Source organism: Lissotriton helveticus, chromosome 4_1 (assembly GCF_964261635.1).
Source record: "Lissotriton helveticus chromosome 4_1, aLisHel1.1, whole genome shotgun sequence".
Classification (NCBI taxonomy): Eukaryota; Metazoa; Chordata; class Amphibia; order Caudata; family Salamandridae; genus Lissotriton; species Lissotriton helveticus.
Genome location: NC_136063.1, coordinates 213,459,922 through 213,532,010, shown reverse-complemented (window position 1 = coordinate 213,532,010; position 72,089 = coordinate 213,459,922).

The window sequence follows — 72,089 nt, the reverse complement described above, 5'->3', positions numbered from 1 at the left end:
CTTGGCAAAAAGGTAGAGGTCTGTTCGCAGATGGGCCTTTTTAAAATAGTATAAATCCGTTCAGTAGTTCCTGAGAAAATCAAAAGTAAAATCATATATATATATTGTAGGTGTTACAGTAAGCGTACTGTAAGCTTACTGTACTCTGTACCTTCCCGAGCACGGGCTGAATGCTAATTGGCTGTCAACTGTCTGTCAACACTCTAAACCAGAAAGTGTTGGCAGCCATCTTGTGGCTCGGAGACTGAGGCACAAGAAAGGAGGGAAACAAAGGTGGAAAACACGCAAAGGGGGCAGAGTAGAAACACCCTGACCCCCTAGGCCTGCTCAGGACCTCCAGTATGCGCCAGGGGGCTGCGTTGCAGAGAGGTGTAAAAAGGGGCATGGCCTCTCTACACGTCTCTGTTAGGCAGCCCCCTGGAGCAAACTGGAGGATCCTGGTGGGCTAGTTGGCCCCCAGGCAACCCCAGTATTCAAGGGAAATTATTTCACCATCTGCAACCGTGCCAGGGGGCTGCCTTGCAGAGACATGTAAAGAGGCCCTAACCCTTTTTACACCTCTATGTCTCCGCAATGCAGCCCCCTGGCACGGTTGCAGATGGGGAAATAATTCCCCTTGAATACTGGGGGTCCCTGGGGGCCAAGTAGCCCACCAGGAACCTCCAGTATGCGCCGGGGGCTGCATTGCAGAGAGGTGTAAAAAGGGGCGTGGCCTCTTTTCACCTCTCTGCAAGGCAGCCCCCTGGCGCATACTCTAGGTTCCTGGTGGGCTACTTGGCCCCCAGGGACCCCCAGTATTCAAGGGGAATTATTTCCCCCTCTACAAATGCGCCAGAGGGTGCATTTGCAGAGCGGTGCCTTAACGTTTGTTTTGGGATCAGCAGGGTACGCGTACCATACGCTTATCCTGGGATTTTAAAAAAAAATAAAAAAATGTGGGGGGACCTTGGGGGTCCTTGTGGGACCCCCAGAGCAGGCCTAGGGGGTCAGGAACCTCCAGTATGCACCAGGGGGCTGCCTTGCAGAGAGGTGTAAAAAAGGGGTGTGGCCTCTGTACACCTCTCTGCAACGCAGCCCCCTGGCGCACACTTAAGGTTCCAGGTTGGCTAGTTGGCCCCCAGGGACCCCCAGTATGCAAGGGGAATTAGTTCCCCCTCTGAAAAAGCACCAGGGGGCTGCATTGCAGAGAGGTGTACAAAGGGGCATGGCCTCTTTACACCTCTCTGCAACGCATCCCCCTGGCGCACACTGGAGGTTCCTGGTGGGCTAGTTGGCCCCCAGGGACCCCCAGTATGCGAGGGGAATTACTTCCCTCTCTGCAAACGCGCCAGGGGGCTGCGTTGCAGAGAGGTGTAAAAAGGGGCATGGCTTCATTACACCTCTCTGCAATGCAGCCCCCTGGCGCATACTGGAGGTTCCTGGTGGGCTAGTTGGCCCCAGGGACCTCCAGTATGCAAGGGGAATTAGTTCTCCCTCTGCAAATGCGCCAGGGGGCTGCGTTGCAGAGAGGTGTAATGAGGCAACGCCCCTTTTGACACCTCTCTGCAACGCAGCCCCCTGGCGCATACTGGAGGTTCCTGGTGGGCTAGTTGGCCCCCAGGCACCCCCAGTATGCAAGGGGACTTAATCCCCCAACTTAGAACGCGTTACGGGACATGTTTGCTCAATGGTGAAGGTAGGGAACGGGGCTTGAGGTAACATGTGTGCAAACACGCCCTGTGGCGCGTTTTAGCTTGGGGAATATATTCCTCTTCAATCCCGAGGTCCCCTAGGGGCCAACTAGTCCAACGGGTACCTCTAGTAAGTGCCAAGGAGCTGCGTTGCAGAGTGTTGTAAAAAGGGGGAGTGCCCTCTGAACGCCTCTCTGCAACGCAGCTCCCTGGCGCAAACTGGAGGTACCTGATGGGCTAGTTGGCTCACAGATGACCTCAGGATTGAAGAGGAATATATTCCCCAACCTAAAATGTGCCACAGGGCGTGTTTTTCCCCCATGTCTCCTCAGGCCCTGCCCCCTTCCTTCACTATTAAGCGAAATATTCCTCTAAAATCAGCCGAATTACTCACCTGTTATCAGGAGAGACCTCATTGCTGCATCTTTCAGCCCACTATTGATCCTGAAAAGTAATTTTAATCGTAGTTACAGTAACTTGAATTTCCTTTCATAGGCTAACATTGACATGTTTTACTTGAAAATCAACAGTGCATTGCGGGTGCGCGAGTTATAGTTAACTATAACGGGGGAATTTCAATGGTTTTGTATGAGTGAAATGTCCAGCTAACTATAACATGTGTGAAACCTATGGTTTTTTCAGTGAATTTTTAAATGCTAATTTTTAACTATAACGCGTGTGAAACCTATGTTTTTTTCAGTGAATTTCTAAGGTTTTTTAAATGCAAATTTTTAACTATAACGTAGGTGAAACCTATGGTTTTTTAAGTGAATACATATATATATATATATATATATATTACCTACTGGCGGTCGCCAGTAGGTAGTTATAGTTAGGACCTAGCTACCATAGGAAATCCGCAACATTCTATTGGGAATAACTTTGGCGCCGGTTGAGGAATTTGCGTGTAACTTTCCAAAATTTAGGCCAGCTCCGCTCCGCTCCTTCCCTGAATGTTTAGGGGGCATTCGTGAAGTGGGGGCTGAGAAAAAAGGGAGGTCCTAAAACGTGTTTTCCCCATGTTAATTTCCATAGGACGAATTGACAAGGCTACAGCCCGTACCGCTGAACGGAATTACGCCAATGTTTGTAAAATTGTAGGGACTGGTATGCAGATGTGCCTTTGCTATATTTGGTGAAAATTGCTCCAGTGTTTTTTTTTAAAATTAACTTAAAAAACACATATATATCTATAGGCGCGCTCCGAGCACTCCCCGGTACGCGTACCGGGGTGCGCACCCGGCGCGCTACGGGAGTGCGCGAGCGGAAAGCTGATCGGCTGTTGGATGTCTGTCAACATTCTAAACAGTCCGGAGAGTCCACCATCTTGTGTCTCGGTAGAATCGAGACACAAGAGGTGAAAATAAAAAGGGGGAAATGATTAAAAGGGGGCGGGGTACACACCCCTGATCCCCTAGGTTTTGTGAGGGGGGCCTAGAAGGACCCTGAAGGGCAGAAAAACTATTTCTTTTTTTTTGCAATTTTCACGGGGTAAGCGCTGGGTGCGTTCCCATGTACGCTCACCGGTACGCGCACCTTGAGCCCACCACGGGGAAAAACAGTGTAAAAAATTAGAGTAAAAAAATTATTTAGAGTGCTTAGAGGTAGGGTAGCTCTGAAAAGAGCTGTTGTGTTATGTGCGTGTTTTTTGCACCTACAAGTAGGTACCAATGCAGAGTCTCAAATTCAAGAGGAAGACTCTATTCCCCTCATCTGTAAAATGTACACCATCTCTCTTATAGATGTCTTGCATGTTGTAACGCAAGTTGTTGTGGTAAATGGAACCCATACCATAGTCTCTGAGGAAATCAGAAACAGATTTATTCAAATGTTTCCTTGCTTTCTCAATCTGTGGACAAAATTGGTTGGACCAGTTCCATTTTTGCCTTTGGCATATATTAGAAAATACCAAGGCAGTTTTTGGAAAAGGTGACATCAATTGCCCAAAGATTTCCTTTAAAAGCATTTACAGACCTACCCCAGTCAAAGTGCCCAGGTCATTGCCACCACAGTGCACAATTATGAGCTCAGGGTGTGGTAGATGCATACAGGATTTTATCAATGGTATCAATTGGTGACTTCTTAATCCTCTCTGTCCAATCCACACACTGTCCACATTTGGTGAATAAAGGTTGTAAATACCTCTGTTACTTGCTAATTTTTCACTCCAGTAGACAAAGCTATGACCCACAAACCAGACTTTTGGCATCTTGAAGGTAGATGTGCTTGTATTCAGATGAGTTGTGGAAATGAAATGGCAGTTTGAAAGTTGGAATTATGAAAAAAAGTAGTTGAGATTCAGTGCACTTGAAAAACAAGAAATGATTGGTGCTTTCTTAAAATTCACCACTGAAAATTAGGGTGCATGCTTTTTTTTTAAAGAAGTCATTTTAATGGTTGAGAAAAAGTCATTGAAAGAAACATTGCACATGGTTAGCTAGTACATTGAGAGGTCAAACACCCTTGCTGGATTCTTTTGCAACATAGTATGATGAACTTTTCAACTGTGTGCTGGGTTAGGTGGGAGTTACCATGGTAAGAGGGTGAATGAGCACTAGGGATATGGGTGAATATTATGTGAGTTTCAAAGTGTTGAAATGTACAACCAATTAAAATGTGCAGTTGGTTTTGAATTTGTGTGGGAAGAATTTTCATTGGTTATGTACAAGAATATGGGTCTGAAATGAGAGGTAATCTGTGCCATTATTCTGAGGCTGCAGTGACAGAAGCATTATTCAGAGATTCTGCTTAAGAAAATCTGGTGTGTGTGACTGACACTGTTCTACATCTTCCAAAGCATTTTTAAAGGTGAGTAATGATTCTTTTAATAAAGATAGACTGCTGTATGTACTATGGGGAAGATTAAGAAGCATATTGTGCTTCTTTATTCCTGCATTGGGTGTCATGTTTTTTGTAATGCTGTTAAAAAATTTAATGGGGCATATTTGAAATGTATTTTGGAAATGAGTTAGGTTTCTGCCTTGTTTTGTAGTGGTCATTTAAATGGGCTGTGCTCTGTGTTAAAAATGATTTACTATGGAAAATGTTTTTTGGTAAAATGTCCGGCTTTTAAATTTTGGTCAAGGATTACAGTGAGTGTCTGTGTGAAATAAGGAACTATGTTTTCACATTCTTCAATAATGTCACCTGTGTCTGCTGTCAGTTTGCCTCTCTTAACTTAAAAAGTAGTCTGTGCCTGTGTTTCATGTCACTTGGCACGTGCATAATCTCTCTTTTTCTGTGTGTCATTTCTCTCTTTGTGTGTGTGTCATGACATGTGTCTCATGTGCCTAAGATCACACTGTGAGTCAAGCTCGATTGTAAGTGGATCTGGGTGAATAATTTGCTTAGTTGATGTGTTTAAAAATATGGAAATACATGTTTTCTTAAAGTCAGTTAGGCTTTAGCATATGTACTAGTAGGGAATCTTAGGCAGCATGTCTGTTAGGCCTCTTACTTTACAAATAGGCTCTAAGCTGTGCAATCAAGATCCAGGGTGTGCCGTTGAAATGAAAAAGGAATGTTATGTCTTGCTTATATATATGTGGTCTGTTTTGTGCCAGTAGAGACAGTGAAATAGTATGAGCAGAGACACACATACTGCATGCAGAGACAGACATGGTAGATTCCATGTAACATCCTGGTCATGTGCCTAAGATCACACTGTGAGTCAAGCTCGATTTTAAATGGATCTGGGTGAATAATTTGCTCAGTTGATGTGTTTAAAAATATGGAAATACATGTTTTCTTAAAGTCAGTTCGGCTTTAGCATATGTACTAGTAGGGAATCTTAGGCAGCATGTCTGTTAGGCCTCTTACTTCACAAATAGGCTCTAAGGTGTGCAATCAAGATCCAGGGTGTGCTGTTGAAATGAAAAAGGAATGTTATGTCTTGCTTATATATATGTGGTCTGTTTTTGCCAGTAGAGACAGTGAAATAGTAGGAGCAGAGACACACATACTGCATGCAGAAACAGAAATGGTAGATTACATGTAACATCCTGGTCATGTGGCTAAGATCACACTGTAAGTCAAGCTCGATTTTAAATGGATCTGGGTGAATAATTTGCTTAGTTGATGTGTTTAAAAATATGGAAATACATGTTTTCTTAAAGTTTGTTAGGCTTTAGCATATGTACTAGTAAGGACTCTAAGGCAGCATGTCTGTTAGGTCTCTTACTTCACAAATAGGCTCTAAGCTGTGCAATCAAGATCCAGGGTGTGCCGTTGAAATGAAAAAAGAATGTTATGTCTTGCTTGTATATATGTGGTCTGCTTTTTGCCAGTAGAGACAGTGAAATAGTATGAGCAGAGACACACATACTGCATGCAGAGACAGGCATGGTAGATTACATGTAACATCCTGGTCATGTGCCTAAGATCATACTGTGAGTCAAGCTTGATTTTAAATGGATCTGGGTGAATAATTTGCTTAGTTGATGTGTTTAAAAATATGGAAATACATGTTTTCTTAAAGTCAGTTAGGCGTTAGCATATTTACTAGTAGGGAATGTAAGGCAGCATGTCTGTTAGGCCTCTTACTTCACAAATAGGCTCTAAGCTGTGCAATCAAGATCCAGGGTGTGCTGTTGAAATGAAAAAGGAATGTTATGTCTTGCTTATATATATGTGGTCTGTTTTTTGCCAGTAGAGACAGTGAAATAGTATGAGCAGATACACACATATTGCATGCAGAGACAGACATGGTAGATTACATGTAACATCCTGGTCATGTGCGTAACATCACACTGTGAGTCAAGCTTGATTTTAAATGGATCTGGGTGAATAATTTGATGAGACTTAGAGAGATGGAAACTGTGAGGAGACACAGGTGACATTATTGAAAAATGTGAAAATATAATTCCTTATTTCATACAGACACTCAGTGTGATACTTGTCAAAAATGTTAAAGCCATACTTTTTACCATGAAACATTTACCAGAGTGAGATGAGACACACGCAAACAGACAAATGACACACAGAAAGAGAGAGATGGGGAGGCACAGAGTGAGATGAGACACGGGAACAGAGTGAGGTGAGACACAGGCACAGAGTACCCTTTTAGTTTAGAGATGCAAACTATGAGCAGACACAGGTGATATTATTGAAAAATTTGAAAATATAATTCCTTATTTCATATAGAGACTCAGTGTGATCCCTGTCAAAAATGTTAAAGCCATACTTTTTACCATAAAACATTTACCAGAATGAGATGAGACACACGCAAACAGACAAATGACACACAGAAAGAGAGAGAGATGGGGAAGGCACAGAGTGAGATGAGACACAAGCACAGACTGAGATGAGACACAGGCACAGAGTGACATAAAACACAGGCACAGAATGATATTGTGCAGGCAGAGAGTAAGATTAATAATGAAACTGTACTGCACTGTTACTGTGACACAGTTGCTGTGGTATAAAGTAACTTATGTTGTAAACTAGTGTTTATATTGTTTACTTATTGTAATTGCTAAATAGTATGTTTGTAGTGGTCTATAATATGTTATTTTTTCTTTACCACAGATTATTATCATCTATAGAAAGATAAAAGAATATGCCGTCAAAGGAAAGACGTCAAAAGAAATATAAACAAGATTTACGGTCCAAGAAAGCAGAAAAACAATACTCATCCAAAACACAATCTTCAGTGGAAAAAAATAATGCTCCTGGTAAGCAAACTAAGGATTTTTTAAGGAAGTTATTGAAATGTCAAAAAAAAAGATGTTGTTTCAAAGAAGAATAAGGCATCTCTAAGTAGAAAGAAAAAACTGTGCCCCTCCAAAAATGTTAGACCTGTAGAATGAGATGATATTGTCTATAGCAATAGAAGGAGAAATCAATTTATTGAAATTCGTAGACGAATGTTTTATAACAGAATAGGTAAAAATGTATTAAAAAATGTAAAGCTGTATCAAAAAAAAAAAGCATTTTACAAAGAAAAAAAAGCATAGTGAAGATTGTGGATGAAGCATTTAACCCCTTCCCTGCTCATGACGAGCTGAGCTCGTCATGAGTTGCGCCGCTCGCATGCTCATGACGAGCTCAGCTAGTCATGTAACGCGGCTTTTGGAAAAAAGCCGCACAGCGCGAAAATAGCGGCCGCATGCATGCAGTTAAAGTGAAAAATAAATGATTTTGTTTAGTAATCAATAGAATTCGTACACTAGATACGGTAATCAATGTGTTCAAATCAAAATGTAAGTGGAAAAGAGTAATTCATTGGACTAATTTAGGTGATGTTTTTTCTGGAGAATGGAAGCATAGTTCAAGTTGTGAGCCATTTTTTAATAAAGAAAGTTACTTTCAGGATAATGATTTGGTGCATGCAGTTGACACCAGTGGTCGAGCATATGAGGTGAAGGACGGTTGTCCGGTTGAAAAAGAAAAGATTGTGCCTAGATATACAGAAGAGGTGTTAGCTGAGGAAGTTTTAGGGAGATGTCCTAAGGCTCCAGTGTATACTTGGAATTGTAGTGGTATTTGTAGTGTGCGACAGGATTCAATTGATTTGTTCCTCAGTTTCTTACGGACATATACTAAGAAAAGTCTAAAATAAAAAATAAAAATTTTGCACGAGTTAGATCCTTGTAGAGTGAGAGAAAAAACAGGTTTGCATGGACATTCACTGGCTTGTCTTTCAAGAAAAGTATGTCAGAGTGTTTTTCACCATTTTAGGATTTTAGCAGTGCATCATAATAAAGTGAGGAAATTAGTGAGAAGTTTGTATTATGCAAAAAGTCCAGCCCTTAAGCTAAAACAGTTAAACAGTGCTCTTTTGCATGGAACTGAATTAGATGTGAAGAACATTTGTAAAGAAATTGAGTTTTGTAACTTTGGTGAAAAAGAGGACAGTGCAGAAACTGATACAGTAATAGAAGGTAATGTGAAAGAGAATGTAGAGATTTCAAGTACAGAAAAATGTGACCACGAAATTACAAAGTTTAAGGTCAATTCAAGTGAAAGGCCTAATTTTACTTGTGTGTGTTGTCGACGAATTCATTAAAAGAATCAGACTAGATTAGTTGATTTATATGTAAAAAGTGAAATGGAAAATAATAATGAGTGGAAGGATTTTGCAACTTATTTGTTGGTAGAAAATTGTTTGCATTTGGGTTCTGATCAACGTATTTGTAAATATTGTTATAATAAATTAAATGAAAACAGAATGCCTGCTAGAGCTGTTCATAATAATCTGGAGTTGGTAGACATTCCTTCTGAATTGATGGATTTAAGTACCTATGAGTCTATTCTGATTCAATGTGTGCATCCTTTTCAGGCTATTGTTCGCATGGAGCCTAAGACAGGGAAATTGCCTCCTTCAGATTTACAGAGAGGATTAAAGGGAAGAGTTGTTTATTTGCCTCTAGATTTTAAGAAAAATATTGATACAATTGGTGTAGAAAAAGTAGAAGAGGAACCTCTGGTTATTCTAGTTAATGATGTTCCGACAAAGAGTAGGAAAATCTGGCAAGAATTAGTGGATGTTAGGAAAGTCAAAAAGGCAACATTGTATTTGGTAAAAAATAATCACTATTACAAAAATGTATATGTTGGAGAAGGGGAAACAACTGTAGAAGAGGACAGTGATTTCTCAGCTGGGCAAATTGAAAAAGTTGATGTCTCTAGAAGTGAAGAAATGTATGAACATTATAGTGTTCATCAATTGCATTCTAAAGAAGTAATGGGGAATGCTATTGACTTGTTTCAAATGAAAGAAGCAAAAGGAAGTCCCATTAGTGTATGGGAAGAAAGTTTGGAAGCTCGTTGTTTTACACAGTTATTTCGAACAGGTCAAGGTGGACGATATGACGACCGACCTGTTCAAATTCCTGCATCTGAATACAGGACTTCAAGATTATATGCAGAAGATCCAAGGTTTCGTCAATGCATTCCATATTTGTTCCATCTACTGTTTGAGAGTGACTTGTCTGGACTTTCTTATGCAGTGAACCATATACTGAAAAGTGGAGTACATCTACAAAATGTTTCGGCAAGGGACTTTATGGATAAAGTAAAACTGCAAGACAGTGTTTTGGAATCTCAGCTAATTAATCTCATAGCATGTCAGCGTGGTACTAACGAGTATTGGTACCGTCGTCATGGGGAATTGAAATGCATGCAAAGAAACTTAGGAACTCCTACATGGTTCCTCACTATTAGCTGTGCTGAGTATGATTGGGAAGACTTACTTCAATTTCTACGAGAGGCAAATAAAAACATTGAAAATATTGAATACAAGACACCTAGAGAACTGTGCTCTTTGGATCCAGTTAATGTATGCAGGTATTTCAATCATAGGTTTGAAGATATGATGTCTTCTATTACAAACAAAAAAATCCTCCGCTTGGAGAGGTTTTGGATTTCTTTTGGAGAAAGGAGTATCAAGCAAGAGGTGTTCCTCACATACATATGCTGCTATGGATTAAAGATGTACCAAAATTTGGAACAGATTCAGATGAGAAAGTGATGAGTTTCATTGAGCAGTATTCCACATGTGCTGTTCCGAAAAGTACAGAAGAAAACAATTTAAGACACCAAGTTTTACACTTTCAAACCCATCATTGTGGAAAATACTGTCATCGAAAATACAAATCCAAGGACAAGTTCTACACAAAATGCCGTTTTGCATTTCCACGTCCAGTAACATTGAAAGGAAGAGTGAACAATTTTATGTCTTCTCTGTGACATACTGTGACAAGAAAATCACCTAAAAGTACATACAACCTAAGAAGAAATGAGGAGTCCAAATATATAAATGACTACAACCCAGTCATTTTGTCCATGTGGAATGCTAACATGGATATTCAATATGTTGCTGACAACTCTATTGCTGTGGCTCGATATGTGACGTCTTATATCACAAAATCAGAAAAGACGGAACTGAAGGAAATTTGGGAGGAGATTTCACATGAAAAGAGTCTAAGCAAGAAATTATACAGTTACAGTCTGAAGATGTTGTCGCATCGAGAAATTGGAGCATATGAATGTTCTGATCGGTTATCATCAGCAAGTCTATATGCCAAATCTAGAACCATCATTTGGGTGAGTCTAGGTCTTGCTGCAACACGAAACCGAGTTTTGAAATCTGTAATAGAGTATTTGGCGGAGAAAGAACCAGACAGTACAGATATTTTGTAGACAAACATGTTGGATACATACTATCCAAATAGAAGTAGTCATCTTGAGAACGTTTGTCTCTATGAAGTTCTGCAAACCTATACTTTTAGGAGGAACGTCACAGAAGATATCAATAAAGGTATATATGCTGTAATTGGATCTGAAGGCTGTCTGGTGAAGCAAAGAAAAGGCCATTTGATTAATCATCGAAAATTGAGTTGTGAATCTCTAGACAAAAGGGAATTTTATTACTTAGCTCTTTTGCAACTCTTTAAGCCTTGGTGTACAGAAGAGGAACTACTTGGAGATTTTCTTACTTATGAAGATTCCTTCAATGCAACCAAGGATACCATAGAATGTCCTGTTTTTTCAAATTATCTGCAAATGTTGAACGAGGAAAAACAGCAAGAAGCTACAATTGCAGCAGAGATTGCTAGAGACAGTTCTCAAGACAGTCAGAGTTCTGCTTCATTGAGTCAGGATCCACTAGGAGGACCAATTATACAAAATGAAGCTGCCACTGCCATTGATGAAGTTGAAAGAGCCATGGAGCAAGCTCAGGAGGATGTAGTTAACTTAGAAGATTTGGAAAAAGAACTAAACGTTGAGCAGAGACAAATATATGACGAAGTCACAGAACAGATTGAGCATGGTTTATCTCATTAGAAAAAAGAGTGCTCATGTACATCATTTATACCTGTCCGACTCTACGTGAGTGGAGAAGCAGGAACTGGAAAAAGTTTTCTGATTAAAGCAATTGCAACTTATCTGCAGAAAAGAACGGAGTCATCGCTGTCTTGTGTTGTTACCGCTCCAACTGGGTTGGCAGCACATAACATTAAAGGGATTACTTGACATCGGTTATTGATGCTACCAGTAGAGCATGATAATAAATTACAATACCACAAGATATCTGGAGAAGCTTGTTCTGAAGTTTCCCGAGTCTTGAAGAAAATGAAACTACTTATCATTGATGAAGTAAGCATGGTATCAAATGTAATGCTTGCTTTTGTGCATTTAAGAATGCAAGAAATTCTTAAAACAGAGTATGATGTGTTATTTGGAGGCAAACACATCATTGTTTTTGGAGATCTACTGCAACTAACTCCAGTGAAAGGACAACCAGTGTTTAAAATGCTTACACATGAAGATACAAGGAAGTGTCTAGGAAGCATTGGAAATGTTAACATATGGTTAAATTTCAAATATGCAGAACTGCTACAAAATATGCAACAGGCAAAGGATGAAGATTATAAAAAGATTCTACAAGATGTAAGAATTGGAAAAGTAAGTGAGCATGGGAAAGCAGCTTTACATTCACGATTAATTTCAAATTTGTTTCCAAAAGAAAACATTCTCCCAGAGAATATTTTTCAGAAAATTCCAGAAAACAAATCTGTCATATGCTTGATGCCAACTCTGCAAGAATGTTCAATCTTCAACAACAAAATGTTAAAGTTGGAAAATCAAGAGATTGTGAAACTGGAAGCTATTGATAAAATAGAACATGAAGGAGCAACTATTATTTTGTCAGAAAAGTTGAAATCAAAATTGGATTCTTTAGAGAAGACAATATCTAAAACTGCTGGTTTGGAAAAGACTCTGTATGCATCTTTAAATTGTCATATAATTTTACGACGTAATTTACATGTGGAAAGAGGTTTAGTAAATGGAGCAATGGGTCATGTTGTTGATTTTGTGAATTACCGAAATAGAGATGGAATTGAATTTATAAAAATTAAATTTGATGGTATTGAAGAAGTACAACAAATCAGTCGTTGTTCTGCCCGATTTTTGCTTGTGAAAGATTTATATGTCCGCCGAAAACAGTTTCCTGTTTCTTTGGCATATGCAGTGACTATTCATAAATCTCAAGGTTTAAGTGTAGATAGTGCTTTGGTGTGAATATTGGAAGCTCTGTGTTCAAGGAGGGTATGGCATATGTTGCTTTATCTCGAGTCAGAACTTTATCAGGATTGTACTTGAATGATTTTGATGAGACAAAGATTAATGCAGTTCTAAATTGTGTAAAAGAATACAATAGGTTAAGAAGAGAGTATGCTCCGAATTTACCTCAATATCCTCTATTTGAAAAGCGTGTGGTAGGCCGAAAAAGAAGAAATGAGAAAAATTGTAGTGAAGTTGTAGCAAAAAGAAAAAAAGTAGATGAACCAGTAATTGTAAGCAGAAACGAAAAGGATTCAGTTAAAGATGTTATTGGATTTCAGTTTGAAAACAGTTCTGGTGTCAACTGCTATGCTAATGTAGTGGTTAACGTTGTTTTTTTTCTCCAAACTGTACAAGAACAGATTGCTGAAAATCGTGATCAAACATTTTGTTGTTTATTGAATTCTGTGTTTGAGAAATGTAGCAGTGATAGAACAAAAATACAAAGTGTTTCTGAAATTCGAAATGTTTTAGACATATGTTCTAGTGTAAATCAATTTTCACAGAATATTCAGAAAGATTGTCAGGAATTTCTAATGTATATGCTTGTTGTATTGCAAGATGAAGGTGTAGATGTAGACAATCTTTTTGGCCTTTCTTATGAATGGCAGCATGACTGCGACAATTGCTCCTTTTCAAGTAGTACTACAATAGACACTGAAAGATTTATATATTTGACTTTACCAGACTGCAAATCAGTGTCATTTAATAATCTAGTTAGACAAGCAAATCAAAACATGGTCTGTACTCAATGTAAATCTGCAATGCTATCAACAATATTTATACAGAGATATGGACAGTATGTCATTTTAATGTTCCAGCGATGTAGACCTGATGGAACTAAATTGACAACTTTAATTAAAAATGTTGTGGCTTCTCAATTATTTGGAACTGCAGCAATTATTTACCATGACGGTCCTTCAACATTATCAGGACATTACACAGCTTATTTAAAATGTCAAAAAGGCTGTAATGATACTCAATTGACTTTCAAACAACGTTTGCCTTCTGACTTACAAAATTCTTACCTAGTGTTCTTACAACCGAAATTGTAGGGAAGGTAATTGGCCTATGAAGATTGCAGCAGTTAATAAAACTTAGTTTGGTGTTCAAAATTACTTTCCGAGTGAGAGTGATCAAGATAATAAAAAACATGTAGTTCTCATAGAGGTAGTATAAGTATATTATGTAGTGTGTGCTGTGAGTATTGTAGAAAATATTAATAAAAAGTAAGCTAGAGGTGGAAATAAAACTATTGTTTCATAATGTAAAAGATGTTGGAGCTTTTCTTTCAGAAACTCGGGTAAATAAGAGATTAAGAATACTCTTGAGTAATTTCCAAAGAAAAGGACTTTCCATATACTATTTGGCCTTGTGGAAAAGTACGTGGATCAAAAGTGAGTTAAGATATGTGTTTTCTAAATTTTACATTATTTATTGTAACGTTGTATGGGTTTTTTAAACACAATCATTTTGATTGTGGTTTTTTTTGCCCGCTGTTATATGATGAGTAGCATTGAAGTCACTGTTTTAAGTGAAATTCAATATATTCTGAGAACAGCAAAAATAAACCATTTAACATGTTGTACAAATTATTTAGTATTTTGTATTATCAAATATATATTATTCTCCCCTCATCTTATGCTCACTCACCTATTTCCACCCTCTATCACTCCTCTTAACTCACCCTCACTGGCCTTCTCTCACTCTCCCTCACCTCCCTTCCCTTATTCCACTTTCCTCACTTATCCTCATTCTCCATTCCTTCACTGCCCTTTCCCTCTCTCCCATCCACCACTTTCCAGCTGTCAGTCACTCTACTTCACTTCCCTTCCCCTTCTTTCCTTTCTTTGTTCCCTCAATAATTCCCCTTCTCTCACTCACCTTACTACACTTCACTCACTCCTTCTCTCACTTCCTCTGTCCTCTCACATCCTGACTCCCATTCCCTCACTCCCTCTCTCTTAGCCTCACTGTCTCGGTCCTCTCACTCTCTCACTCCTCTTCCATCACGCTCACTCCCTATAACTCACCCACACTCCCTTACTTACCTTTCTTTGCTCTCTCACTCAGTCCCTTTCTGCCACTCTTTCCTTCACTACCTCTATGTTCTCACTCCTTCACTTCCCTTGTCTCATGATCACTTGCTTTTATCCTCTCTCTATCTTCCCTTTTTCCTCAACCTCACTGCCCTTCACTCACCCTCCCTCACCCTTGTTCCCTTACTCCGGTTCCCTCAGTTATCCTCATTCATCATCCTTAACTCCCCTTCCTCTTTCTCTCCTCACGCACTCACCTTTTCCCAGTCCCTTTGCTTCACTTCTCTTCCCTTTCTTTCCTTCCTTTGCTCCCTCAGTCATTCTCCTTCCCTTACTCACCTTACTGCCCTTTACTCACTCTTTCTCTCACTCCCTCTGTTCTCTCATATTATCACTTGTCTTCCCTCACTCCCTCTCTGTTACCTTCACTCCCATTGTCTCCTCACTGTCTTACGACCCTACATTCACCCTCACTCACCTTCCATCCCTTATTGTCATGAATCCACCGTCATTCACCCCTGATTCCCTGTCACTCACTCCCCTTTCTTTACTCCCCTTTCTTCCTTTAGTTTTCCTAATGCACATTCCTTTAGTATCTTACTCACCTTCACTTCATTTCTCTCTCCTGCTCTTCTTCTCTGTCACTGAATGTATCCATGGCATTATCCTTTTAGTAAATTGCTCTCCCTCTATTTCTTTTTAACTCTCTCTGACCTTCACCATTCCTTTGTTTTCCTTTCTGAGTCCTTCACTCCTACTTTATCTCTTACTAACCTTTTATGACTTTTAATCTCCTACTCTGTCTCTTGTATTGTAAAATATATATTATAAATATTATAACTTACTTTTTTTTTCTCTTTCACAGATATTACATTTACTGAAAATATGTAATTACGTTTACATTACTTATAAGGTAAGTTTGACGTACAAAATTTACTTTCTCAACACTCTTTTCCTTAACCTCACTGCTCTTCTCTCATGCTCCCATACCCCTGTTCTCTTACTGCGCTTCCCTCACTTATTCTGAATCCCCATGTTTACTCCCGTTTTCCTCACTCCTCTCTCGCACTCACCTTCTTTCAGACCTTCTCCTTTACTTTCCTTCCTATCTCTTCCCTTCCTTCGCTCCTTCACTCTTTTCCCTTCCCTTACTCTCCTTACTCCACTTCATTAACTCTTTCTCTTACTCCCTCTGTCCTCATACTTCTACACTTCTCTTCCCTCATTCTCTCTCTGTTAGCCTCATTCTATCCGTCCCCTTAGTCTCTCACTCCTCTTCTGTCACGCTTACTCCCTATAACTCAGCCATACTCCCACACTCACCTTCTTTCAGACCTTCTCCTTTACTTTCCTTCTTCTCTCTTCCCTTCCTTCACTCCTTCACTCTTTTCCCTTCCCTTACTCTCCTCACTCCACTTCACTAACTCCTTCTCTTACTCTGTTTGTCCTCTTACTTCTACACTCCCCTTCCCTCATTCTCACTCTGTTAGCCTCATTCTCTCCATCCCCTTAGTCTCTCACTCCTCTTCTGTCACGCTCACTCCCTATAACTCAGCCATACTCCCACACTAACCTTCTTTCAGACCTTCTCCTTTACTTTCATACCTGTCTCTTCCCTTTCTTCGCTCCTTAACTCTTTTCCCTTCCCTTAGTCTCCTTACTCCACTTCACTAACTCCTTCTCTTACTCCCTTTGTCCTCTTACATCTACACTCCCCTTCCCTCATTCTCTCTCTGTTAGCCTCATTCTATCCGTCCCCTTAGTTTCTCACTCCTCTTCTGTTACGCTCATTCCCTATAATCAGCCACACTCCCACACTCACCTTCTTTAGACCTTCTCCTTTACTTTCCTTCCTGTCTCTTCCCTTCCTGCGCTCCTTCACTCTTTTCCCTTCTTTTACTCTCCTTACTCCACTTCAGTAACTCCTTCTCCAAATCCCTCTGTCCTCTAACTTACTCACTCCCCTTCCCTCACTCTCTCTCTGTTACCCCCATTCTCTCTGTCCTCTTAGTCTCTCACTCCTCTTCTGTTACGCTTACTCCCTATAACTCAGCCACACTCCCTCACTTATCTTTCTTTCCTCTCTCACTCAGTCCTCTTCTCTCACTCTTTCCTTCATTTCCTCTACCTCCTCACTCCCTCAGTCCCCTTGTCTCACGCTCACTTGCCTTTATCCATCTCTATCACCACTCTTTCCTCAACCTCACTGCTCTTCTCTTACCCTTCCTCACCCCCGTTCTCTTACTCCGTTTATTTCACGTATCTTCATTCCTCTTGTTCACTCCCCTTCCCCTCACTCACCTCTCACACTCACCTTCTTTCAATCCCCCTACTTCACTTCCCTTCCCCTCTTGTCCCTTTCTTTGCTCCCTCACTCATTTTCCTTTCCTCTCTCACTGCACTCCACTTCACTCTGTCCTTTTGAATTTGTAAAGAATACAGCTCTTTTTGGAGAATTGGAGGTAGTTTTAAAAGAACAGGTTTTTTTCTTCTTTTTTAGTTTTTTTTTTTACTTTTTCCGAACATTTTTAAATTTATTTTTATTTTTTTTCTGAACAAAAACAAAAATAGGGAATGCCAAGCTGCTCAACAGGAGCAAAAAAAGGGGAAAAATTAGGGATGGGGAGGGCAGCGATGTTTTTCTCTTCTGCGTACAATTAGCATGATACTGTGCTCTCTGTAGCAAAGCAGTTCGTCACACTGCTTACATTTAATGGTGATGTCAGTAAATACTGGTTGTATGTTGGGAATCAGCTCCACTGCTCTTCCTCTCCCCGATGATATTGCTCCTCCGGTGGAAGTTGAGGCGCCATCTCTCGGGGGATTACGTGCCAGGTCCCTGACACTCTCCCGGGCATCGTTCTGGGGGTGCCTCCTTTGAACATGCCTGATCATTGTTGAGTTGCCAAAACTATATTTTCTTCTAGGGTCACCCCGTGAAAGAATAGTTTGGCAAATTTTGCACTCCACCTTTGGAGCATTAACCTTTTTCTCTCCTGGTGGAATAGTAAAAAATTTCCAGATAAAGTGCTCCTTCACCTTTGGCTAAGGAGGGTCCTCCTGGATAAACTCATCAGAGTCTTCACTGCTGCTAGGTGGTCTTGCAGCCATTCTTTCTAAAGTAATGAAGAGAAACAGGGAACAGGTCTTGCTCTCTCCAAAGTGAAAGAGGTAGTGAAGGAAATGGGTGAGGTTTTCATTAGTTGTAAAAAAAACTGTAAAGAACCAATGAAAAGTGTTATATTAAGGTCACATGACTTGACGCGCTTACGCTGCGCGCACCGGAGCGCTTCCGGGGGCGCTTACGCGACACGAACGTAGGCGCTTCTGGAGGGGCTTACGCGGCACGCCTAAATGACGTTTTGCTAGCTTTTCGGAAATACGTTTAAAGTTAAAATACGGGTATTTAAAATCAAAAATACTACTTTTATAAGTATGCCACTAAATGTCTTGCATTATTTTTTACTTTAAATACAAACTTATTTTTTCTCGCACGCGGGAATAGCGCTCTCGCTGCGCTCTCGGGTAAGCTTACCGGTGCGCGCACCCTGAGCGCTCCGAGACAAAATGATTAAAAAAAACCTACATGAAAAATACATTGAAAAATTAATTTTAGAAAAAAAAAAAATTAATAGTTATAAAAACAGCTACTAAAAAAAAAATAATTCACTTTAAAAATCATAGGTTACAAACTCGATATAGCAAGGAATTAGCTTTTAAAAAACCTTTGAAATTCACTGAAAAAACCATAGGTTTCACAATCGTTATAGTTAGGAATTAGCATTTAAAAAACCTTTGAAATTCACTAAAAAAAACATAGGTTTCACAATTGTTATAGTTAGGAATATTAGCATTTAAAAAACCTTTAAAATTCACTGAAAAAAACATAGGTTTCACACCAGTTATAGTTAGCTGAACATTTTACTCATACAAAACCATTGAAATTCCCACGTTATAGTTAGTTGGACTCACTATAACTCGCGCGCCCGCAATCCACTGCTGATGATGTCACATATTACATCATTCATGACATGGTCAGTGACATCACTGATGACATCATTGATGACATCTCAAATGACATCACTGATGACATCATCCATGTGATAATATAATGCACCTCCTCACACTCTAATCTAACCTTTGATACATCCAGTGTTGAATACAGACTACCATTCCTGAAACCATTGACACACCAATACCAGTTACTACATACGCACTCACTGATTCCTAAGTCTGTACACACATGCACTCATTCACCTATACAATCACTCATACATACAGTCACTCATCAATACAACACTATCATATGCACTCATACACCTATACAGACACTCACACACTGCCACTCATCCAAGAAGTTACTCACACACCTGGTCAAAGAATCAATCACACTCCCATTTCCTCATCTATACAGTTATACACACAAAACATTACTTATTCAAACATAGACTAACACATACTTACTCTCTTTTACAATCACTGATACAAGTACACATTGATCCATACAGTCACTTATGCAATCACAGGCTCTCATGTATAGTCATTTATATATGCCAACTCTCATATGCACTGTATTTTACATATGTACTTACTTGGACATGTAGCACTGAGATATCCATTCACTCACCAACACACCCATGCACACAGTCAACCGCCCATACAGTTGTTTTCATATGCACTCTTGAACCCATACACCAAGTGAATCAACTGCTCACACATGTATGCACAGAGTCACACACCTCCTAGCCACCCACACACACACACACAGCCTCACATACAAATACTTGGACAACCAATCAATAACTCATATAGCCACTCATATAGCCACTGATCAACACATGCAGCAGCTTACACAACAACAGACATAATGATGCACACATTCAGACAGTTTAGTCACTAACCCATGCATTCAGTAAGACACATTTAATCACTCACTCATACAGTCAGTCACACACCTACTAAATCCTTCATCCAGACACTTATACATCCACTCATTCTTCAATATGTAAAACATATTTAAACTTTACAGAAACACACAGACACTGGATAATGTCATCAGTGATGTCATCAGTGATGTCATTTGAGATGTCATCAGTGATGTCATTTGAGATGTCATCAGTGATGTCATCAGTGATGTCACTGACCATGTCATGAATGTTGTAATATGTGACATCATCAGCAGTGGATTGCGGGCGCGCGAGTTATAGTGAGTCCAACTAACTCAAACGTGGGAATTTCAATGGTTTTGTATGAGTAAAATGTTCAGCTAACTATAACTGATGTGAAACCTATGGTTTTTTCAGTGAATTTTAAAGGTTTTTTAAATGCCAATTCCTAACTATAACAATTGTGGGAGGAGCAGACCCTTATGGGACAGCACAGAACAACTGTTGAACAACATGTAATACTGTACCTCAGATATATAGACGACTTGTTCTTTGTCTGGAGGGGTTCAGTAGAGAGTGCTGTCGATTTTGTTGCAAAACTGAATGTCAATGACTTAAACTTACAGTTTACCTCAACTATAAGTGACCATTCAGTGAATTTTTTGGATGTGGAAGTGTATGTTGATAAGAACAAACTAGAGACCAAACTACACAGAAAGGTTACCGCCGGTAATACTTTGTTACATGCCTCCAGCAATCATCCTCGCCACCTTATTCGCAGCATCCCCTATGGTGAGATGCTGCGCATAAAGCGCATTTGCAGCACAGATAATGAATGTAAGCTAGCCCAGAACATGTGCAAAATGCGTTTCTTGGAGAGAGGATATAGCCACAAAATGATAGATGAGGCTATAAGAAAAACATGCAAATTGACTCGAGAACAATTATTGGGTAATTATCCTGATATTGGCATTAAAGCTGATACCAAAGCTGAAACCAATGAAAAAATGCAGTGCAGGGCAATTGTCACTTATAGTCAACAGCATGCTGTGATTCGCAGGATTTTTTCAAAAAACTGGAATTTGGTACAAGGGGATCCTGTGATTGGGGATCTAGTGAAAAATAGACCCGAGATCAACTTCAGGAAGTCTCCTTCATTAGGCAGTGCGATTGTCAGCAACACTCTGGACGTCCCCAAGAAATGGTGGGAACGGATTACAGGTTTTAAAAAATGTCAGGTCTGTAAGGCCTGTAAGCACGCCATCAATAAAACCCATTTTGTAAGTCCTCTTCATGATACACCGATTGCTATTAAACAAAAGCTGGGATGCCAAACTGAATTCGTGGTGTATATACTACTCTGCCCTTGTGGCTTACAGTATGTTGGGAGTACTCGTCTTCCTGCCCACAGGCGCATCTTACAGCATTTGCGTGCAATCTCAGGGAAAGTTCAGTCCTATCCAGTAGCGAGACATTTTGAGAAATGCCATCAGAGTAATCCAGACCTGCTACAATATTACCTGGTGGACTCTGTTCTACCATTGAGGAGGGGAGGAGATAGAGATGGTAAATTATGCCTCTTAGAAACACGATACATCCTCGAACTCAATAGCAAGCAGCCTGGGGGACTTAATTGCAGTGAAGATCTCTACACATGTTTATGAATCTATGTTGAGATATATAATATACCTTGTTGGCGTGAGTGTACTCGATGAGCTGTGGGACATCTTCTTATATTATTTATATTTTTATTTTTTATTTTATTGAATTTGTATTGCGCTCAGCTACCCGTAGAGGGTTTCCCGGCGCCAGGGACAGCCTAAAGAAGAAAGATAGGTAATTGCTGAAACAGGAGAAGCAGAGAACATTTGACCAACTAAAACAAAAAAGTTTTTAGTTTTTTGCGAAAGGCCAGAAGATTGGTCTCCGTTTTAAGCGTCAGCGGAAGAGCATTCCACATCTTCGGCCCCAAATGGGCAAAAGAGTGGCCTCCCATTTTTGTCAAGCGAATTCTAGGAATTACAAAATTGGCTTGATTTGATGACCTAAGGGAACGATTTGGCTGGTATGGCCGGACAAGATTGTGCAAGTATGTGGGAGCAGAACCCTGACGGATTTTGAACATAAGGCACAAAGTTTTAAAAGCTACACGGTCAGCAATTTTTAACCAATGAAGGTCACATAGGGCTTGTGTTGCAGACATTCTGCGTGGGACATTGCAGAGAAGGCGGGCAGCTGAGTTCTGCACAACCTGGAGTATATTCATTGTAGCTCTATCAGCTCCCAGATAGAGCACATTGCCGTAGTCGATACGGGACATTACAAGAGCCTGGACAACAGTTCGACGAGTAGACTCAGGCAGCATCCATAGGATCTTCTGCAACCAGCGTAGAGTGTTAAAGCAGATTGCAGCGACCTTAGTTGCCTGTTGACGCATCGAGAGTTTCTCGTCGATTAGAAAGCCGAGGTTACGAACAACTGGCACGGGGGTAGGCAGTGGACCCATGTCACTAGGCCAGTGTCTCGAACCCCACAGATCTTTATGTTTGCCAAGTACGATAACCTCGGTCTTTTCACCATTGAGTTTTAGCAGGTTGACCTGCATCCAGGCTGCAACCCGAGAAAGGCCGATTTTAAGGGCAGAGGTGTCCTGAGACCTACTGTCAGACAGGGAGAACACGATCTGCGTATCATCTGCATAGGAGTAAATAGACAGACCGGCGTCCTCTACTATCGTGGCAAGGGGTCTGATGTAAATATTGAACAATAAAGGGCTCAATATAGACCCCTGCGGAACGCCATAAGCAGATGAGCAGATCGCCGATTCAGCTTTGGTTGCAAACACCTGAAAGGTGCGCTCATTAAGAAATGAAGCCACCCAGGCAAGCGCAGATCCTGCAACACCAAGGGAGCGGAGGGACTCTAGGAGAATGGAATGCGACACGGTATCAAAAGCCGCGCTTAAATCCAATAGTATAAGCGCAAAGGTCTCACCACTATCAATACCGTGTCGGAGTCGCTCAGTCTCCCCCAGGAGTGCGGATTCGGTGGAGTAATTGGCGCGAAAGCCTGATTGGGATGGATGGAGATATCCCGTATTTTCAACAAATTCGTTTAGCTGAAAGTTGACATGGCGTTCTAGTATCTTAGAACAAGCTGGCAGCAGGGATATAGGCCTAAAATTGGCCAGGTTAGTAATGTCCATACCAGATTTCTTCTGTAGGGGAACGACCATGGCGTGTTTCCATTCCTGTTCCACCCGAGATTCACTAAGAGAGATGTTGAGTAACCTCATTAGGAATCTACGTGGTTCAAGGTCAAGTTGTTTCAATATCCTCATAGGGACAGGGTCCCGAGGAGATCCTGACTTAATGCTTTTTAGGCACGACAGGAAGGAAACATCATCAAATAATTTCCAGTTGTGCAGAAACTCAGTAGGAGGGACAGAGACATTACAGCAAGAGTCAAATAGGAAGGGATCAGTAGGGGGCGGAAGGGAAGCTAAGGATTGGTGAATGTCCTGAACCTTCGAAATAAAAAAGTCCGCAATAGCATTACAATGTTTACCATCCAGAGCCGGCAACACAGGAACAGTGTCAGCACCTGTGAGTTTATTAACAGTAGCAAAAAGAGTCCGAGGACAATTTTGCACTGAAGTAATAGTAGAGGTAATGTAAACTGCCTTGGCCCGTTTACAGTTGGCATGATAGGCTTTTAGCTCATCCTTGTAAATCAGTTTAGAGGAAATGGAATAGAATCTCCTCCACTTCCTCTCCAAGGCTTTACATTTAGCACGTTGGATTTTTAACTCATCCGAGTACCAAGGTGCTGGGGGACGCAAAGATCGAAATTTACTGCCCGAACAGGGGGCATGCACAGATACTGCATCTGTTAGCCACCTAATAATAGGGGCATTCAAATTCTGCTCAGTATTATTGAGAGACGGAATAGTCTTCGTCAGATGCAGATTAAAAGTTGCTATATCGATTTTGTCCCATCGATAAGAGGGTTTTGTTTCCTCTACATAAACATTGGTTATGTAAAGACCGGGCGGTAACACAAAGTGTACGGCATAATGATCGGACCACACCAGCGGACGTGCCAGATGAGAGCACTCAAATGGAAGAGTGGAAATAACTGGGTCCAAAAGGTGACCGGCAATATGAGTAGCTCCAGTATTACAAAGTGTAAGATTAAAAACCTCTAAGTCAGAAAGAAGAGATTTTGTAAGGGGATTGTTAACATCATCTAAATGAATATTTAAATCACCAAGTATGGTGAAGTTATTTGATTTCAGGAGTATTGCTGATAGACAATCAACAAGTAAGGGAATCCAAGAAGCAGCATTCCCCGGGGGCCGATAGATTAACAGACCCGAAAGTGTCAAACTTATATATACTTATTTGGTAGCCTGAACATTAATGAAATTTTATGAGCAACATATTAAGTTTTATTGCACTGTCACTTTAAATTATGTTTAAACTGACGACCCCCAAGGAAGTAAAAAGTAATAAATGTATAGGAAACAGATCTTTTGATGGAGGGTGAATATTGCCATTACCCACTGAACTGTGACATATATTCAATTTCAATTTACTGCCTTAAAAAGCTATGAACAGAAAAATCTTAGTGTTATTTAGAATTGTAATATACATAAAGTTAAATTTTGGGATTAAATAGGCCTGCTTTATGGGTTTTTACTAATAAAACTGACTGTAAATAATATTTTGTTGATTCAGTGTAAATATATGAATTATGGATGTTTTCTTAAAGAAACTACATTTTTTTAGAATTATTCTTATATTTTTGTATATATGCCTGTCTATAGCTGTAAAAACAACATGATGATAACGGCAGTGAATATATGTACATAATAATTTGATGTAATATGGTTTGAGCGCACAGCTCGAGATATGAACATTGCAATAATATGGCATTGTGCCCTTTATTCCGCTTTGAATTGGTGAATACCACTTTAATTTGTAAAGGATGTACTATTGATCATGTGACCATCTATACTACTTATGTCACTTCCTTTCTTCTCTACATGACATGTGATCAAGCCTCGGCTGAGGCGAAACGCGTCATGGCGACTGGTGGGCTGTTATTCACGAATAAATAGCACTGAAAACGAGAGCACGGAGGCTGTGGCTTTTCTCAACTTTCGTTGTCAGCGTGAGCGCAAGCTAAGTTGATTTCGGACTTTTGAAATATATATATATATATATATATATATATATATATATATATATATATATATATATATATATATATATATATATATATATATATATATAGTGGCAAGTCTATTTTTAAGGGGTTAGGGTGAGTATGGGTTTTTTGGTGGCAAGGGTATTTTTAGTGTTATGGGTGGGTGTGGGTTTTTGGGTGGCAAGTAGGGGTGGGCGGAATTTGCGGAGTTGCCTTTCGCAAAATTCCGCGAAACAGCAAGAAACCTCAACGGGCGCAGCAAAATCTCTGCGAGCACGCAAAATTGCGCGTGTTCGCAGAGATTTTGCTGCGCCCGTTGAGGTTTAGTTTTTGTGACAGGAGTATAGTGCCAGAATGAATCCTGCCCTAATATTTACCAAGAAGATGCCACTGTTTTTGCCATACCTTCTACTCAACTGGAGTACTTTCTACTGGCTAATCAGTAAGTGCTACCTTGTTGGGTAAATGTATAGCGAGGCATGTCAATCTCTGCCATAAAGGGGATGTAAACTGCTTGAAATATTTTGCTATTGACATGGTGGAGCCTTTGCGTAGAGGGGGTAATAGGGAAGCCCGTCTGCGCGTACTAGAAACCCGGTACATCCTTGAATTAGATACTAAGGCTCCGAATGGACTGAACGCAACAGAAGATTTGTATACTTGCTTGCACATTGAGTCTTGAAATTGTTAAGTGAAAAATGAGACGCAAGACATCTGAATAGGCTATTCTTAAATTAATTTTTTACTGATTTTTGCCGGATTTTAAGATTTTAAGATTATATAATATATCAAACACAGTTGGGATATCACACATTTCTTTTCAAGAGTGCTGGTGTCAACATGAATACCCAAGCAGTGTAGATGCAGTGGTCCAGATGAAATTTTTAACCAATGCCCACTTGGGCAGTATTAATCAAACCCCTTCTGTTGTAAATTTTGCACAAAGCATTTTATACGTCTGCTCAATATTGCACTGAATGTGACTGTACATATTTTATCCACTGTGATTATTTGTACATAGTAATATTGGCGATTTTTGCACACTTGTAAATATTGTTCCATCATATTTATTGCGCAAATTTGCACATTTGACAGTATTGTTTGTCGCTCATTAATTGTGACAATTGGGGGTGTATAAAAAGCAAAAGTATTGGTTACTTAGTCTGGTCCAGGCTGAAGTATTTTCTCTATTTCTATAGGCTTGGGACCATGTGACCAGACCGGCACTACAAATCACAGGGTGTAATTTGACCACGTCATGTGATCAAGGGCTCCAGGGCCCGAAACGCGTCATGGCGATCGTGAGGGTGCACAGTGTGAAATAAAGACGCTTGAAATATTCTCATTGGGTCCGTCTTCGTTATTTGGCTCCTACTGAATACTGAAGTTCCAGTCATATATATATATATATATATATATATATATATATATATATATATATAGTGGCAAGTCTATTTTTAAGGGTTTAGGGTGAGTATGGGTTTTTTGGTGGCAAGGGTATTTTTAGTGTTATGGGTGGGTGTGGGTTTTTGGGTGGCAAGTAGGGGTGGGCGGAATTTGCGGAGTTGCCTTTCGCAAAATTCCGCGAAACAGCAAGAAACCTCAACGGGCGCAGCAAAATCTCTGCGAGCACGCAAAATTGCGCGTGTTCGCAGAGATTTTGCTGCGCCCGTTGAGGTTTAGTTTTTGTGACAGGAGTATAGTGCCAGAATGAATCCTGCCCTAATATTTACCAAGAAGATGCCACTGTTTTTGCCATACCTTCTACTCAACTGGAGTACTTTCTACTGGCTAATCAGTAAGTGCTACCTTGTTGGGTAAATGTATAGTGCTTTTCCTGCACTACAGCTGCTCAAAGGGCCAGCAGAGTTGTCGCCAGTGAACATATGTGTCTGTAACTTTGTCACCGAGCCGAAAGTCGCTGCAGTCCCTTGAGTGAGCTGTCCACCATAGTGGGGAAATGGCGGGAAGATGTTGCATACCGCTAGTGTGTGTGGGGCGGGGCGAATAGGCGGGGCTTCTATGCAAGTTCACTTGCCTCTTGATTATAAAGGTTCAGAGACCGATCAGAGCAGCAGATGAGGGGAAAGCAGTCTCCTGGTCACAGGAACTACACGGGGATTGCACTCGAGAAACTCATGGATGCAAAGACCTCCATCAAGGACTACAGCTAATTGTAGACTGTAGATATGGGGAGAAAGCACACCTCCCTAACCTCGACAGTGCTCACTAATTTTTTGGGCTTATTGATGTGTTACTGAATTTGAGCTTCAACTCAGGCACCTGTTTTATTTATATCTGTAAGTGCTTCCTGTTGAGGTTTAATTTTTGTGACTGGAGCATTGTGCCAGAAATTAATCTTGCCCTGATATTTACCAAGAAGATGCCACCGTTTTGTGCCATACCTCTACTCAACTGGAGTACTTTCTACTGCACTCATGCCTCCGAACTCCGTTCCGCCGCGGTTCACGGAAATTTCGACATTTTTCGCATTCTGTGCAGAACGTGGAAATGCTGAAATTTCCGCGAGCGCAACGGAATTTGCTGCCCACCCCTAGTGGCAAGGGTATTTTTAGGGTTTAGGGTCGGTATGCGTTTTTCGGCAGCAAGAGTATTTTTTAAGTTTTGGGTGGGTATGGGTTTTTGGGGGCAAGGGTATTTTAGGGTTTAAGGTGAATCTGATTTTTGGGTGGCAAGGGTAATTTTAGGAATTAGGGTGGGTATGGGTTTTTGGGATTGCAAGGGTATTTTTAGCGTTTAAGGTGGATATGGGTTTTTGGGTGGGAAGGGAATTTTTAGAGTTTAGGGTGGGTATGGGTTTTTGGATGGCAAGGGTAATTTTAGGGTTTAGGGTCGGTATGCGTTTTTGGGTGACAGGAGTATTTTTTAAGTTTTGGGTGGGTATGGGTTTTTTGGGTGGCAAGGGTAATTTTAGGGTTTAGTGTCGGTATGGTTTTTGGTTGGCACGGGTAATTTTAGGATTTAGGGTGGGTATGGGTTTTGGGGATTGCAAGTGTAATTTTAGGGCATAGTGTGGGTATGGGTATTTGGGTGGAAAGGGAATTTTTAGGGCTTAGGGTGGATATGGGTTTTTGGGTGGGATAGGTAATTTTAGGGTTTTGGGTGGGTATGGATTTTTGGGTGGCAGTGGTAATTTTAGGGTGGGTGTGATTTGTTGGGTGGCAAGTGTATTTTTAGGGTGGGTGTGTGTGTGTTTTTGGGTGGCAAGGGTAATTTTAGGGTTTAGGGTAGGTATGGGTTTTTGGGATTGCAAGGGTATTTTTAGGGTTTAGTGTGGGTTTTAGGGTGGCATAGGTAATTTTAGGGTTTTGGGTAGGTATGGGTTTTTGGGTGACAATGGAAATTTGAGGGTGGGTATGATTATTTGGGTGGCAAGTGTATTTTTAGGGTTGAGTGGGTATGGGTTTTCGGGTGGCAATGGTAATTTTAGGGTGGGTGTGAGCTTTTGGGTGGCAAGGGTATGTTAAGGGTTTAGGGTAGGTATGGGTTTTTGGGATTGCAAGGGTATTTTTAGGGTTTAGGGTGGATGTGGGTTTTTGGGTGGAAAGGGAATTTTTAGGGTTTAGTGTGGGTATAGGTTTTTGGGTGGAAAGGGAATTTTTAAGGTTTGGGGAGGGTATAGATGGTACAAGCAATCGTGATAAAGGCTTAGTAGAGGTAAAAAATAGTTGTTCAAACTTTTGTGATTTAGACCAAGTATTGGTTAAGGAGTTGTTGTTTAGACTGTAGTTGTTTAAGTGGTAGTTGTTCAATCATACAACCGTTTATGGTTTTCCTAAAAGATGTAGCGCCAAAGTAACACAGCATGGTGCTGCATGCCATTTGGCTGTGCTGCGCTGCATTACTTTGGAAGCAAAGAGATGTGTCATATGTAAAACAATATGACAGATTCTTGTGCTCTACCATGCGTCGGTGCACAATTGGCTGCGATGCGCCGATGCCTGCTTTGCGGGGCTGATTGTTTTCGTGCAGGAATGGACACCTTTTTGCACAAAAACAATCACAAGAGGTGTTTTCCTTTTTCTAGCACATACAGAAAGAGGAAAAATCAAGGAGGAATAAAACATTTCTCCTCGTTGTGCCTCCCTACGCCTCATCTAGGGAGGTGTAGCATTCTGATGCATTTCCACGTTTACAATGTCCCGTAAATCTTAAAAAGCAGCAGAATCCATGGGTTTTGTGTGGGAACACCCATGGCAATTCCCTTATCACGCAAAGTGATGCGTGATAAGGAGCCATATTTACAAATCGGCGAAAAGCCATGCAAGGTGACTTTATGCGGCCTTGTAAATATGGGGCAGCACACTGCGCCACCAGTGCACTTCCCTTTCACACAAAGTGATGTGTGATAAGGAGCCATATTTACAACGCAGCGAAAAGCCACGCAAGGTGGCTTTATGTGGCCTTGTAAATATGGGGCAGCACAATGCGCCATCAGTGCGTCACAAAACATGACGCACCGGCAACGCAAGAGTCTTGTGAATATGCCCTTTATAATATATGTGGAAACCACAAAGGTCCATTTAGGTGTTGAGTAGAAAGTGGTAACTGTTATGGTTAAAAATATATAATATGCTGCCTTTCCCCCATTAATTCAAAGGATGAGCGTCTGTCCACTGTGTCAAGAAAATTCAGAAGACGGTGTGTTTCTGCCATATCTTCACTTTGGAAGTACACGTTCAAATGCGCACTTTTATCTTCCGTCTTTTCTGCATTCATTGTCACTGTTGAACAATTAAAAACAGCTTTCCCACTCACTGAAGCTTTATCACAGTAAAACCAGCAGGCAGTTACACTGCACACATGAACTTTCTAGGTATCTTCCAAGACAGAAGCGGGAAATGCAAATGAGCACGCCGCATGCCTAATGGTCGAGCTATAGCAGACTTTGTCAGCTAACAAAGCATGGACTTACGATTAGAAACACACTGAAATAAAAAAATCTTTTTTTGCTGCATTCAATGTAAGTGTCCTTCATTTCTTTTACATTCTGTTTTTTTAATGAAATGTTTTTGAAGAAAGCAGAAGACAGTTCTGTAGAAATGAAAGCCTTCACAGAAGTACCATTTTTCCATCTCCCAAACACCATTATAAATTTACTAAAACACAGCTTTCCCTCAGAAATTGCGACCTCTTGGCATACTTCCTTTTGTCCAGGAAATCTTTCTACCCATTTATACATACATGGCACAGGCATCAAATTAAACGACGCATTTTAACAAATGTTTCCAAAAGAGGTGAGCACATATTCTGTGTAACTAGTGTACATTTTGAGGCTCATTTACAAGGCCAGTGTGCCGCCGGTGAGTCACTTTATTTGACGCGCCAGCAGCGCAGTGTGCCTGCCCACATTTACAAAGCCACATAAAGTCACACTGGTGACTTTTCATGACCTTGTAAATATGGGCCCCTTTCATACATTACTGAAAGTTGTGTTGCTCTTGGTGTTCCCACGCAACATCCATGGAACCTGACACATTCACAGATTTACAATTTTTATAAAGCTGGTAATGTGTCAGAATACTATTACTCCTCATGGGAGGCGTAGGAGTGGCGCAACGAGAAGAAATACTTTTATTCCTCCTAGTTTTTTCCTCTTTCTTTGTGTGCTGCATTTTGCAGCACACATAGAAAGAGGAAAATGTCATCAATGATTGTTTTTGTGCAGGAAAGTGTCCCTTCCTGCACAAAAACATTCATCCCCGTAATGCAGGCACCACTGCAACATGGCACACCAGTTCTGCACTGGCGCATGGCAGCCTATTGTGTACCAGCACTGGGGAAAGCACCCGGAGGCATCCTATTGTTGTAAATATGACGCATCCCTGTGCTTTTAAACTGATGTAGTTCAGCGCAGCAAAATGGATTGTGATGCTGCCCCATTTTGTTGTAAATGATGCCCTTTATTTTCATCTAATGACTGTGCAGTTGGAATCATAAATTTGCATTCTAAGGCCTGAGATTATGTAATTCCAATCTACCAGCTAAAAAGAAATCCATTTGTTTCCCCATAGTGATCAGCTCCAGCTCATCGTTTTTGTTGAAGGGATTGGGTGCAAATCACAAACAAATGGGCTGTGACTTACCTTTTAATGCATAGGTCCTTCACCAGAATTCTGTGTAAGTCACACCTACTTATAGCAAAATCTAAATTAAACTGGCTAATTATCGCTGCCTTAATGATATGTACTGTCCGCTACGGCTATATTCCTTCAGTTTGTAAATTTTCTAGGTGCCATATAATCTTCATCTGTAACTGATCACAGTGGAAACCTTAGGCCTCATGTATAAGGATTTGGCATAGGGCAGCACCACAATTGTTTTTGCTGCGCTCCTCTACGCCAAAGCGAAAGGGCAGGAATCCACAATATGGTGCCTAGCATTGATGCAGGTACCCTTGTACCATGGTGCAAGGGTGTCTGCATTGTTGGTAGGAATGTTTTGTGCAAAAACAACTCATGGAGGTGTTTTCCTCTATGTATGCTACAAAGTGCAGCACTCACAGAAAGAGTAAAATACGAGAAGACAAAAAGATATTTCTCCTCAGTACACTTCCCCTGGGGAGGTGTACAGTTTTGACACAGTCCCAGGTTAACAGATCCTTATAAATCTGGGAATGTGTCAAAACCCATGGGTGTTGCATGGGAAAACCCACATCAACGCCCATGGAACGCCCCCATGACGCAGTGTAAGTAAGCAGCGACTTGTGTTGCATTGCCTTACACCATATCTATGAGGCCATGAAAAGCCATGCAAAGTGGCTGTGTGGCTCACAGATATGGCTATGCATTCTGCGCCACCGGAGAGTCATAAAAAGTGATGCACTGGTGGCACAGTGGCTGGTAAATGAGCCCTTTTGTCTACAGTGGCTGCCTAGCACTTCATTTGCCACAAAGGTATTTTGCAGTTGTGAAGCCTGGAATTACAAATTGCAGGAGTTCTGACCAACAAACACCTTTCAAAACGTATCAACGCCATTTTTTGCAAGTGCTCCCACCCAGCTGCTGGGATCAATGTGAACCAGCAAGGACCAAGATTATTAACATTTGGGAATACTTACAACAGTGTTTGAATACACTAATATCTTGTTTAGTTACTTGCATTATGCAAACATGAATTAAACAACCCAACATAATTGCGAATAATAAAGTCTACCCCTTGCCCAAGAGCATGTTTAATTCCCTAATGAAACCTGAGCAGAATTACTAGAGTTTAGCCCATACATGATAAGGCAACATAATGTGATGTTTTGCTTTGTATTCATCATTCACAAACCAGTGTTTCAACCATTGTTGAGGCCTTGAGGTTCTTTACAGTCCTTGCCCTTGTTAGGTTTGTCGGCAGACATGCATAAATTGGGTCTAGGGCTTACCTGTGAAGACCTTAGCTTTGCATACTACAGGTGAAAAATGAAATACTGGCAGTTTTTGTGGTGGGTTAGTCAATGCTTCCTAAGTGATGCAAAGTTGAGGTTTGTACACAAGGCTGCTTCCATTACCTTTGTTATTTTTCGAATTTAGGTTGATTGTGGATTTGTGTTTTTTGGTTTAGAGCTGTAGGGTTTGACACAGCACGAACATGGTAGCCCAACAATGTGACTTTGATATGTTTTCACAGGCCTACCAGAAAATATGGCCCACTTTCAGGCTTAGGGCCGCCAGACTAGTGCAGCGGTGACGGTCTTCCGACAGAAGGGAATAGAAAAAGACAGAAAGACTTCAAGAAAGAAAGATTGAAAGATAGTAATACAGACAACAAGAAAGAATGAATGAAACATGAAAGAAGGCAGTGAAAGAAAAAAGGAGGAATGAAGGAATGAAATAAGGAAAGAGAAAGGAAGGAAAAGAAAGTTGAAAAAGCAACAAAGAGAGAGAATGAAAGAAATACAAGAAAGAAAGAAAAAGAAAGCAACAAAGAAAAAATAGCAAAAGAGAGGAGGAAGGAAAGAAGGAAACAGGAAAGCAAGAAAGCGGAATGAAAGCAACAAAGAAGGAATGAAGGCTAAAGAGAAGGAATGAAAGCAACAAAGAAAGAAAAGGGAATGAAAACAAGAAAGAAGGAATGAGAGGAAATAATGAAGGCAAGACAGAAAAAAGCAAGAATTGTAATTGTAATTGCATTTATACATATATCGCTTATACCCCTGACGAAGCGTCAAAGCGCTTTTTGGTGAGTGGAATGAAGGAAAGGAGGAAGGAAAGCCAAAATATAGCAAGAAAATTGAAAGTAGTTATAAAACAATGAAAGATAAAAGGAAACCTGGTTCTGGCTCATGTTCCTCCGTGGTCTCTTGCGAATCTGCATGAGAGAGAGATACAGGGTTGTGTAAGTGTCATCATCTGGTCACACGAATTACAAGCAATGCAGTACAGGAGAGGTCCAAATGTTCATGGTAACCACAACACCCTACAATCACTGTGCAGCAACACACAACATAGACCACAACAGTGCCTGTAACGCAGAAAAAATGCCATGATTGAGCCATGTTGATGCCACACATCACTACACCCTGCCCGTAGATGGAGTGCCCCCCACCCCCAACTTGCCCTGCCCTAGAGACATGATGTGGGTACAACACTTATTACCAGTGACAGACCTTCAGGGAACAGTAGGGGACAACACAAACACCTATTAGGTCATTTCAGTCCACAATGCCAAGTAGGCCATAGCAAGGACCATGTGGTAAACTGGGGCACATTGTTGTCAGATGTGTGGGCCTCAATGATCATGGTGCATGCAAAGTAGGCATACATGAAGTCACACTTAGAAAGTTGACACTGCAGTTCACCCCATTATGGATTCCCCACACTATCCCAATGAAGAATGACCATGTGGAGCTTAACCCATCTGGCAATGCGAAAGTACAGCAGGGAGTTTCAGCACAGTAAGGCCAGGGTGGGCCAATGCCTGATACAACCACACATCACAGCAGCCACTCACATTACACAGCACATCACAGCAACGCACGCACATCACATGGGTTACCGGTGCCACAGGCCCTGTACACATGCATCCACTCCCAGCAAAAGTCACCCTCCCCAGATACTCACCACCCCTGCCTTGTTGCCGATGCTCCCTCAGACGTGCATCCAAGTCTGGATGAGTCGCTGCCAAGATGCGTCCCATGAGAGGAGTCATGCTGCGCCATGCCAAACGCCCTGTGCGTGGTAGCAAACCCAAGGTCATCTCTGCCACTTGCTTTGCCAGCCGGCTGCTGTCATCCCACCTCTTGTGACAGTGGGTGCGTCGTCTGTTGGAAACCCCCAGGGCTCGCACCTTTTCTGCAATGGCCCTCCACAGGGCCTTACGCTGGTGTACCTTGAGATGAAGGTATGAGAGAAAAGAAGGGTAATTGTCCAGTTACACAATGTCAGATACCAACATCTATCAGTACCGTAGCAAGACACAGACTCAGGACTACTTGTAACCTCCCTCCCTCCAAAACTGGGGGACCCCTCACAAGGGCACTCTGCCTGGCCGAAACATATGTGATTGCATGCACACATTGGGGCGCATAGGCTCCATGATATTCTCACAAATGCATGATGCCTCAACACAATATGCATCGACAGAAGTGTGTAAGTCTGAAGTAATAAACGGCACAGATGGGGCATATCTACTATTCAGTGTGAAGGAACTGGAGCAAGGAGCATGTAAGTCTGGTGATGTATAATCGTTTGGGTGGGCAGGCACTGAACCTACTCTCTGGGTCACACTGACTCAGACTACAGGTGCACACAGAAATATTCACACATGCAAATACTGTCCTGGCACCTACATGGCTATCAACCGTTGGCTCTGTATGTCTGACTATGTAACACACACCACTCACACATACAAGTCCAGCCATGGAAAAGAGGGACATTGGGACACACATACTCCCTTGCCCTGGCGACAGCTTGCCTGTCAGTGTTTCACACAACCCCACACCCTCAGGCATATACTGCAGCTGCACAACTACACGTCTGACACCCCCCTGGCCTACAGCTACCTTCATGGTGACTAACCACTACATTGGGACCACCAAACAGCCTTGGGTACTGTCCCAGCACCTCGTCCACAAGGACATCCAGCTCCTCACTTGTGAATGGACTGGCACTGATCATCTTTGTCCTTGCCATCCCTGTGGACATGGAACACCTGTGGTGGAAGTGAGTGGTGAGGGGTCCCAGGCAGCAGGCACTTCTTGCAGCAGCAGGAGAGGGTCCCAGGCAGCAGACTCTTCAGGCAGCAGCAGGAGAGGGTCCCAGGCAGCAGGCTCTTCAGGCAGCAGCAGGAGAGGGTCCCGGGCAGTATGCTCTTCAGGCAGCAGCAGAAGAGGGTCCCAGGCAGCAGGCTCTTCAGGCAGCAGCAGAAGAGGGTCCAGGCAGCAGGCTCTTCAGGCAGCAGCAGGAGAGGGTCCCAGGAAGCAGGCTCTTCAGGCAGCAGCAGGAGAGGGTCCCGGGCAGCAGGCTCTGTGAGCAGTGGAAATGTGAGGCTCACTCCCACAGATTTATAAGCCCCTGGGGTTGTCTGTAAGCTGCAAAGCAGCAACAATTTGTTGTCCAGGTCTGCCTCTTTCAAAAGTATCCAATGACCGCCTCCGCGGTGGCGGAGCACACCTTCCGCGATTTTCAAATCTGCATCATGCCACCGCGATCATCGCTCCCATTGGCTGTAGGCAATGCTCCATGGCGGTGATGCACCGTGGGTGCCCGGGGTGTGCTACTGCGATGGTGCATCATTCAAAAGTATCCAATGACCGCCTCCGCGGTGGCGGAGCACACCTTCTGCGATTTTCAAATCTGCATCATGCCTCTGTGATCATCGCTCCCATTGGCTGTAGGCAATGCTCCATGGCGGTGATGCACCGCGGGTGCCCGTGGTGCGCTACCGCGATGGTGCATCTTTCAAAAGTATCCAATGACTGCCTCAGCGGTGGCGGAGCATGCCCACCGCCATCTACACATGTCCATATGCCAATGGCTACCGTACTTGTGAAGGGGGTGGTGCTGGTGTCACACCGCCGGGGCCAGGCGATAGGTACCACGATTCATGCGGTGGAGCATGCCCACCGTCATCTACACATGTCCATATGCCAATGGCTACCGCACTTGTGAAGGGGGTGGCGCTGGTGTCACACTGCTAGGGCCAGGCGGCAGGTACCGCAATTCATGCGGCGGAGCATGCCCACCGCCATCTACACATGTCCATATGCCAATGGCTACCGCACTTGTGAAGGGGGTGGTGCTGGTGTCACACCGCCGGGTCCAGGCGGTAGGTACCGCGATTCATGCGGCGGAGCATGCCCACCGCCATCTACACATGTCTATTTGCCAATGGCTACCGCACTTGTGAAGGGGGTGGTGCTGGTGTCACACCGCCGGGGCCAGGTGGTAGGTACCGCCATTTCCGTATCCTTTAATGGCTATGGCAATCGTGAACACTGTATCAGTACCCAGCAGCAACATGGTGAAGGGCACATCATTGTACACACAATGCCATTCTTCCATGTCATACACAGGTGGACGTACGTACTGTGTGACACAGTTTGATCTGTGGTCCCTGCCATGTTAGTTATGCATTTGATGGTTGATGATGCTTGACACTTTTGAGCTGGTGTTAATGATGTTTAAGAAATCAATGTGTTGTGGGCCAGTGCTGACCTTGACAAGGCTTGTGTCACTGTATGGTATCGTACCAGACTGGTGCTTTCACAACAGCTCATGCACACAACTGAAAGTTTTCCTGCTACTGTGATCATTGTGTTGATGGATGTGTGCAGACTTTACATGATGCATTGACATGTGACAGGTACAGCAGATGGGTATGATACAGTCAAGGTAATTTCTAACACATTGGCAGATGTTGCAGCACCTTGCGTGCACATGTGAATTGTGTGGTTCAGTATGTGTGCATTCACATTCACAGATGTGTTTGTGGCACTTGTGTATTGTCAGTGGAGAGGTGTGCCCTCTGTGTGTAGCAAAAGGCCACCCATGTAACGTGTTGTGCCATACATCTCTCAGGCAGTCTTTGTTTTTCCATGACAACATTGATGGTATGTGCTGTGGCCATCTCATGATGGTTGTCACTGACATTCTCTAACTTACATCTCAACTAGGAGGAGGCCAAATCTCCTACGTCACCTGACAGTGCTGGAGGACATGGAGAATGTTGCAATAATACGGAAATTCCGCCTGGATAGACCAACGCTGAAGATCCTGTGTGATCTTTTGGAGCCCCATCTGCAGCCTCGCCGTCACTATCCAACTGCATTCACACCCACATACAAGGTGATGGCAGCACTCCACTTTTTTGCAAAAGGTTCCTTCCAGGAGACCGTGGCTAGCACTGGAAGGATGTCGCAGCCCATGTTCAGCCAGGTGCTGAGGGATGTTCTTGCAGCCATGATGCTATATAGGAATCGCTACATCCATTTCCCTAGGGGAGCAGAATTGGCCGTTGTGAAGGGTGACTTCTATCCCCTTGGGCGCATCCCACATGTTGTTGGTGCCATCAATTGCACCCATGTAGGTCTGGTGCCACCACAGGCAACAGAGCACATTTACAGAAACCGTAAACATTATCATTCTATCAATGTGCAGGTGGTGTGCCTTGCGGACATGACAATTTCCTATGTGTGTGCGAGATATACTGGCTCTGCACATAATTCGTACATCAAGAGGAACAACATGGTGCCACGGATGACGGAACAATGAGGCCCATGGCAGGAGCCGACGTGTAATCGAACGGACTTTTGGCGTGCTGAAGTCAAGATTCCGCTGCCTTGATAGGACAGGAGGTGCACTGGAATACTCGCCTGGGAAGGTCTGCAAGATCGTTGTGGCATGCTGTATGCTGCACAACCTGGCCATCCACAAGGGGCTCCCCCTGCTCCTGGACGGAGGGTGAGGAACCAAGCCCACCACCTGCTCAAGGACCTGAGTCCAGTGATGAGGACAGTGGAGAGGAGGAAGGAGTAGATCTGTGCCAGCAGCTCATCGACCGCTACTTTACTTGAAGGTGGGTGACGAGGTACGACGTGTACATTGGATTGGCAATGATTTATAGAAGCAATCTACACTGCACCCTAGAAAAGATTTCGCTGCCCAACTGTGAAAGCGGTTTCTTCACGCTAAAAGTTAATCCTAAAAACATAATTAATGGTATCCTTCTATACCGGCCTCCAGGCAAAACTTCACAGTTCTGCAATCAACTGACAGAGCTGATAACTCAATACACTCTCCGCTATAAAAAATTCCTTGTTTTGGGAGATTTCAATTTGCATTTTGACAATCCCAATTGTAAGGAGGCACAGGATGTGGTGGAGGCTATGAAGTCCCGGTAACTTAAACTCCAATCCACTGCCCTGTCACATCAACGTGGTCATCTTTTAGACCCCATTTTTGCCAACTGGGAAGGAATTAAAATTGCCACACCATTGCAAATTATTTGGTCAGACCACTTTGTTATCCCTTTCAAAGTTGAGATCGGCCCGCAGGACTATAATGGGACCAAAACCAGGCCTACGAAATATAGAAACTGGAAGAAGTTTACGCAGGAAAACTTCAAAGTTGCCCTCTTAAATGACCCACCCCTTCCCAGTGACAACCTGCTCAAGGCATGGGATAACTATGAGAAATGGGTGTCTAGGGCCCTAGACACAGTGGCACCATGGACTCTTAAACCCCCCGTTAGGAAAGCTAAAACTGCCCCTTGGTTCTCTAAAGAACTTAAAGAAGCCAAAGCCAAATGTAAAAAGGCCGGGCGGAGTTGGCGGAAAAACTATAATCCAGTGGATATGCGGAACTACAAGAAAGAATTAAAAATTTATCATAAACTAGTAAGATCAGCTAAAGGCGCTCACTTTAAAGGACGTATTGAATCTGCATAAAATCCTACTAAAGAACTCTTTGTGATCTACAAAGAGCTCACGGCCCCATCCAGACTTGAGGCCCAAGATACCTACACCAATAAATTATGCGATGATATCGCAGATTTTTTAATAAAAAAAGTGGATTTAATACATGCCACCTTTACAGGTAATTCACCTACTAGAGAGGCGGTAGTGAGAAGTGACTCTGCCACCAAGGCCCATTTGACTCAATTTTTCGTCCCTGAGAGAGTTGACCAGCTCACTATCATTAACAGCATTCAGTCTGGCTCCCCCCTTGATGTAATTGCTCCTAATCGTTGCAAGGAACTCAATGACTGTTTGATTGAGCAGATTGAACACCTGATCACCTTGTCCTTTCAGGAATGTCATGTGCCTGACGTATGGAAGATGGCACAAGTAATACCCCTGAAAAAAAAGCGAATATATACATATTTCCCAGCTACAAAATCTCCGCCCTATCTCCCTCCTTCCCTTCTGTGGGAAAGTTGTGGAGAAGATAGTGAATAGCCAACTTATGAAATTCGTCGAGGAAAACTCTCTTCTCCACTCCACTCAGTCAGGGTTCAGAGCAGGCCACTCTACCGAGTCGGCGGTTCTCTTCTCGACAGAATGTTTGAGACAACATGCAGATGGGGGGCAGAGAGCAGCGTTGGTTCTATTAGACCTTAGTGCAGCATTTGACACCGTGCTGCACTCAACGCTGCTGTCTCGCCTCTCTGATCTGGGAGTTGTAGGACCAACCCTGGAGTGGATAGGATCCTTTCTTGAAAACAGGAGTTTTCAGGTGCACTGCCCTCCTCACAAATCGTCTCTTCGCAAACTGAGACACGGGGTTCCACAGGGCTCAAGTCTGAGCCCTACGCTATTTAATCTATATATGGAGCCCCTAGCCCAATTGGTGGAAACTTTTGGTGTGGATATCGTCACATATGCTGACGACACCCAACTAATAATCAAACTCTCCCACAATCAGGCTGAGGATGCCATCAATTTTTCCAACTGTATGCGATCGGTAGCAGATTGGATGAATAAGAACTGCCTCCGCCTCAATAGCGATAAAACTGAACTAGTGACGGTTGGCAAGTCCTCCTCTGCCTGGTCGCAGGCCTGGTGGCCATCAGAACTCGGAGCAGTTCCCCGCCCAGCACTTTCTGTTAAGAACCTAGGAATATGGTTGGATGCAGATCTGTCCTTCAATCAGCAGATCAGCAAAATTACGGGCAGATGTTTTGGAATACTAAAAACACTCCGTAAAGTTCTTGATCTGCTTCCCATCAGTGATAGGAAGACTCTTATTCATGCCCTAGTGACTCCACATTTGGACTACGGCAACGCCCTCCTCTTAGGACTGAGCAGGAAAGGCTTACACCAATTACAATGTGTCCAAAATGCTGCCGCCTGCATGGTACTTAATCTCCCGTGCAGGGCATCAGGCAAAACAGCACTACAAAAACTTCACTGGCTCCCCATCGAGGAGCGCATTAAGTTTAAAGCTCTTTGTTTCACTCACCGCATTGCCCAGGGCAAAGGGCCAAGGTACCTGCGCAACCTTCTGACCATACATCGCCCTACCCGGGACCTTAGATCTGCTGGAGCAATGCTGTTTCAAATCCCTCGTGTACGCAGGAGCAGGATGGGAGGCAGCTCCTTCCGCTTTCTTGCGAGCAAGCACTGGAACAATCTCCCCCTTGACCTGCGCATGGAGCCTTCAGAAACAATATTCAGATCAAAACTAAAAACCTACCTCTTTCCAAGGGAATAACTGTTTCTGTAGCCCGGGACCCAAACTATCCCCGGTCCTCGGCCTCTTCAGGGAGCTGTAGCATTTCTTAGCGCGGGGACACACTGTTTTTAGTGTAACCAAGTGCTCTATAAGTGGTTTTATTATTTTATTATTACATTGTCTGGTGTGGTTGCTGTTGTTGTGCAGGGCTATGCATGGATGTAACAGACAGGCACACGTTCAGTCACCTGTGTGTGGTAAATGTGACATTGACGTTCCATATGGGGACATATGGTGGACCCTATTTGTTCACACATGCAGCCCATTGTCTTGTATGCCAGTAGTGAATTTTGTATGTTTTGTGTAGTGTTCTGTCTGTGATGCGACAATGACACCAGTGACCGTTGTTCTGTTGTGTCTTCCTAGGTGCTACAGAAGAATCCTGCCCTACATACTGTACATCATTTGGACACATCATGGACATCTTCCACACTGTAAATATTGCACTAAAAACGATACTGGACACAATCTGGTGCGTCAGGTATTTTATTTGAAAAGTGGACATGTGATTTGTGCAGGAATATTTACATGAAGGTGGGGAATGAGCAGTGAGTTGACAGTCATGGTCGATGAGATGCAAGAGTAGACACCACATGGATGTGGTGACCCAGTCCAACAGACAAGTGCCATTGCCAAGGAAATGTGGGGAAAGACAGTCCAAACAGTCAATGCAGTAGGGAAGAGGGTTGCCATCACGGCTGGCACTGTGACTGGTGTGTGGCAGGTGCTTTGCCTTCTGAGACTCCCAGGCTCTTCTTTGGACACCCCCTAGATTTTTTTGGCGGTGGGGGCCTGCTGAATGGCCGGTGGCGTCAGAGGACTTGCCCCTCTCTGTTGGCGCAGGGCAGGATGGTGCACTGTCCTCCTGCGTCATAACAGGAGGGGGTGTAGGTGTTGGTTGGGACACAGGCCTGTCCCTCTGCAACGCCACTTGCTGGCCCATGAGGTCCACCATCTGTCCAAGGCGGTTGTCGATGTACCTCATCAGCAGGATGAGCTCCCTTAATAGTTCATCAAACCGGCCACTTTGTCCCTGGACCTCTTGGTATGCCTCCACAACTCTGGTTAAGTGATCCAGGAATGGTGTCCACTCCTCCCGAGGTCTGGTGGTGACCCTGGCCCTCCCACCTGCCCTGCTGACACGGACCTATTGCCTTGCCACTGTCGTTCCACGCACACTCTCCCTGCCCTCCACAGTTGTTGCTGTGGGCTGGTCATCCCCTGGGACAGGAAGGGTGCTGCAGGTGGTACTGGTGGTACTGGTGGTACTAGTGGTAATGGTGGTGGAGGTGGTGGCTGCGGCGAAGGCAGAGGCCGTGACAGCAGGGGTCTGCTGTGCTGGTGTTGCAGCAGACGTGGTGGTGGGGAGGATGGGGTCCTGGGACCTCTGGGTCTGTGGCACACCAGATGGGCCGGCCTGGAGCTCATCGTCCAAACTGTCCTGGGAGTCCACATCTCAGAGTCCATGTGCCGGGGGTGGAGATTGGCTCTGCTGGTCATTGGTGTGGTCCTCAGCAGTGCGTTCTTCATCACCTGTGGAGTAGATGGGGAATGGTCAGTGTTGGCCAGCGTGCAAGTTATGTTATGTTATGTTATTATTGGCTTGTAAAGCGCTATATCACCCGAGGTATCTAAGCGCTAAAGTATTGTATCATCTGCATATCATTGACTGTCTGTACACTACGCGATTAATAAGTCTCCAGTAGTACAATTCATGGCAACACTGTGTGTAATTTCATGGTGCAGAGGAACATCATTTACTCATACATGTCAGGTGTCAATGCATTGCATGCAATTGTTGCTGTGTTTAGGGATGCAGGTCTCCCACACACACATCATCAAGAGTTAAGATGGCTACTTACCTGTTAGGTGAGGGTAAACAGTGCAATGGCTGACACATGCTCCTGGGTGGGGGAGGCCTCTGTCCTGCTGAGCTGTGGGCCAGGGGGCATGCTGGGAGTAGGGATAGAGGCCTCCCACCCCCAAACAGTGCTCCAATACAAGATGGCTGCCTACCTGTTAAGTGAGGGTGAACAGTGCAATGGCTGACACATGCTCCTGGGAGGGGAGGCCTCTGTCCTGCTGAGCTGTTGGCCAGCGGGCATGCTGGGAGTAGGGATACAGGCCTCCCACCCCCAAACAGTGCTCCAATACAAGATGGCTACCTACCTGTTAGGTGAGGGTGAACAGTGCAATGGCTGACACATGCTCCTGGGTGGGGGAGGCCTCTATCCTGCTGAGCTGTGGGCCAGGGGGCATGCTGGGAGTAGTGATACAGGCCTCCCACCCCAAACAGTGGTCCAATACAAGATGGCTACCTACCTGTTAGGTGAGGGTGAACAGTGCAATGGCTGACACATGCTCCTGGGTGGGGGAGGCCGCTGTCCTGCTGAGCTGTGGGCCAGCGGGCATGCTGGGAGTAATGCTTTGTGGATTGCCGAAGCACTCACATATGAGTAATCAATGTCCAGTTACAATTTAACAAATTTACAAACACCAAGTATGACAGAAGTGACAAGATATCCAAAAGATGAGTGAATCTTGGAGACTCCAAGATTCACTCATCTTTTGGATATCTTGTCACTTCTGTCATACTTGGTGTTTGTAAATTTGTTAAATTGTAACTGGACATTGATTACTCATATGTGAGTGCTTCGGCAATCCACAAAGCAATTAGCAGTAGTTTGCTCTACTCCAGAGAGTGGTTTAGGTTTGTCCACTCGCCGTGAAGCACCATAGACTTTTAAGGAGCAGAAATAAATGCGTATAAACTGGCAGTGCACCCAACTTCAACTGTTTAAAAACCTTCCTGTTGTTCCAATGCTGGGAGTAATGATACAGGCCTCCCACCCCCAAACAGTGCTCCAATACAAGATGGCTACCTACCTCTTAGGTGAGGGTGAACAGTGCATTGGCTGACACATGCTCCTGGGTGGGGGAGGCCTCTGTCCTGCTGAGCTGTGGGCCAGCGGGCATGCTGGGAGTAGTGATACAGGTCTCCCACCCCCAAACAGTGCTCCAATACAAGATGACTACCTACCTGTTAGGTGAGGGTGAACAGTGCAATGGCTGACACATCCTCCTGGGTGGGGGAGGCCTCTGTCCTGCCGAGCTGTGGGCCGGTGGCATGCTGGGAGTAGTGATACAGGCCTCCCACCCCCAAACAGTGCTCCAATACAAGATGGCTACCTACCTGTTAGGTGAGGGTGAACAGTGCAATGGCTGACACATGCTCCTGGGTGGGGGAGGCCTCTATCCTGCTCAGCTGTGGGCCAGGGGGCATTCTGGGAGTAGTGATACAGTCCTCCCACCCCCAAATGTAAATGTGGGATACTTGTAAAGCGCACTGTTACTCAACCCGAGTGTCCTGGCGCTGTAGACAGCTGGGGAACCCGTCCTGGTTTTCCCTGTGAGATGGTCCCTTTCTGGGTATCTCCAGGGTGAAACCAGGCATCCCCGGCGTCTGTGGGGGGCCGTTGTAGAGATGAGGCAAGCTTAATGCCCAGAGTTACCGAGTGTGTTCCCTGGTTAGAGTAGGCACTGAGACGAGAATGATCAAGTCCGTTGACCCTGGTCCAAGACCCTGCCGCGTTGGGAATTGAACCCTGGTCCCGGGCCATTCTCTGCTTACAGGTCTGCCACCTCTAACCAGTGAGCCACACCTCTCAAACAGGCCTCCTAAGCAAGATGTCTAGCTACCTGTTGGGTGAGGGTGGACAGTGTAATGGTGTTTGGGTTGTGCAAGGAAGTACTTCTCTGTGTGTTGTTTGGCATTTGTTTGTACTTACCAGCCTCTGCTCCCCCGGCTACTCCTGTGAGACTCCCAGGACGCAGTATGGCAAGCACCTTCTCCTCCCATGGAGTGAGTGTTTTCGGTGGGATGGGAGGGCCACTGCCAGTCACGTTCGCCAGCGTCCAGTTCTTGCTCCTCCTCTCCTTGACAACCCTCTTGAGATCATGCCACCGCGTCATGATCTCCTTTTTGGATCTTGGGGTGGTCCCTACTGCATTTACCATTTGGACAATCCTTTCCCACATTTGTGTCCTTGTGGCTAATGGTGTCTGTTGGACCAGGCTACCAAACAGGTGTGGCTTTACTCTCACTATCTCATTGAACATGACTGTCAACTCGCTCTCGGTGAATTTGGGCATTTTCTGTGATGTCATGGTGCGTGGTGGGTGAAGTGTTTGTGGGTGCACATGTGTGGGTGGCGGTTGTGGTGTTGGTGTGTGAGGTGTGTTGTGTGCTGGGGGATCGTTGGTGCTGGTGTAATGGTGGTAGTGATGGTGGTGGTGGATGTGTGTGTGTGCTGTGCTCTTATGCCTCTCCTGTCAGATGTGGTGTATGGCCTTCTCTTCTGGAGTGTTGCAAAGAATTGTTGTCAGTGAAGGGGGTGGCTTTCTACTCAGCTGTATGGGTGTGTCCAAGTGGAATTTGGGTGTCAGGTCTGTTGTGGGAGTTGTCCTGAGCTTTTTTATTTTTTTTTGCATTTATTTCCTTTATTTGTATGTGTGTTATGGCTAATTTTATTTGTGCAATGTTTGGCATCACTGCGGTGTTTTGGCATCGTCCGCCATGTTTTTCATGTCCCGTCCGCTGCGGTGGCTATGCTGCAGCTCTTCCGCTATTTCTCCCATTCACTCCTGTGTGCGACTGCGGCGGTCGGTGACAGCGGTTCTGACCGCGACACCCTCGGGGATATCCTAATTTCCTGTGCAGTGTGTCCGCTTACCTTGCGGCAGGTTGTTGCTCTTCCGCTGCTGGACGGTTTTGCTTGGGCTGCTACCGCCGCGGTCGGTCTTTGTTGGCGGTTGATCCTAATTTGGCCGCCGGTTTATCCGCGGCCCCGGCGGGCGGTTGTTTCCCGCCTCCATGGCGGTCGGGGTGGTTTTCCGCCCGCTATCCTAATGAGGCCCTAAGCATTGTATCCTCAGGTAATGTGCCCAATATCTTTAGAAACAAAGGGGAAACTGTCTGCCATCTTGTGCAATTGGGATAGCTCTGGAACAATTGCACTGAAGTATTGCTTTCTTCTAGTCTACGCTTCAGGCATCTTGACAAGTTTCAGTGGCAAAAAGTTTCAAGTTGGTTCTTAACAGAGTGTCTGTGGCACTATTGACACACAAATACATGTTTGTTTCTACTTATCAGAAGATACATTTATAATTTTTTTTTATCAAGAAACCACATTTTGCATTTAGGTTGGTTCTGACTTACACTGTGTCGTGCATCAATATATGATGCAGTCTATAAATCCTCCACCACCTTTTTACAGACACCAGGTGATCCACCCATTAAACGGAGGCATTGGCATGATGCCTTCAAAACCAACCTTGGGGCAATGGGGACCTCAAGATTCAGACTTGAGAGGAAAAGGTGTCTACTTTTACACTCTTTGGGTTTTGAGGTCAAATCCACGTTTAATCATCTGCCTGATGTTCAAGTCAAGGGGGAGGTTGAGCTAGATGTCTAAGAAGAAGCCGTAAAGAAACTAATTCAAACATTTGATGTCGCTCCCAGTCTAGTGGTGTTGAGGCGCAAGTATTTCAAAGGAGAGCAGAAACCAACAGAAGATGTCGATACCTACTTCTTTGCTTCGCGCAACTTAGCAGAAGAATGTCAATTCGAGAACTTTGCAGAGCATCTCATTAGTGATCAGTTCACCTGCCACAGCACCGACAAGTCCATCAAGCAGAAGTTGCTTTCTTTAGGCAACCCTTCAATAACTATCAGGATTGCCAAGAGCATTAAGATGTCAATCAAATCGGCAAGAGAAGTAGAGGACAAAACCACTGTTCAAGTTAATGCTGTGCTCTCCAAAGTTGACAAGGAGAGGGTGTTTAAAGTGTCCTCTTCATCACTTCCATCACCAGTCAACCCGATGCAGCAGAACTCTTTTTTAAAACAGACTAAAATGTGCTTCAGGTGTGGTTATCCCCCACATCAAAATGGGGGTCAGGCTTGCCCGGCTAAAAATGCTGAATGTAGACTTTGTGGGAAATTTGGGCATTGTGCCAAGGTAAGTCAATGTACCAGACGCAAAGGAACCATGGTATCAGCAATGGGCGATGATTGCGAAGCTGACATGGAGAATTTGGTAAGTTGATTTTGCATGTGGTTGAAAATATCGCTGTTAAAAATATTGATGTTGAAAATGTCATGGTAAAAAATGTCATTTTTGTAAATGATATGTAGTTTAATTAGTTATTTTTTTGTAATGTATTTTTATATATAATAAAAAAATATATATGTTTTATTGAAAAATTGTTTTAGGAGCGGGATGTTGGTTTATAGAGGATGAGGATGGGTAGTGTTTTCAAATGTTTTTATTGTTTGAAATATTCTAAGTTATAATAAAGAAATAGATAAATATTTTTGAGGAGCAGGATGTTGGCGTGATATGGAATAAGGGTGGGGAGTGTTTCAAAATTAATTTTAAAATATTTTGAAAACATTATAAATAAAAATTGGGAAATTAATGAATATTTTTAGCATCTGGATGTTGGGTTTGTAGGGGATAAGGGTTGGGTGTTTTTAAATATAAAAATTTTTTTTTAAATTAAAAATGTTTAAAAAATGTCAAAATAAATGTTTAAGAAAAGTGGGATGTTGCGTTTATAGAGGATAGGGGTGGTGATTTATATAAATATTTCATTAACATTCAAAAAAAACAAAGTGAAAAAATGTTTTTTTTAAAACATAAGGAATCAGATGTTGTGGTTATTGGTTATAAGTGTGTGGAGTGTATTTAACTAAAATAACTAAAAATACATATACAAAGAAAATACAATTTTAGTAGTTAGATACTGTTTTTATAGGAGATAAGAGTAGTGATTTAAAAATAATTCAATAAAAAAATCAATACATTTTAGGGAGAGAGGTGCTGCATTTCTATGGGATAAGTGTGGTGTTTTTTGTGGAAAATGTCCAAAAATATTTCTAAATGTAAAAGTTGTTATAAAAAGAAAAAAAGTGTTACATTTTGAAGGAGGTGTAATGTTCGTGTTTTTAATGTTAGAAAAAATTGTATGTAACATTTTGGGGGGATGCTTGATATTTATTAAACAATTTTATAAGTAAAAATTGACTTTTAGAAAATATACATTTTGTTATAATATATTGTAATTGTTTATAAAATAAATCAAAAATATAATTAATTTTTATAAATTAAAAAAAATCTTTTGTTGATATGTGTTTAGAAGTGGGAATAGGATAATACATATGTTTAGTGTATAGCATATTTTATGTGTTAATGTAGTTTGTAGTGGGAATGGTATATTATATATGTTTAGTGTCCAGCAGCTTCCCTGTGTTAATGTAGTTTGGGGTGGGAATGGTATATTATATATGTTTAATGTCCAGCACATTCCATGAGTTAATATAGTTTGGAGTGGGTATAGTACATTTTGGATGTTTAGTTTCCAGCATCACCTCTGATTTAATGTAGTTTGGAGTAGGGATAGTAAATTATATATGTTTAGTTTCCAGAACTTTCTCTGAGTATATGTACTTTGGAGTGGGAATAATACATTATATATCTTTATTGTTCAGCACCTTCTCTGAGTTATTATAGTTTGGAGTGGGATTAGTATATTTCATATGTTTATTGTTTAGCAACTTCCGAGTTAATATAGTTTGGAGTTGGAATAATTTTTTTATATGTTTAGTGATCAGCACCCTCCATGAGTTAATGTACTTTGTAGTGAGAATAATAAACTATTTATCTATCATTTGAAGCAAGATTCTCAAAGTAATGTAGGTATAAGTGGGAATATGACATAATATGTGTTTATTAAAATATTGTTTTATACCAGGTATTAAATGTAAGACAATTACTGTATTGCAAATATAATATACAAAAAATAACATAGAAAGTAAATAAATAACAAGATTTAGATTATTTGTATTTACTTATTTTTATTGAAAGATTCAAGGAAAGAAATTTAGTGCATTTAATTTTATTTACAAAGTTTCATATACATTTTTATGAAGCAAAATAATACCTTTTTCATTTTTGGATATGTAACATATTTGTTAAATATTTAAATATAAATAATACAATTTTTAAGCATAGTAAGTATGAACATTTTTAGGATTTATATAATGCAGAAGTTGGTAAATATGCAATTTTATTTTTTACAAACATAAGAAGAAGTTATCCACTGTTTTGCGTACATTTCTTTAATGTATATTGATTTTGAAACAGTTATATAATTTTTCTTATACTGTAAATATGTATTAGATAATTATACACAGTTCACATTATCAGTTAATATTTATTTTTCAAACCTTTTTTGGTGTATTCTCTTTTTGAATTATTCAGATAGCTGATACTCACTAATATTATATTTTGTATAATAATATTTATTGTGTATCAAAAATGTATATTCTAAAGTTAGGAAAGCATTTTGTAAAAAACATATTTTTGTCAGATTAATAAAGAAACTTAATTTTTTTACTAACAATATAAACATTGTTTTATAACAATAAGTCATTACAACTTTTTTAATGTATAATCAACATTTTGTATGTTGTAATAATTATCATTATACATTTTACAATTTTTAACACAATACAAAAAAAACATTTGGTACATTAGTAGCAATAATAGGTATTTTTGAAACTTTTTTGTTTAATATTTTCATTTTACTTTGACTTTAATGTGGGAAAGTATTTTTTTACTTCAATTAAGAGACCATGTTTTTTAACTAAGTTCTATTTTTTAGGCTATCAATGTTGTCTTTTGGTTATTTTTGAAGGGAGAAGCTCGCCATTGGAAGCTGCTTCGCATCAGTATAGGTATGCTTATTTAAATTACTTTTAGACTTAGGAGTAAGGGGAAGAGAGTTAGGTAGTTTCTAGAGTATATACGCTAGGGGCCCGATTCACAGAACTAACTTAAGACAAAATCCTAAACTTACTACCAATTTGTTATTCACAGAAAGCACTTACTCATTTTGGTATGCTCAGAAGGCACTTACTCATTTAGGTATTCACAGAAGTTAGGAGTCCTAACTTTAGAACTCCTAAATGCCTTTTGTGAATATCAAAAATCTTAAAGTTAGGATTGTTCTCAGTTTAGGAGAAGTAAAGTTAGGAGTCCTAGCTTTACAACTCCTAAACAGAATAATCATAAGTTTAGGACGTATGGTATTCACAGAAGTCATTTAGGGTTCCTAAAGTTAGGAGTCCTATTTTTTCTACTCCTAAACTGAGAAAATCCTAACTTTCAGACTTTCGGTATTCACAGAAGGCATTTAGGTGTCCTAAAGTTAGGAGTCCTAACTTTACTACTCCTAAACTGAGAAAAATCCTAACTTTAAGACTTTCGGTACTCACAGAAGGCATTGACTGCACCCCTGCATTTCACATTGAGGCATGAATTCCGCTCGGAATGCATGCTCCCATTGTGAAGTATACGAGTGCGACCGAACAGGATTCGGTGGCATCGTACTTGCAGGGCCCTAACCGACCACAGCAGGTTGGTCGGTTACAGCTCCTGAATGATGTCGGACGGACTCCCTAAGGGGCCTATTCCAATGTCGGATTGACCTGAGTCCTTCAACATCATTCAGGAGCCGTAACAAACCGACCTGCTGTGGTCAGTACGATGCAACCGAACCCTGTTTGGTCGCACTCGTATACTTCACAATGGGAGCATGCATACTGAGCGGAATGCATGCCTCATTGTGAAATGCAGGGGTGCAGTTCATCCCTGTACCCTGTTTGTTGGGTACCATGGCATATATAAAGGGGATGTTGCTATTCTGATACTGTCCATGGATTGTGTATAATTGGTAAAATGGTGTGGGATATATTTAAAATGTTCCCTCCATCATCCCTGTCTCACACTTTTGCAGTTTAAGTAGGTGTGTGGGAGTTGCAAACATTATAACCCTTTTTTCGTTAGATTTGTAATCATAAAGAAGGAATAACTCTTCATTATGACTTAGATTGAGTTCAGGTGGTATTTGAACTTCACTGAAAGTTTTTCGGGGAGGTGGGGTGTTACTAGTAGAATTTATTGCTCTAGCTATTAATCTTTTTAAAATTGGGATGGAGGGTAATTGTCCAGTTACGTGTTCTGGAACCTGGGGTAGGATGTCCTATAGTATTTCAGTGGTAGGTTTTTGAGAGCTAGTACTAGCCTGCTTAAGAGTATCTACAACACCTCTTACTTTTGTCTCTGCTATGTTAGGGGGAGGTTATGCTCTTTTACATTTAATACAGCAGTTTCTTTTGTTGTAGCCTCCCATAACATGCATTTGCATAATATTTGCTGCATTTCCAATTAACTTTGTCGCCTGTTTGTTTTTCTTGGGTGTACACATATCCCATATAGCATAATAAAAGTGTTCCTTTTGATGTTTTAACTGTTATGAGAAATATATATAGAAAATATTAAATATATTACAAATGTTTTTATTTTATTACAGTTTTTTTTTAAATGACTATGCTTACATGTTTTATTTTGTAGAAATGTTTTGACAATCAGATGTTTTCTGTTGGTGTTTTGTTTTATTTTCTGTAGAAAAAACATATAATAATCCTTGATTTTTTTAATAGCATTTTCCGTATGTTGGGCTTTGGGCGGTTAGTGAGGCGTTTGGGTTGGGATTAGTTGTTGTTGGATCAGTATTTTTTTTAATTTACTCTCACTTTTTTCCAGGATCTTTTTTGATGTTGTTTGTAGTTATTTGAGTGTAGTTTGGATTTTCTGTAGAGGAGATATAATTCATAAAAATATTACATTACTTGTTTAATTAATCTAAAAGTAATTTACTTATCTCTTGTTAAGTTATAACATAAGTGTTGATTTTACTTACTTTGTAAAGTTAAAATTGGAGTTTTGTATGTGGCAGTGCGATTCTGTAGAAGCAATCTGGCAGAGATTTCCCATCTTCTTGTCTTTCCTGTTGTAATATAAATGTATGCTGATTTTTCTTTAGTTTACATAGTGTGTGTATAATTGTTATTTCATTTGTATTGGGTTATTTAAGTTGTAGTTGCTTTTCATTGGATGCTAAAACTGTGTTTAAATGATTTTGGCAGTTGATTCGTTGTTTGGGAAACACTAATTAATGTTGAGTTAACCGTTTTTAAATTTTTTGTTTAAGCTAGTATTTAATTTGTAATTTGTAGTTAATGTATGAAATAAATCATTTATTTTATCTATTCAGTTTGTATAAAATTGATTATTGTGATGGTGTTAGTTATGTTAAATATGTTTTTTTAAGTATATTTAATTATTCATTTTATTTTTATATATTTGATATGTTGTGTGTGTTTGTGATATTGTTTATATTTTATATGCTACGTATTGTGTATTTTTTATTATTTTTTAAGTGTTGATATTTGTGTATTGATGATAATGATGTGGTCTATATTTTTGCTTGCAATATTTTTGTGAATTGTATGTTTATTAAGGGGCCGATTCCGATCCGGTAAAATAATCCGCCCTACGAATCGCATTCGTAGCCGAATCCGTACGAATGGGAAACTACCGTCCGACCTGCGAATTCCGAACCATTTCCGTCGATTGCCGTACAAATATCAGCGAACCATACGAACCACAGTCAATGACCCGTACGAATAAGCATCGGGAATCCTACCGTACGATTTGTAACCATGCCGTACAAACACACTAGTACGATCCTGTAAGAAATGCCTGTCCGCGATTCGTACGGCCCAAAGTATTCGCGCATGAAGAATGATTCGTACGGGATCATTCGCCTCACAGCAAGCGGCATCAACACATACCACACGTGTACCCCTCGATGAAGCCTACGCGAACCCCCCCACCCGCCAACGGCCCGTACAAGTCAATCGCACGCACAAGTATGACACACACACCCCCCATCAAGCCTACGCGAACCCCCCCATCCGCCAACAGCCCGTACATGTCAATCGCACGCACAAGTACGACACACACACCCAACATCGAGCCTACGCGAACCCCCCACCCGCCAACGGCCCGTACAAGTCAATCGCTCACACAAGTACGACACGCACACCCCCCCATCAAGCCTACGCGAACCCCCCCACCCGCCAACAGCCCGTACAAGTCAATCGCATGCACAAGTACGACACGCACACCCCCCATCAAGCCTACGCGAACCCCCCCACCCGCCAACGGCCAGTACAAGTCAATCGCACGCACAAGTACGACACGCACACCCCCTTTCAAGCCTACGCGAACCCCCCACCCGCCAACGGCCCGTACAACTCAATCGCACGCACAAGTATGACACGCACACCCCCCATCAAGCCTACGCGAACCCCCCCACCCGCCAACGGCCCGTACAAGTCAATCGCACACACAAGTACGACACGCACCCCCCATCAAGCCTACGCGGACCCCCCACCCGCCAACGGCCCGTACAAGTCAATCGCACGCACAAGTACGACACGCACCCCCCCCATCAAGCCTACGCGAACCCCCCCACCCGCCAACTGCCCGTACAAGTCAATCGCACGCACAAGTACGACACGTACACCCCCCCATCAAGCCTACGCGAATTCCCCACCCGCCAACGGCCCGTACAACTCAATCGCACGCGTACGACACGCACACCCCCCCATCAAGCCTACACGAACCCCCCCACCCGCCAATGGCCCGTACAAGTCAATCGCACGCACAAGTATGACACGCACACACCCCCATCAAGCCTATTCGAACCCCCCCACCCTCCAACGGCCCGTACAAGTCAATCGCAAGCACAAGTACGACACGCACACCACCCATCAAGCCTACGCGACCACCCCCACCCGCCAACGGCCCGTACAAGTCAATCGCACGCACAAGTACGACATGCACACCCACCCATCAAGCCTATGCAAACCCCCCCACCCGCCAACGGCCCGTACAACTCAATCGCACGCACAAATACGACACGCACACCCCCCCATCAAGCCTACGCGAACCCCCCCACCCTCCAATGGCCCGTACAAGTCAATCGCACGCACAAGTACAACACGCACACCCCCCCATCAAGCCTACGCGAACCCCCCCACCCGCCAACGGCCCGTACAAGTCAATCGCACGCACAAGTATGACACGCACACCCCCATCAAGCCTACGCGAACCCCCCACCCGCCAACGGCCCGTAGAAGTCAATCACACGCACAAGTACGATACGCACACCCCCCATCAAGCCTACGCGCACCCCCCCACCCGCCAACGGCCCGTACAACTCTATCGCACGCACAAGTACGACACGCACACCCCCCATCAAGCCTACGCGAACCCCCCCACCTGCCAACGGCTCGTACAAGTCAATCGCACGCACAAGTACAACACGCACACCCCTTCATCAAGCCTACGCGAACCCCCCACCCGCCAACGGCCCATACAAGTCAATCGCACGCACAAGTACGACACGCACACCCCCCATCAAGCCTACGCGAACCCCCCCACCTGCCAACGGCCCGTACAAGTCAATCGCACGCATAAGTACGACACGCACACCCCCCATCAAGCCTACGCGAACCCCCACACCCGCCAACTGCCCGTACAAGTCAATCACACGCACAAGTACGACACGCACACCCCCCCATCAAGCCTACGTGAACCCCCTACCCGCCAACGGCCCGTACAAGTCAATCGCACGCACAAGTATGACACGTACACCCCCATCAAGCCTACGTGAACCCCCACCCGCCAACGGCCCATACAAGTCAATCGCACGCACAAGTACGACACGCACACCCCCCCATCAAGCCTACGGAAACCCCCCCACCTGCAAATGGCCCGTACAAGTCAATCGCACGCACAAGTACGACACGCACCCCCCATCAAGCCTACGCGAACCCCCCACCCACCAACCGCCTGTACAAGTCAATCGCACGCACAAGTACGACATGCACCCCCCCATCAAGCCTACACGAACCCCCATACCCGCCAACGGACCGTACAACTCAATCGCACGCACAAATATGACACGCACACATAACGCCAGCCAAACAGGCAAACAGAGGTCAACACTAACACCCACCCCATATAACACACACCACCAATTCAAATTAAGCCACACCCACAAATTGACCAATAAAAGGGCCCACACATGCAACCTATCATCCTTTGCAACATACACATTCTTGCGAAGACACAGACATCTCACCAACAATTGCAGCCACACACCTTCACACATACACCCTATCTCATCTACACCCACACCACCCCTTCACAATCAGACCCACACACCCTCATCCATACACACCATCACCCCCTCAATCACATACACCCCACACCATGACCACACCCAAGAATCCAAAGTTCACTAACCCGGAGAATGAGATACTTACAGAAGAAATCATCAGAGTCGAGCCACAGCTGTTTGGCGCATTGGTCAGACAGACCAGCATGGCTGAAAAAACACGCCTGTGGGAGAGGATCGTAGACCGGGTCAATGCTGTTGCACCCATCATGCACACCAGGGGGGGAATACCAGTCCAGGTGGTGTGATCTGCAGAGGATGGTGAAGAAGAAAATGGACCTGGACTACGCCTCTGCACACCACACTGGAGGTGGTGGTCCCCGCAGACCTCCTGTATACCATCCCTGGGAGGAGAAAGTCATGGCCCTGCTGCCACCGGTGGGAGTACTCGGAATTGAAGGAGCCGTTGAGTCTGGTGAGTGTACAAAAAACACATGTTACATGGGTGGACTAACAACAGTGCCCAGCAGCATGGGGTGGGTGGCCATGAGTCCCAGCAGGACACAACAGAATGGGGTTAGTTTCAAGGGGGAGGCACAAAGGGTGGAAGGTGGAGGGTAAGAGGCTGCTCTCATCCCATATGTCCCAGGGACACACCCAAGCACCTAGCCCAATGCACAGGGATAGGGAAATATCACACAAGATTGTAGACCACAGCTTCTAAACAATTTCATGTTGCTGACACACCTTCCGGAGATGCATCATTTTGTGACACAGTAAGGCAGTGTAGCAAGCGAGGGAGCACAAACAACCTGTCTCCATCCCTGTCTCCCTCTCCCTCAGTCTCCCTCCCTCCCTCTGTGTCCCTTCCTCCCTCTGTCTCCCTCCATCCCTCTGACTCCCTCCATCCCTGTCTCCCTCTCCCTCTGTCTCCCTCTCTCTGTCTCCCTCCCTCCCTCTGTGTCCCTTCCTCCCTCTGTCTCCCTCCCTCAGTATCCCTCCCTCCCTCCCTCAGACTCCCTCCATCCCTGTCTCCCTCTCCCTCTGTCTCCCTCCCTCTGTTTCCCTCCCTCTGTCTCCCTCCCTCCCTCTGACTCCCTCCATCCCTGTCTCCATCCCTCTGTTGCCCTCCCCCCTCTGTCTCCCTCCCTCTGTCTCCCTCCCTCCCGCTGTGTCCCTACCTCCCTCTGTCTCCCTCCCTCTGTCTCCCTCCCTCCCTCTGACTCCCTCCATCCCTGTCTCCCTCTCCCTCTGTCTTACTCTCTCTGTCTCCCTCCCTCTGTCTCCCTCCCTCCCTCTGACTCCCCCATCCCTGTCTCCCTCTCCCTCTGTCTTACTCCCCCTGTCTCCCTCCCTCTGTCTCCCTCCCTCTGTCTCCCTCCCTCTGTCTCCCTCCCTCCCTCGCTCTGTGTCCCTTCCTCCCTCTGTATCCATCTCAGTGTTCCTCCCTCTGACACCTCACAACAGCTCCCTGGGCACACACACAGTTGCACCTGAGCACTGCACAGGCCTTATAAAGACCATAGAGCAGAGTGTTTAGAGATGTCTCCTAATTACCAGCAGTCATGTAGTAAGTGCCTGCGACACACCCACCATTTGCAGGCGACACTGTACTGTGTCAGGACACACAGTTTGGAAAGCTCTGTAGTACACAATGGGCACAGGTGTAGGCAGCACAAGTCCCTCCTGTGATCATTGCAAACACAAACACCAGGACAAGGTCACACATCCTGTGCAGGAACCCACAACCACGATTATGCCAGCATGCTACATGAGGGGACAGCCAAATCATGAAGGATGGACGCTTGCAAATCACACGCAAACTATTAGCATGGCCTGTCATACACCCCCCTTACAGAAACTCTTCCTCTGGGGACAGGCAATGGAGTGCAACACTGTCACAATTGTCATGTACCACAACTAAACACTCACATATGTGAATACGCATACAACTTTTACATGCACATTGCAGATGCTCCAGTCCCTTGTGCCTCTCACACAATGCACGTGCCCCATCTCATGAACCTTGTGGATGCACCTAAGTACCAACATGGCCATGGGTATTGACAAAGTGATGCGTCTGCCATCACGGAACAGCAACACCTATCCAAAGTAGAAGAATGTATCAAAAAAAATTATGCCCTGTCTCTTACATGGACATGCTGCATCTAAATTCTGTGCATGCTTGACGCAGACATAAGGATTTACACAGTATCCTGGATGTTGCGTGAACCCGAGCACTGCTGTATATGTGTTGTGCCGGCAAGACAAGACACAGCAATGGCTGTGTCAGTCATTGTCAAGAGAATGGAAAAAGGAAAATACCCCAGAGTACATGTCAATTTACTACCACTACATAAACAACTGAACAATGACAACAATGTAAAGCTTGTGGAACTGTGATGGTGATAATGGCTAAATAATTAAGTTGTCAATTGGTAGTGCATTAACAGTGTCTGTCTCTCCCACACACAGGGCAACGTGTGGAGCCCCCCCCCAACCAAGGGGGAGAAGGATCCCAGTCCCAGGCTCAGCAGGACCCTGACCCCACCGACAGTGACGCCACTCAACGCACTGTGGATGACCCCAACCAACCTGGCTCCTCTGGATCCCAAACCCCAGCAGCAACTGTACCAGCGACATCTGTGCCAACCACCGGAACCATTCCCACCACATCCCAGCAGACAGGTCAGAGCCCTGCCTATGATCCACCAGAGAGCCTGTCTGAAAATGAGGGACACACTTTGTCGGGCGCCCCTGAGGTGGCAGACAACCTCCACCCTGCCAGCACTCGGGGGCCCGTCGATCGGATGTGCCCACAAGCGCAGGCCTTGCTCGTGTGGGTCAGGGTGGTGGGAGTGGCGCAAGGCGGAGGCGAGATTCTGGCCAGTCAGCTGCAGGGCCCAGTATGCCTGAACTGACTAACAACCTGGAGGCATACCGGCGGGACACCAGGGAGGTAAGCCAGCTAGCGGAGGCCCTCAACCAGGTGAAAGAACAGCAGGCAGAGCAAATAGCCAGGCAAGACCAACATTATGGACGGGTGGAGGCAAGTCTGGCTCAGCTCTTGACGGTGCATCAGGAAATGAGCCAATCGCTACGTCAGATTGCTGCCAACATGCAGCACCCTCCCTGTGTCACCAGGCCAGCTACATCAAGGCAAAGTGCAACACCAGCCACAGGGAGGGAGGAGGAGAAGGAGGAACTGTCTGACGTAGCGTCCCATGCATCGTCCATGCCTGCACGTGAGGGTCCCCCAAGGAAGAAGGGTCGTCCACGGCTAAGACGTTGAGAGGCAGTGGGCCATGCACAACTCCCAGGACACCTGACCTGGCATATTGCCCTTGGGTGCAACAGCATCACCTATGAGACTCTCCCACGTGGACTTGCTGGTCACAGTCTGCCCAATGATGCCAACCACTGTGGCCTGGACTCTGTTGACTCAAACTGTAAGGCATCTCATCTCCAGCAGTGAACTTTGGATTCCCCCCCTTTCTGTACAGCACCTCTTCACGTTTCCTGCACAAGATCACCCAATAAATATTCTAAACATCATACGCATTTGGTGAGTTATCATGCACCCACAGTATGAAATGAAATGTGTCTGCAAATGTATGAAATACAAGGGTATTCAACAAACTGCAGCCATCCACACACTTGGATCTGAGTCCGGGTGAGGACACACATTGGTCACAAATTCCTAACAACTAGATACATGGATGGAAAGACACACCTGTGAGGGATAGTAAATGCTGGAGGGGGTTTGGATCACAAAACTGCAATAACAGCCAGGCCGAGGAGAGTCACTTTGAGGTGTATAGATCAGTGGGACAAATCTAGTTGTCCACGTAGGGAGTACCTACATCTGTGTCCTCAGGTATGTGAACTATCATCAGCATGATGCTGTACTGTTGATGTGATGAATGGCGCACAGGACAAGGGTGGCAGGACAGACTGTGGGCAATGGGCTGTAGCACTCTACCCAAGCTCACCTGATTAGGTGATCTCCCCCTATGGAGCTACAAGTACTATACTCCTGTGATGGGTGCAACGCATCCAGAACAACTACCCACGTCAGACAATTATCTACACCAGAACATCCAAATCACACCACACCCAAGAGACGTGGTCATGGTGTGCGTCCCCTGTGGCTACTTGACTGACTGTGACGGCTATGTTGAAGTGGTGTGACCAGGTCGTGTACTGCCACGCGACTGTAAGGAAGCCAATTTTTTCTGCTGTGGTGTTGACAAGGTAACACTGTACAATATTGTGCCTATGGAAGGTGTGTGTGTGCTGTACAAGGCACATGACCTGGTGGTACGTAGACACAATGTCATGTGGCTCAGCATAGTCTTGCCAGTATGTGTTGCACACACAGGCAGGGAAGCTGTAATGGCTGAGTTTGAGGCATCGTGATACCAGGAGGATGATTGTCTGGTGTTCTCTGTGTGTAGGGTGGCTGGAGCATGCTCTACAAATGGATGGAAGGAGGGGTATCCTGTAGGCGTGTGTGGTCCTGGATAGTGTGCGCTGCATTGTGGCTGTGTATGCAGCACCAGGAATGAGTGAAGACATGACGGCAGGAGGGGTGTGACAACTAGCAAAACAAGCACATACCACAAGGGCATTGGCAAGCCACAAAGTGACATGTGCATGTGAATGCCGGAGTGTCTGCTTCACTCAGGGTCACAGCAAATAAAATGGCACAGTAATCACCAAAGATCACGGTCACAGGATCAGGCCCCTTAGGGACAAGTGGGGCACAGGACACACAGCGTCAGCAGGTGTAGTCTACAGGTAGTGTGTTCCAAGCTAAACAGCAGCTACACAGCCATCTACCTCACACACAATATAGTACTTTAGCCTTCACCAACACCATTCATGTTGTCACTGTACACGTAAACACATAACAAGCATGAGCTTACTTCATGCCATATAGTATACATGCACATAAGTAGGACATGTGCGTTGACATCAAGGAGGCACAATATTCAGTCGAAATTACACGTCATGCACAACATGATGATTTACCTTGTGAGCCCATGAAGCATTATCAAACATACATGGTCATTGGCATTGGCAAGAAGACGGGAAAAGTCTATAAATGATGTCACCTGTAATGCAGTAGAACGATTTGCTACAAGCCTGCAAGGGACTGGCCGTACCTTTCTTCATCAGAGTGGTGTGATGCTCAAAGGGTTCCACCTCCAAATAGCCCCTTGGTCTGAGTACAAATGACAGACACAAAAGGGTGATCAGGCGAGGGAAGGAGAGGATGGGAACTGCAGGGAGGGAGACCTGAAACAGAGGCAAATACCATTAGGAGTAGTTTCTCATGTCACTGACACTACAAATACCTCATGCGATACACTGTACCAGTCACACCTGTGAAGTGTAACGACTGTAGCCAATTAGAGATCACTCATCATGCTATCAAATGAGATCCGATGCTGTAACACGGACACATAAAAAGTAGGACAGTCTGTCATCTATTTGAGTCTTGTGTAACGCTCACAAGTCAGCTACCATGCAATGAGATCTATGTGGCCAAAAACGAATTCACTGTCTCTGATGATGTGGACCATACAAACAAATTAAAACATATGGCAATGCTACTTACGCAAAGTGTAATATCTGTATTTGATCATGTGTACTTGTAAGGACCATGTAGGAAAACTTGACATTACCCACAACAGCTGTAAGAATCACATATGATGAGGAAGCTAATGACCTACATGCAATGAAGGCACTCTGTAGCCAGTCTTTTGCTCTATCAACTTTGCATCACTATGCTAAACATGACAAGCAGGTTGAAAATAACTCTACAGCAAGTGATGTTGATCCAAGCCACATAATGATAGTCCTTAGGGAGAAGTGTGGCTCACTGGTTAGAGGAGGCAGACCTGGAAGCAGAGGTCAGCCCGGGACCAGGGTTCAATTCCTGGCTCGGCGGGGTCTTGAGTCCCAAAATGTCCATGGATTCAACAATTCTCGCTCCGGTGCCTACTCGATTCACAGGTTCACACTCTGCGACTCTGGGCAATAGCTTGCTTAATCTCCACAACGGCCCCTCGCGGCGGGATGCCTGGCTTTCACCTTGCGGATACCCTGCCGGGGTTATCTCACAGGGGAATACCAGGACGGGTTCCCTAAGCAAGCGCTTAGAAACCGCTTGGTGATTTGCGCTATATAAATTCCTGTACATTTAATGATACACTACCATCGCACGGGACAAGAGAATCATGTGAATGACCGCACTCCACTGGTGCAACACAATAATTCACATATGCATCATCCCAACATTGTCATGTCTAATGCTAAACATACATGGCATCATGTGGATCAAAACAGAACTGCTACTCACTGTGAAGGCTGGCGTAGCAGTATTCGCAACCTGCACTGAGGTAACGACATGACAGTGACATGACATACTGCAACAAGGGGCAATGCATCCATGCAAACAGAATCACAGGACAGTTGTCTTAACATATGGAACATACACTGGGCCACACCTACACAACATGGTTTAGTGGTAAACAAACTGGACTGGCCCACAAGGTGGAGGTGAGGAACCAGACACATTCTAATGCGCACAGTGAGGCTGCAATCCCCCACAGAGTCCGTGGTTGTGACCTCTAACACAATGTCAAACCATGGTATATGCAATGTTGCAGTGTCAATGTCTACACACATTGATGCATTCACCCGAGTCTAAAACTACAACTGATGACTGTCAGATGGGGTGACTATCCTGTCATGGGAGTGGGCATACATGTAATAAGTAACATTATGTTGTTGCATGTATGCATGGTCTCACTACATGCGCATGAACATGTACCACACATTTGAAACCATACCAACGCTAAACAGCCTCATATGAGTCCTTACCCAAATTGACTTCTCCACATGTCCATGCATGCTCCGTTGATTCGGCTGACGTTGCAATCATAATGAGCAATAGCAGGCTGACCACGATGACCCCAACGGACAACAGGCAGGGCGACCTGGGGATGAGAGGCACACAAGGGGTCAAGTTCAGTATAATGTAATTCTGACATTGTCCTGTTGAATAGCCTGATGTTGTAGTACACCTGTACATTCCAAGTACAGACATAGCACGTATGTGTGTTGCATTACATCTGCACCTGTGTGACACTGCACAACAAACATCCAAGTGACATTGCATACAGTCTGTTGCATACACAGCATGCTACCCATGCAACTCTATAGTACATGTTTTACAAAAAAGCACCTATGACTCACCATCATGAAAAGAAGTTGCGGATGAGGTGACTCCGGATATCATCTTCATCCTCCTCGTCACTGGCATCCTGGGAAAGGCCTTCATCCTCAATGGGCGGATGTTCCAGCTCATCAGGATCAAGGTAGAGTGGCACGGCCTTCTCCACTGCCATGTTGTGTAGCATGCAGCACACGGTGAAGATGTCACACACCTTGCGTGGGGTGTATTGGAGGGCTCCGCCTGTCTTGTCCAGGCACCTGAACCGGCTCTTCAGGAGTCCAAATGTTCGCTTGATCACCCGCCTGGTCTTCCCATGAGCATTGTTGTACCGCTGGTCTGTAGCTGTCCTGGGGTTGCGTAGCGGAGTCATTAGCCACGGCATGTTTGGATATCCAGCGTCTCCTGCAAATTGACATCATGGAAATGAGTGTGTAATATGATGCAGTCCATTAAGTTTTGACATACTGACATACATAGCTGACAGAGTTTACCCACCAACAAGACACGCCCGGTGGTTGTGCAGCTGCAGCATCATCTGAGGTACCCTGCTATGCCTCATGATGAAAGCATCGTGGCACGATCCTGGAAAACGTGCAGAAACATGTGAGATAATCATGTTGGCAAGACACACCACCAGGGCATTTATCGAGTGGTAGTGTTTCCTGTTGCGGTACGCTTGCTCCTGAGCCTGTGGTGGCACCAGAGTAACATGTGTACCATCAATTGCACCAATTACATGTGGCATGCGTCCCAGGGCATAGAATTCCCCCTCGACATGTGTCAACTGTTCTGGAGTAGGGAATGTAATGAATTCATCAAGGTGCAGCAACATAGCTGCCAATACATCGGTCAATACACGGCTGAACATTGTCTGAGACATCCCTCCCACATCAGCTATGGTAAATTGGAACGTACCTGCGGCAAAGAAATGTAGGGCTGCCATCACCTTTACCTTGGGTGTCAGCGCAGTTGGATACCTGTGTCGTGGTTGCAGGTGATCTTCCAGCCTGTCCGTCAGGTCCTTGATCAACTGTCTGGTGAAGCGGTAACGCCGTATGCAATTACGTTCCCTCATGGCTTCCAAGTCTTGCAACGGCCTTTCCAGAGGGGGTGCCCTGCAAAACAAATTTAGTAGAAAATGTGTACAACTGTCAGACAAAGACAATAACAATGTACATGGCACAAGCAACACTGCTTCAACAAATGTAGACAATTTTTAGTGTGGCGTGGGATACACACTGAGGAAACAAGTGCCAGCTGCCAGCCACTCCTCCGTGAAAAGTAAAAGACCTGTGGTCTGTGGAATGGATATGACATGCATTCAAATGATCTGATGGGAAGGTCTGAGTGAGCATGACAATGTATCATGTCAGTGACACACGTCACGTGAATTGCATTAGGAGGTTGTCTGCAAAGCCAGACAGCTGACAGTAATACACACACCCACATCACAGGTGCCATCATTTGCACAGATCTGACATATTCGTATTGCGGTGTGAAAATTCCCAAACTATTACATGGACATCATCATACTGCATACATGTTTGACTTGTGACAAATGGTCTGTGATGCCATCACACATATGAGCGGTTCATTTGCACAAGTGGCATGGTGTGCGTGCTTTAGAAACCCTGTCATCACGGCAAGGACCCAACATAGATGCTCCTACAGCAGATATACTGAACAGTATGAACTAGTTACTTACCTTTTGTAACGAAATATCTGTAAGGAACAGTATTTAGTAGCATATTCCTAACTTGGAATACATACCAGGCTTTGCAACAAATTGCCTCCATGGATGCCATCGCTCTGCCCAGTGAGTCGGTGCTATCCAGCCCACACCGGATCAAATACCGTGTCGCTGATTGGCATTCTACAAGGGCTTGGACAAGTATTGCCCGTACCTACAACGCGCACTCTGGCAGCAGTTCCACAACCGTGTCCCACAGAGAGTGTGTGTAGCGGACGAAGAGGCATGTGATGTTGGAAAAAACTCAGTCCCAGACTCAGGGAGGATGATACCATCTTTCCATACTGCTCATACCTCTTGGATACCCTGTCCAGCGGAGCAAACGGGAATGTGGTCTGTGATTTGGAGGCCTGGATGCCCATGTTCTCTGGAGTGGGGTGGGAGGACAGGAAACATGGTTCGTCCGGGGAGGGGTGTGGGCGTCTGGCAACGTGCCTATCTACAGCCAAACCTGCAGCGGGCCTGGACATGGTGGCCAATATAGAATTAGTCAATTCCTCATGAAACGGCTGCAGAGGCTCAGCAGAGCTTGACTGCAGTTTAAGGACCTCAGTGAGGAGGTTGGTCCTCACGGCCGCAAGGGGAGATGAAGGGGCAAGGCTTCGGCCACCCACGTAAACACAGCACTGTACGTTGCCCGCTCATCCAAAGACACGTTTGGAGTAGAGACATTACCAGTGTCTGGCGAGGTGTCCAGACCACTCGCATCCCCCAGTCCAACTGTCCTGTCGTCTTGGGACTGACACTCACGTGTCAGTGGGTCTTCAGAACCCTCCCAATACTCCTTATCACCCATTCCCTGATAATCAGGGTTGTCATAAGCTGTGCCCGGCTCGTTGAAGTTTAACTCCCCATGCAGCATTAAAATCGGTGTTCTGCCGCGCAGTACCCACGCCGGAGCCGTATAGTGTATGGTATCGGGGACAGCACTACCCGAGGACGGCGCCAAGGCTGACATCTGGGGGACTGTTGCCGGTGAGGTTGTGAGGTGAACCAGCGAGCACCAGGATCACCAATCGGATCCTGTCTGTCCCAGCGGGGCCGGGACGAAGGCACCGCCTGCGTCAGAGCCAAAGCGAGTGACGGCGTCGGGGGCAAAGCACCCGACCCGCTCGTGCCCCCAGACGGGTCCGCTGGGCCCTAAGCCGCCGCGTAGGCTGTCGGTGGAGTGAGGGACATCATGGCCATGAGGAAGCACACTTAGTCCTCCTGTGTCGCATGCTGGGCAGGGACCGGAGGACGTGGTGCAGGCTACGACGGCTGCAAATCTGACGGAGCCGCGTGGGCGTTGTCACCCAAATCCCATGCAGCATTGCACGTGCATTGTGTTGATTTAGAAGTGCGATGACATCTCTTTGACTTTTTGGGGTTACCTGACGACTTAGCTCTGGAGGACTGATGTCAAATCCCGGGGCTCTGATGTCTCAACACCCACGCCCAGGCACTCAACCTACGTCCAGACCATGAGCTATTGCGGTGCAGGGCCAACTGCTGGAGTCCGAGCGGCTTGTGGGACCACTCACACCTAGCTTCATACGTCTGGTCCCGGCAGTCGAAGCAGCTCTTGTTGTCGTGCTTGACGTCAAAACAGTGGAGACACCGACGGTGAGGGTCAGTCACCGACATGAGTCGGTTGCAATCCTCACAGGCTTGGAAACGGCCATCCCTATTGGCACTGTCCTGAGTCGGACAATCCAAGTTAAATGGTCAGAAGTGATCGTACTATGATTTGAAAAAGACAAATGAGTAAGGTTACACTTATACAGGAACAGTGCTGGTGGTGTGAAAAAAGAGGACCTGACGTGAGCACGCAGAGGCGACGTATGAGTACTCAGACAACGTCATCACGGCGCACACAACGCCAACGACACACGCGGAGCCGCAGGAGATGCCTACCGACACACAAGTGTACTGCTAAGTGGAAATTGCCATATCCAGGATGACACTTGGGGATATTGTAAGGTGAGGAATATAATACTGACCTGTTCATTTCATATGCAAACAGCATGCACAATGTCGCACATGGCACACACATGACGTGGTCACACAGGGTCATGCTGTGCGTCAATTCAACCTCTCTGACAGTGGGCATGTTGCTGTCATCATGTGACAGTTCCCTGTACTGAATGGTGTGCCATTCCAGTGTTGATGTGCATCACAATATGTTGCAGACGTTATTCAGGTGCGAAGTGTTGAATGTATGTGATACACATGTGCAAAATGATTAATGACATGTCTCAACAGCTCTTCACACATCAACTGAGCCACAAGGTCACAGTCCCTGTGCTTCTTCAATGTCTGCCACACCTGGGGCATGCTGATGTAAGGATGCCATGCTGATGTATGCATCCACATCGTCAACATGAGTGTAGACTACATCCCTGCAATGTGATTTCCTGGAGTCACTCTCCCAATGGTGACATGAAGGAGGTCAGGAACGCAGCCTACACAAACGTTCACTTGAGCATGTCTGACCCACTGTACCCCAATGGTACTTGCGTGTGTACGCCTCGTTTCCCTATTGCATTTTAGCCATACGCGAGCACAGCGTACCCCAATGTTACGTGCGTGTGTACGCCTCGTTTCCCTATTGTATTTTAGCCATACGCGAGCACAGCGTACCCCAATGGTACGTGCGTGTGTACGCCTCATTTCCCTATTGCATTTTAGCCATACGCGAGCACAGCGTACCCCAATGGTACGTGCGTGTGTACACCTCGTTTCCCAATTGCATTTTAGCCATACACGAGCACAGCGTACCCCAATGGTACGTGCGTGTGTACGCCTCGATCCCAATTGCATTTTAGCCATACGGGAGCACAGCGTACCCCAATGGTACGTGCGTGTGTACGCCTCGTTTCCCGAGTGCGTTTTAGCCATACGCGAGCACAGCGTACCCCAATGGTACGTGCATGTGTACACCTCGTTACACCATTGAATGGGTTGCATTCGCAACGGCAATGGCACCGTACTTGTGTGGGTATTCAAATAAATACATAGGGAACATCTAGGGAAACAGTGGAATGATCAGAATGAAACCAGGTTGTCATGGATACAGAGAGTTTTGAGCCTCCTACAGGTGTTCTAGAAAATTCAGTTGGCCAAAAGTATACAATGTTGCAAAAGTTGTTGTTCAGCTCTGGCTCAGTTTTCAAACCATGCATATGTGTGTCATGGCCTTATGTGTGATGTGATTGGATGTAACATAGGATGCTAACTATGGTGGCCTATCACACACTACTCCTTGGACTCACAGACCCTCTGCAGCACAGATATAAGGCAGCATGTGGCTGTGGGAGGGCACTTGCCTGCACAACATTGGAGTGGTAACCACAGCTGCTGTCTCTGTATCCTCTGGACCCTGATTAGCTGAGCATGGAGAGGGCACCTGCATTCACTGATAGTGAGAACAAGGCCCTGTTGGATGCCCTCCTGCCTAACTACAGCAAGCTGTATGGGAGACCAGAGGATCAGGTGAGTGATGTGTGCAATACCTTGGAGTGTGCACCTGTTGTGTGTGTGACATTATAGCCACTGTGTCTGTATAGTGGATAGATGCAATGTTGTTGCGAGTGAGCGCCAGGGTGTACAGTGTTGTTTCAAGAGAGTTCTTTGTTGTAGTGGGGTGTGTGACAGCATGTCACGTGCTGCAGTGCACCCAGATGTACCATATATTGCTCAGTGAGTGCCATGCTCAAAGAGTGTTTTGCACCCCTCATGTCATCTGTAGCCTTTCAATGGCATGTAATGCAGTTGTGTTTGCTCACAGGCCACATACTCCTGGACAATGATGCAAATGTGTGGAGCATACGATGCCCTGTTGTCCTCAAGTATTTTGTGCACATATTTGTGTCTTTGGAACATGGACCAGGTGTACTGATGGTCTTTTACTTTACATTCGTGACAGGTATCTGCCTATGAGAAGGGTGAAATCTGGGTGGACTTCGCCAGGGCTGTCAGGAGTGAGGGGAGGCCTCGCCGGAGGCTCAGAAACATCAAGAAGAGGTGGCAGGACATCCGGTGCTGGACCCGCCGCATTGCCAGAGTACAGCTGAAGCTGGAAGCTCCACGCCGGCATGGCGGCACCCGCCACCTCACCCCCCACATGCTCCGGGTCCTGGAAGTGGTGTTCCCAGACCTCCATAGGCAGTTGCAGGAGGGACAGCAGCAAGAAGGGGGTAGGTACATGTATGTTTGTTGTCATGTGTGTCACATGCTACCTGCAGTGCTCCAAGGCATGGTAACACTCCCATAGTTTGAGTGGTGTGGTCAGACAGGCACTTTATGCATTGGCATTAGAATGTCCCAGTTTCAGCAGCTGCTTCTTTACATGCCTTGCCCTACTCCACATTTGACCTGCGCTTTGGCTAATGATTGTTTTTCACATGTACTCCTATGGTGCAATGTCTCAGTATGCATCTTCCTTTGCACATCATCATGTTGGAGGGGGGTCTGTGACACCTGTTGGTTCCTTACATGTAGCACCACATGTGCACTGTGTCTGCCCTTCTTCATATTTTGGCACTGATCTTGAGTCTCAACATGTGTTTTCTGCACGAGTCAGCCTCAGTGGCCTTTGTCCATGGTACACTTTCTAATTGTCATGTGTTAGCTACAGGTGCACAATGTACATGTGCAATATTTTGGGCTTATGCATACTCACACTGGGCAGTGCGTGTGTGCATATTCTCAAAATATGTTGCATGTTGTTTGTAAATAATATTGATGGTCAGCCACACAATGTGGCTTTGGGTGTAGACAGCTGTGATGCCAGTGTGAGGTGATGGGACACTTGGTTCAGGTCCCAGGATGGCATCACATGTCAGTTCAGGCAGGACTTTTCCCATGTGGCACAAGGTCAAAGCAAATGAAACATGACCAGGTCTGGGATTGGGTGGCAGGGTGGGCAAATGAACTGTGATGCATCATCAGCTATCCTGTTGTCAGGCAGTGGATCATCATTGTGTCTCTCATGCAAGTTTTTGCCTTGCCTGTTGCTTGTATCCTACTATACATTGAGCGTTGTGTCTCTCACAATTGCCCAAGACTAGACTTAGCATTGTGCAGAGTTCAGTGGCATGTGACTTATGATGCATGCCATGTTTAGAAATGTGCCCAAATCATTTGTAGCTGATATGTCTGATGTGTACAGGTGACTGATATGTTTTTCTTATTCTCCTTGCCAACAGCATCATCATCAGAATCTGGAGGAGACACAGGCGCAGACCAGGCAGAGGGACCCAGCAACAGTGCCACCTGCTTTGAGGAGTCAGAGGGAGGCAGTGGCACGGAGGGTGAGGAGAGTCTGCAGGCCGGACGACATGTGACTGACACATCCTACCATGCGGACAGCTCCGAATCAGACTCTCAGGAGGAGGGGGAATATGTAGCAATGGTCACTTCTTCATCTTTGGCTGGCCTCCCTCCTCCAGTACCATCTCCACCCTCCCAGTTGTTAGTGTCCCTAGGGTCCGTGCTAGCCCCCGTGTCTCCTTTGTTCCCGGCACCGCAGTCCCTGCCCCTGTGTCCCCTGCTGCCCTCCGTGCTGAGTCTGTGGACCTACTCCTGCAGATTGCAGTAGGTCAGACATCCATGTTGGCTGTCTTCCATGGACATACACAACTCATTACACAGTTGGTGTCGTTCATGGAGGGCATGTCATCGGCCATGTCTGATCTACGTCGGAGTGTGCTCCCATAGAGTCAACACTGACTGCAGCTCTGTACACCCAGCAGCATCTGTCCCCCCATCCTTCAGACCCATCCACCTCTGCCTCTCCCATACCTACCCAACATACACGCAGACGCCACAGGTCAGACACAACACCAGACACACCCAGCACACACACACGGCAGAAGAAGCTCAAATCTCCACGCACACAATCTCAAGGGGATGTAGGCACACCCACAGGTAGAGGGGACACACATCACACACGCATCCACAGACCCAGGAGAACAGACTCACAGCCCTCTACCTCCACCCCCAATGTGTCCCTGGGTTCAGGTGGTAGTTTTTCCGAACTGTGTGTGCAGCCAAGTTTATTTTGCTACTTTCAGCGATGCACCAGCCAGTGTGAATGAATCCACTACACCTGCACCCACTCCACCTGTCCTTCCCTCTCCTCTCCATGCGGTGCCGGAGGATTCCACAGATGATGTCCCCAAAGTTACCACTGCGGATTGAACTCCATGTGCAGGCAAGTTTGGGTGTGAGCACATCCATGACGGCACAAACTGTTATTCTGACTTTTTTAGACTGGCCATTGGCCTTTTATGAGCGAGGACTCTTATTTGCGTTTTCAATTTTGAACCAGCTGAATAAAGCTATTTATTTCATTTTCTGAACTTTAGTTTGTCTGATAATGTCTGTGACTGCTGTGTGCCTGGGAGCTGGTGTGATGTTCAAATTTGGGTATGTTAACATGTGTCTATCTCCTGATGGTAATGAGGTTAACAATGGTATGTTTTTGATTTAACGGCTGGGCACTGGTGGGAACTGGTGGGGGTCTTAGCCACACACACACTCTAATGCTGGGCACTGCTGGGCACCGGTGGGCACTGGTGGTGGTCTTAGCCACACACACACTCTAATGCTGGGCACTGCTGGGCACTGGTGGGCACTGGTGGGGGTTTTAGCCACACACACACTCTAATGCTGGGCACTGCTGGGCACTGGTGGGGGTCTTAGCCACACACACACTCTAATGCTGGGCACTGCTGGGCACTGGTGGGGGTCTTAGCCACACACACACTCTAATGCTGGGCACTGCTGGGCACTGGCGGGCACTGGTGGGCACTGGTGGGGGTCTTAGCCACACACACACTCTAATGCTGGGCACTGCTGGGCACTGGTGGGCACTGGTGGGGGTCTTAGCCACACACACACTCTAATGCTGGGCACTGGTGGGCATTGGTGGGGGTCTTAGCCACACACACTCTAATGCTGGGCACTGCTGGGTGTGTTTTCTACACACCTCTTACACTTACACTGACATAGCAGACGTATGTCCCACACGTCCATTACACTGGTGTTGTGCGGTGACGTACCGTACCCCAAGGTCGATGACATAGGTGCGGCACATCTCCATATTACATTGGTGTTGTGCGGTGACGTACCGTTCCCCGAGGTCGATGACGTAGGTGCGGCACGCCTCCGTATTACACTGGTGTTGTGCGGTGACGTACCGTTCTCCGAGGTCGATGACGTAGGTGCGGCACGTCTCCGTATTACACTGGTGTTGTGCGGTGACGTACCGTTCCCCGAGGTCGATGACGTAGGTGCGGCACGTCTCCGTATTACACTGGTGTTGTGCGGTGACGTACCGTACCCCGAGGTCGATGACGTAGGTGCGGCACGTCTCCGTATTACACTGGTGTTGTGCGGTGAGGTACCGTACCCCGAGGTCGATGACGTAGGTGCGGCACGTCTCCGTATTACACAGTGTTGTGCAGTGACGTACCGTACCCTGAGGTCGATGACGTAGGTGCGGCACGTCTCCGTATTACACTGGTGTTGTGCAGTGACGTACCGTACCCCGAGGTCGATGACGTAGGTGCGGCACGTCTCTGTATTACACTGGTGTTGTGCGGTGACGTACCGTACCCCGAGGTCGATGACGTAGGTGCGGCACGCCTCCGTATTACACTGGTGTTGTGCGGTGACGTACCGTACCCCAAGGTCGATGACGTACGTGCGGCACGTCTCCGTATTACACTGGTGTTGTGCGGTGACATACCGTACCCCGAGGTCGATGACGTAGGTGCGGCAAGTCTCCGTATTACACTGGTGATGTGCTGGAGTGTGTGGCGCAACGTACCCGGACATTACAGTCGTGCAATGGAGATGTGCACGTGTGGCAACACGTACAGGTATGTTGGACTTCTTTGTACTCACCGTCTGTGCCGTCGTCGGTTTCTATGTACGAGGTGGTGGCCGTACAGGATTGGGATGAGACGGACGATGGCGTTCATGTTCTGCTTGTCGCGTACCGGGGTGCGGTTCGTGCCGGAGTGTGGTTTTACGGTAGTTTTAACCCCTTTGGGGCTGATGACGAGCTGGGGTTGTCATGGCGTAGCCTCCTCGCACGCTCATGACGAGCCCAGCTCGTCATGAGCCCCACCCTCGGGGGAAGCGCCAGCGCTCCCCCCGAGTCAGCCCGATTGTTTTAGTTTCTGCGGGGATGGCAGGGGAAGACCTTCCCCTGCCTCCCCCCGCCCTCCCCGCCCACGTCATCAATGACGTCAGCGCGCGAGGCGCGCTGACGTCACCGGAGGCTCCATTTGTTTACCGACGCGCAGGGAAGCCATTTGCTTCCTGCGCGTCGGATTGCAAAGAGGTTAGTTTTGCGGCTGGGGCGGGGGAGATTGCATTATAACTTCTA